The sequence below is a fragment of the Triticum urartu genome, chromosome 2A, assembly GCF_056163025.1.
Source record: "Triticum urartu cultivar PI428250 chromosome 2A, HENAU_Tu73, whole genome shotgun sequence".
In the NCBI taxonomy this organism is placed as follows: Eukaryota; Viridiplantae; Streptophyta; class Magnoliopsida; order Poales; family Poaceae; genus Triticum; species Triticum urartu.
In genome coordinates this window covers 79,648,639-79,720,727 of record NC_141874.1, presented here as the reverse complement: position 1 = coordinate 79,720,727, position 72,089 = coordinate 79,648,639, and the positions used below count along the sequence as shown (strand labels likewise).

Below are 72,089 nucleotides of genomic sequence, written 5' to 3'. Positions count from 1 at the left end.
GTGAGAGGAAGGAAAGTAGAACTTGATGAGGTAATTATACTTTTTCCCGAATTGGAAAGTAGTTCATCACAAAAATCAGTTCCAGTGATGTCTACACCAATTAGGGAGGAAGTTAATGATGATGATCATGAAACTTCAGATCGAGTTACTACCGAACCTCGTAAGTCAACTAGAGTATGGTCCGCACTAGAGTGGTACGGTAATCCTGTTCTGGAAGTCATGTTACTAGACCATGACGAACCTACGAACTATAAGGAAGCGATGATGAGCCCAGATTCCGCGAAATGCTTGAGTTCATGAAATCTGAGATGGGATCCATGTATGAGAACAAAGTGTGGACTTTGATTGACTTGCCCGATGATCGGCAAGGCATAGAAAATAAATGGATCTTCAAGAAGAAGACTGACGCTGACGATATTTTAATATCTACAAAGCTCGACTTATTGTGAAAGGTTTTTGACAAGTTCAAGGAGTATACTACGATGAGACCTTCTCACCGTAGCGATGCTTAAGTCTGTCCGAATCATGTTAGCAATTGCCGCATTTTATGATTATGAAATTTGGCAAATGGATGTCAAAACCGCATTCCTTAATGGATTTCTTAAAGAAGAGTTGTATATGATGCAACCAGAAGGTTTTGTCGATCCTAAAGGTGCTAACAAAGTGTGCAAGCTCCAGAGATCCATTTATGGATAGTGCAAGCCTCTCGGAGTTGGAATATACGCTTTGATAGTGTGATCAAAGCATATGGTTTTATACAGACTTTTGGAGAAGTCTGTATTTACAAGAAAGTGAGTGGGAGCTTTGTAGCATTTCTAATATTGTATGTGGATGACATATTGTTGATTGGAAATGATATAGAATATGTGGATAGCATAAAAGGATACTTGAATAAGAATTTTTCAGTGAAAGACCTCAGTGAAGCTGCCTATATATTGGGCATCAAGATCTATAGAGATAGATCAAGACGCTTAATTGGACTTTCACAAAGCACATACCTAGATAAAGTTTTAAAGAAGTTCAAAATGGATCAGTCAAAGAAAGGGTTCTTGCCTGTGTTACAAGGTGTGAAGTTGAGTCAGACTCAATGCCCAACCACTGCAGAAGATAGAGAGAAAATGAAAGTTATTCCCTACGCGTCAGCCATAGGTTCTATTATGTATGCAATGCTGTGTACCAGACCTGATGTGTGCCTTGCTATAAGTTTAGCAGGGAGGTACCAAAGTAATCCAGGAGTGGATCACTGGACAATGGTCAAGAACATCCTGAAATACCTGAGAAGGACTAAGGATATGTTTCTCATTTATGGAGGTGACAAAGAGCTTGTCATAAATGGTTAAGTCGATGCAAGCTTTGACACTGATCCGGATGACTCTAAGTCACAAACCGGATACATATTTATATTGAATGTATGGAGCTGTCAGTAGGTGCAGTTCCAAGCAAAGCGTTGTGGCGGGATCTACGTGTGAAGCAGAGTATATAGCTGCTTCGGAAGCAGCTGATGAAGGAGTGTGGATGAAGGAGTTCATATCCGATATAGATGTAATACCTAGTGCATCGGGTCCAATGAAAATCTTTTGTGACAATACTGGAGCAATTGCCTTGGCGAAGGAATCCAGATTTCACAAGAGAACCAAACACATCAAGAGACGCTTCAATTCCATCCGCGATCATGTCAAGGAGGGAGACATAGAGATTCGCAAAATACATACGGATCTGAATGTTGCAGACCCGTTGACTAAGCCTCTTCCACGAGCAAAACATGATCATCACCAAGACTCCATGGGTGTTAGAATCATTACTATGTAATCTAGATTATTGACTCTGGTGCAAGTGGGAGACTGAAGGAAATATGCCCTAGAGGCATGATACGTCTCCGTCGTATCTACTTTTCCAAACACTTTTGCCCTTGTTTTGGACTCTAACTTGCATGATTTGAATGGAACTAACCCGGACTGACGCTGTTTTCAGCAGAATTGCCATGGTGTTATTTATGTGCAGAAACAAAAGTTCTCGGAATGACCTAAAACTCCATGGAACTTATTTTTGGAAAATATTAAAAATATTGGCAAAAGAATCAAGGTCAGGGCCCCCACACCCTTGCCATGAGGGTGGGGGGCGCGCCTGCCCCCCAGGGCGCACCCCCTGCCTCATGGGCCCCTTGTTGCTCCACCGACCTCAACTCCAACTCCATATATTCGTGTTTGGGGAGAAAAAAATCAGAGAGAAAGATTCATCGCGTTTTACGATACGGAGCCGCCGCCAAGCCCTAAACTCTCTCGGGAGGGCTGATCTGGAGTTAGTTCAAGGCTCCGGAGAGGGGAATCCATCGCCGTCGTCATCATCAACCATCCTCCATCACCAATTTCATGATGCTCACCGCCGTGCGTGAGTAATTCCATCGTAGGCTTGCTGAACGGTGATGGGTTGGATGAGATTTATCATGTAATAGAGTTAGTTTTGTTAGGGTTAGATCCCTAGTATCCACTATGTTCTGAGATTGATGTTGCTATGACTTTGCTATGCTTAATGCTTGTCACTAGGGCCCGAGTGCCATGATTTCAGATCTGAACCTATTATGTTTTCATGAATATATGTGAGTTCTTGATCCTATCTTGCAAGTCTATAGTCACCTACTATGTGTTATGATCCGGCAACCCCAAGTGACAATAATCGGCACCACTCCAGGTGATGACCGTAGTTTGAGGAGTTCATGTATTCACTATGTGTTAATGCTTTGGTCCGGTACTCTATTAAAAGGAGGCCTTAATATCCCTTAGTTTCCATTAGGACCCCGCTGCCACGGGAGGGTAGGACAAAAGATGTCATGCAAGTTCTTTTCCATAAGCACGTATGACTATATTCGGAATACATGCCTACATTACATTGATGAATTGGAGCTAGTTCTGTGTCACCCTATGTTATGACTGTTACATGATGAACCGCATCCGGCATAATTCTCCATCACTGATCCAATGCCTACAAGCTTTTCACATATTGTTCTTCGCTTATTTACTTTTCCGTTGCTGCTGTTACAATCACTACAAAACCCAAAAATATTACTTTTGCTACTGTTACCGTTACTTCCATATTACCTTGCTATTAAATACTTTGCTGCAGATACTAAGTTATCCAGGTGTGGTTGAATTGACAACTCAACTGCTAATACTTGAGAATATTCTTTGGCTCCTCTTGTGTCGAATCAATAAATTTGGGTTGAATACTCTACCCTCGAAAACTGTTGTGATCCCCTATACTTGTGGGTTATCAAGGCAATAATAAAGTTGTTATTTATATTTCTTTATATCATGATAAATGTTTATTATTCATGCTAGAATTGTATTAACCGGAAGCTTAGTACATGTGTGAATACATAGACAAAACAGAGTGTCCCTAGTATGCCTCTACTTGACTAGCTCATTGATCAAAGATGGTTATGTTTCCTGACCATAGACATGTGTTGTCATTTGATGAACGTGATCACATCATTAGAGAATGATGTGATGGACTGATACGTCTCCGTCGTATCTGTAATTTTTGATTGTTCCATGCCAATATTATACAACTTTCATATACTTTTGGCAACTTTTATACTATTTTTGGGACTAACATATTGATCCAGTGCCCAGTGCCAGTTCTTGTTTGTTGCATGTTTTATGTTTTGCAGAAACCCCGTATCAAACGGAATCCAAAAGGGATAAAAACGGACAGAGAATATTTTTGGATTATTTGGAGAATATGGGAAGAAGAATAAACGCGAGACAGTGCCCGAGGGGGGCACAAGGCAGGAGGGCGCGCCCCACCCCCCTGGGCGCGCCCCTGACCCTCGTGGGCCACCCGTAAGGCGGTTGCTGCTCAACTTTGGCTGCAAGAAAGCTAATTTTTGGAGAAAAATCTGGGCGAAGGTTGCAATCCAATCGGAGTTACGGATCTCCATATATATACGAAACGGTGAAAGGGCAAAAGACGAGAATACAGAAACAGAGAGAGACAGAGAGACAGATCCAATCTCGGAGGTGCTCTCGCCCCTCCCATGCCATGGAGGCCAAGGACCAGAGGGGAAACCCTTCTCCCATCTAGGGAGGAGGTCAAGGAAGAAGAAGAAGAAGGGGCCCCCTCTCCCCCTCTCTTCCGGTGGCGCCGGAAAGCTGTCGTGGCCACCATCATCATCACCGCGATCTTCACCAACACCTCCGTCATCTTCACCAACATCTCCATCACCTTCCCCCTTCTATCTACAGCGGTCCACTCTCCCGCAACCCACTGTACCCTCTACTTGAACATGGTGCTTTATGCTTCATATTATTATCCAATGATGTGTTGCCATCCTATGATGTCTGAGTAGATTTTCGTTGTCCTATCGGTGGTTGATGAATTTCTATGATTGATTTAATTTGCTTGTGGTTATGTTGCTATCCTTTGGTGCCCATCATATGTAGCGACCAGACCTCAAACAGTCTGATCTCTGTGCTCAGGTGTCATCCCTGGATCAGTAATGCTGACACCACACAGTACTTGAAGGATTTATAACAGAGTAGCAATCACACACTTATTACATCGAATGTCTCAAAATAGAACTTATTACAATATGGCTTAAGGCCATCTAATAATGATAACAGCGGAAGGCTTGGAAGATAAGCGAGTCCATCAACTCCAACGGCATCACTGAGTATAGAACCACGACCTAAAGGCACCTTACTCGTCGTCTGAAAAGTCTACAACATAAAACGTTGCAGCCCGAAACGGGTTAGCACATGGAATATGCTGGCAAGGTAACACATAGAGAGTAATGAAAGGGTAAGCCTATACTACATGCATATAGGGCTGGTGGAAAGCTCTATGGTTACAGTTTTGCATAAAGCCAGTTTTTCCCTACTGCAAAGGAATAAATTTTATTTAACTATCATGGTGGTTGTTAAACATTGAGAATGGTTGACAGCATCCTCAATCTCAATTAAAGTAATCATCATTAAAACCCAACGATATTAATTTAAAAGTAACATGATGAGATTCACATGATATCCAAGTACTAGATACTCAAAATGTCCATAACCGGGGACACGGCTAATCATGATTAGTTTGTACACTCTGCAGAGGTTTGCACACTTTTCCCCACAAGACTCGATCGCCTCCGTTGGATTTCTCGCACTACATGGTGTTTGAGAAACGGATGACCGAGACATAGTCTTTCAGAAGCGCTAGCACCTTACGATGGATAGACCGTTACACCTACTTTCCCCTACATCTGCTAGTCTACCCTGTAAGAGTTCGCACGACTTAATCAACTATGCTAGAGCCCATAATAGCTTGTGGCTCCACACGGAAGTTTCTAGTATGAATAATCTCATGATCCCTTTGAGCCTGGGTGGCAGTCCATAAAAAAACAGGCAAATCCTGGAAACCCAGGTACCTCAATCTACCCAGATGTGTGTTTAAGTTGCCACCTTAGATAAACCATTAAGTAACAAACTCACATCTGTCATGGATATCACCTACCCAATCCACGTCTACTGGCATAGCATGGCATAATAAGCAAACGTAGAAGTAACTCCCAAAGGTTTGATAATAAAACAGGTAATAGGTTCTACCTCAACTACTTCCCATCCCACAATTTAATTAGATCCTAATCAATGCAATGTTTGAGGATTGATCTAATGCAATAAAAACTGGGTAGTAGAAAGGTATGATCAAAGTGTTACTTGCCTTGCTGATGATCCACGAAACCTAGAGATTCGAAGTAACAGGCGGCGCACTCCGGGTATTCTATCGCAGAAAAACAAACAAGCATACAATAAGTACTCATCTAATGCACAGGTAAAACTCAAATAAGAGATCCAACCAGAAAGTTCAACTTAAGAACTCCGGTTTGCAAAAAGAATCAAATCAAGCGAAGCAACGAAAGTCAAACGGCGAAAGAAAACAACTTCGTTTTACTAATCTGGACCTAAGTCAAATTTTACAGAAGCAAAAACTTGTTTAAGTTGGCTAAACAGATAGAGGGTTTCGAGACGAAACTCCAGGCGCTTGAATCGCCTGATTCCGATAAACGAGCGAAAAGTTATACTAAAACGAAAATTGGATCAGAAATAATCGCGGGAAAATCCGAGAAAAAGAAAAACGACGAACAGATTAACGAACGAACATTCGTTATCTGGATCTAAACGACGAACACGTTCGTTAAAACGAACGAACGAGTGAACACTCGCTAAATAACCTAAACCAAAAAAAACCGATCTAATAAAAAACGGAAATAATAAAAAAACCGACAAAAACCGACGGGAAAACCGAACGGTTTTTCTAAAAAAGGGCGCGCGGATCGAGGCAACCTCGGGTGGCGGGTCGGCGGCGGCTCCGGCGGGCGGCGGCGGCAGCGGCGGCGGCGGTGGCGGGCAGCGGCGGCAGCGGGCGGCGGTGGCGGGCAGCGGCGGCAGCGGCGCGGGCGGCGACGGCGGTGCGCGGATCGAGGCGTGGCTAGGGTTAGGGTTTGGCGGCGCGGCGGGCTTGGGCTGGGGGTGGCTCTGGTGGGCTGGGGCGGCTCGGGCGGCGGCTATTTAAAGGCTACCCCCGGGCGGAGTCCCACTCGGGTATATCCCGGAGTCGGTTCGTGTTTTTTTTAAAATAATTAAGCGCAGAAAAACAAATAAAAGAAATACTAAACGGACTTAAAAAATCCCGAAATAAATTTTCCCCAACTTCTAAAATCAAGACGGACAAAGTGAACATTTATTTGGGGCCTAAAAGCAATTTTGAAAAAACGCATATTTTTCCTAAATTCAAATAAAATAGCGAAAAACTCCGAAATAAAACCTTATTTGATTTCATTATTAAATCCTCAATATTTCTTTATTTTGGGAAAGTCATTTTATTCCCTCTCTCATATTTTTGTAATAGAAATAATTAATGATAAAATAATTAAATCAAATGATCCTATTCTCAAAATTTGAGAAAACTCAAATATGAAAATAACGAAATCCCCAACTCTCTCCGTGGGTCCTTGAGTTGCGTAGAATTTCCAAGATCAAAACCAAAAGCAAATGAAATATGATATGCAATGATGATCTAATGTATAACATTCCAAGTTGAAAATTTGGGATGTTACAAACCTACCCCCCTTAAGATGAATCTCGCCCTCGAGATTCGGGTTGGCTAGAAAATAGGTGAGGGTGGTCCTTCAGCAAATCTTTGTCTCATTCCCAGGTAGATTCATCCTCCGTGTGGTGGCTCCACTGAACCTTGCAAAACTTGATAACCTTGCTGCGGGTGACTCGGCTGCCAAACTCGAGAATCTTAACTAGTTTCTCCTCATAGGTCAAATCGTTATCCAACTGAATTGCTTCTAACAGCACTGTATCTCTCAATGGTATATCAGCCATCTCCGCGTGGCACTTCTTCAGTTGAGAAACGTGGAACACATCATGAACTCCTGACAATCCTTCGGGCAATTCCAACTTGTAGGCCACTTCTCCCATACATTCCAAAACTCGGTATGGTCCTACAAAACGTGGCGCTAACTTCCCTTTAACACCAAAACGCTTAATTCCCCGAAGTGGAGATACTCGAAGATAAACTCGGTCTCCGACTTCGTAAACTGTCTCCTTGCGTTTAGAATCTGCGTAGCTCTTCTGCCTGGACTGGGCTACCTTGAGCCTATCCCGAATCAACTTCACCTTCTGTTCAGCCTCCTTAATCAAATCAGGTCCAAACAACTGGCAGTCTCCAACTTCGTCCCACGACAATGGTGTCCTGCACCTCCTTCCGTACAAGGCTTCGAAAGGGGCCATCTTCAAACTGGTTTGGTAGCTATTATTGTAAGAGAACTCCGCATATGGCAAATTGTCGTCCCAACTAGATCCATAATCTAGCGCACAAGCTCTTAGCATATCCTCCAAAATCTGGTTGACTCTCTCGGTCTGTCCATCTGTCTGTGGATGAAAAGCTGTGCTAAACTCTAGCCTGGTACCCAAAGTTTCATGCAACTGATTCTAGAACTTTGAGGTAAACTGGGTTCCTCTATCAGATACAATACTCCTCGGAACTCCATGCAAACATACGATCCTGGTCATGTATATCTTTGCCAACTTAGCACTGGTGTAAGTGGTCTTTACTGGGATGAAGTGAGCAACCTTCGTCAATCGATCAACTACAACCCAAATCGAGTCATAGCCTGAGCGAGTCCTGGGTAATCCCGTGATAAAATCCATGCCTAACTTATCCCACTTCCATTCGGGTATCGGCAATGGCTGTAACAATCTTGCGGGTTTCTGATGCTCTGCCTTTACTCTCGGACATACATCACAAACTGCTACATACTCCGCAATATCCTTCTTCATTCCGGTCCACCAGAAAGTATCCTTCAAATCCAAATACATCTTGGTATTTCCTGGGTGAATTGAATACGGTGAATCATGTGCCTCTTGCAGAATTAACTTCCTGATCTCCGGGTCATTGGGCACATAAACCCAGTCTTCAAACCATAGGGTATCGTGCTCATCCTCACGAAATCCTTTAGCCTTTCCCTTGCTCATTTTCTCCTTTATAGAGGCAATCTCCTTGTCAGATTTCTGAGCTTCCCTGATTTTATCCATCAAAGTGGACTGGATTTCTAATGCTGCTACATAGCCTCTCGGAACTATCTCCAAACATAGCTCACGAAGGTCCTTGGCTAACTCCTTTGGCAAATCTCCCGTCATTAGTGTATTGACATGGCTCTTACGGCTCAATGCGTCAACTACAACATTTGCCTTTCCGGGATGATAATGCAATCTCATATCATAATCCTTGATGAGATCCAACCATCTCCTTTGTCTGAGGTTTAACTCCTTCTGTGTGAAAATGTACTTCAAACTCTTGTGATCCGTGTACACCTCACAATGGTTCCCAATGAGGAAATGTCTCGATGTTTTTAATGCATGCACTACGGCTGCTAACTCCAAGTCATGCGTGGCATAATTCAATTCGTGGGGTTTCAATTGTCGTGAAGCATACGAAACAACTCTTCCTTCTTGCATAAGCACTGCTCCAAGTCCTCGACGTGAAGCGTCGCAATACACCTCATAATCCTTGGTCTGGTCTGGCAAAATCAACACTGGTGAGGTAACCAAACGTTTCTTCAACTCCTGGAAACTAGCCTCACACTCCTCAGTCCATATGAACTTGGTATCTTTCTTCAACAACTCCGTCATGGGTTTTGCAATCTTTGAGAAGTTCTCAATAAATCCCAGTAGTATCCTGCGAGTCCAAGGAAACTCCGGATCTCTCCAACTGTTGTTGGTGCTTCCCAATTGGTCACAGTGATAACCTTTGTGGGGTCAACCGCTATTCCTTCTCTGGATATAACGTGTCCGAGGAACCCTACTTCCTTCAACCAAAACTCACATTTGCTGAACTTGGCATATAACTGATGTTCTCTGAGCTTCTCCAGTACCAATCGCAAATGTTTTTTATGCTCCTCTTCATTCTTCGAATAAACCAGAATATCATCAATGAACACTACGACGAACTTATCCAAAAACTCCATAAACACCTTGTTCATCATGTTCATAAAATAGGTAGGTGCGTTAGTTAGACCAAATGACATAACGGTATACTCATACAGCCCATATCTTGTGGTGAATGCTGTCTTAGGTATGTCCTGCTTTCGAATCTTCAACTGATGGTACCCTGATCGCAAATCGATTTTGGAAAACACTTTAGCTCCTTGCAATCGATCAAACAGATCATTGATCATCGATAGTGGGTACTTGTTTTTGATTGTTACTTCATTCAATCCACGATAATCAACAACCATTCTTAATGATCCATCCTTCTTTTCCACTACAAGTACTGGCGATCCCCAAGGCGAAGAACTTGGGCGAATAAAACCTTTATCCAGTAACTCCTTAATCTGCTTCTTAATCTCCTCCAAGTCTTTTGCGGGCATCCTGTATGGTCTCTTTGATATCGGCCCTGTGCCTGGCAAAAGCTCAATCAAAAACTCAATATCTCTGTCGGGTGGCATGCCTGGCAACTCTTCTGGAAATACCTCAGGGAAATCTTTTACCACTAGTACTTCCTCCTGCACAACTCCTGATAAGGAATTTACTTGATTCCTCTTAGGTGCATACCGGGATACATACTTGATCCTTCTTCCTTCTGGCGTCGTAAGCAAAATTGTCTTACTGGCGCAATCGATGTTTCCCCATACAACGACAGCCAATCCATACCGAGAATCATGTCCAAACCTTGTGATTCCAGAATAATTAAATCCGAAGGGAAAACATGCCTTCCTATACTTAATGGCACTTGAAAACATCTTTGACTGGCCATATACTCCGCTCCTGGTGAGCTTACTAGCATAGGTGTTCTAAGAATCTTAGTGGGCAGGCTATACTTATCCACAAATCCCCTTGATATGTATGAATGCGATGCACCAGTATCAAAAAGAACGAGTGCAGTAAATGACTTAACCAAAAACTTACCTATTACTCCATCAGGTTGAGCATCAACCTCCTCCACGTTAACGTGGTTCACCTGTCCCCTGTTGAAAGGGTTCGGCTTCTTCCCAGAGCTTCCATTGCCATTCTGGCCTTCAGGACACTCACTGGCATAATGTCCTGTCTTCTGACACTTAAAACAGGTGATTTGGCTCAGGTCTCTCTTGGCTGGGGTTGATGGGGTGGTACGGTTCTGGCCGTTGCTTCCTCCATTCCCATTACCATTCTTGGGGCCATTATGGTTGTGCGAGATACCTCCTCCATGGGTATGCTGAAAATGAACTCTCGGTTTAGGGGTAAGACGGGGCTTCTGCTGAGCTCCAGAATTGTACTTTCCCTTTCCATACTTCCTCTTGCGGTTTTCAATCTGCTGCTGCTTCCCTTCAATCATAAGAGCACGATCTACCAAGTCCTGGTAGTTGTTGAAACTTGCTACCATCAACTGCATTCTCAACTCGTCATTCAGTCCTTCCAGGAACTTCTCCTTCTTAGCTGCATCCATAGCAACGTCATCTGGGGCATAACGTGCTAGCTTACTAAAGTCATCCACATACTGGCCAACTGTCCGTCCTCCTTGGCGCAAGTTACGAAACTCACGCTTCTTCATGGCCATAGCTCCTGCTGAAACATGGGCACTATGGAAAGCTTGCTAAAATTGATCCCATGTGACAGTGTCTACAGGGTAAGTGGCTGTAAAATTCTCCCACCATGCTGCTGCGGGTCCTTCAAGCTGATGAGCAGCAAATTTCACCTTTTCCCCATCTGTACATCCTGTAGTGGTCAACTCCCTCCCTGTCTTGCGGAGCCAATCATCTGCCACTATCGGTTCGGTGCTACTGGAGAACACCGGCGGATTCAGCCTAAGAAAACGGGTTAAGTGATCAACAGGTGGTGGCGGCGGTGGGTTGTTCTTGTTGTTGTTGTTCTAGTTCTGGACTAGCAACTGCATCAAAGCATTCTGCTGCTGGATCAACTGAGTGAGCTCCGGTGGGAAAGCAAATCCATTGTCACGTCTCGGAGGTATCTGAGGGTTTAGAAAGGATGAGAATTTAGAATAGAATGAGGTCTAAAGAGAAAAACACTACCCAAATGCACATGAGACAAAATGCACACAAAATCACTTCATTCAATCAATCAAGGCATACAATCGGTCTAAAACTATCGCAAAAAGGTGCATGGACTATGCTATATACATGGTGGAACACTACTACTGTTATGGTAGTCTACTAGAAAAACTGCTCCGATGAAGATTCCATGATATCTGCCCCAGCTTCGTCTTCGAAATTATCATCACTTGGATCGGAATCGGTGTCATCGATGATGATGTAGTTATCTGGACAAGTGCAATCGGCATCTTCTCCTCCGGGTGCTGAATTCCCCATGAGTTCTTCAATCTTCTCCTTAAGGTCGCCGTTTTGTCTCACTAAAGCGACGATCTCCTCCATGTAGTCCTTGCGAGTGGCCTTCAGTTCTCCTTCTAGTTCGATAATCTTGGCTTTTGCTTTCTTCAACTCCATCATGTCCGCGCACATCTGATTCTCATGGCGTCGAATGTGCTGGTTTAACTCCTAGAAGAAAGCTACAATGGATCTATCCTTCTTGGTGCTAACTATCTCCCATTGTTCATCTCAGCACCCACAAATCCGGTAGATAGTATCCTTAAGGTCATCTTGGTAGGCTTCTCCAATGCGTCCCATGGTTATGTGAGTTGCCATGCTCTTTCCCAGACTCCAGGTTGGTGCATTAAAAACACACTCTATGGGCTCCGTGACTGGCGCGAACGTCCTTCCTGGAACTTGAGCTTGAATCTTCCAACGCTCCTCTTCGGGTAAAGTGGCGTTGTAGGTCCCGGTGAAGCTTGGTATTCCGATGTTTAGGTACTTAGTGACTTCCTTCAGGTGTCGTCGAAAAGGTGTATCTTCATCCGGCTGAGTGAACTTGATCCTCGCTTCCGTCATCCTAAAAGAGTAGAAAAGATGAGGAGTCAGAAATGAGAAGAGAGTAGTGTTCTAGGGCTTTTGCTTAGTGGTCGTCTCCTACAGTTAGCGTGTGCTCTGATACCATCTTTGTAGCGACCAGACCTCAAACAGTCTGATCTCTGTGCTCAGGTGTTATCCCTGGATCAGTAATGCTGACACCACACAGTACTTGAAGGATTTATAACATAGTAGCAATCACACACCTATTACATTGAATGTCTCAAAAGAGAACTTATTACAATAAATATGGCTTAAGGCCATCTAATAACGATAACAGCGGAAGGCTTGGAAGATAAGCGAGTGTTGTAAATATGCCCTAGAGGCAATAATAAATTGGTTATTATTATATTTCCTTGTTCATGATAATCGTTTATTATACATGCTAGAATTGTATTGATAGGAAACTCAGATACATGTGTGGATACATAGACAACACCATGTCCCTAGTAAGCCTCTAGTTGACTAGCTCGTTGATCAATAGATGGTTACGGTTTCCTGACCATGGACATTGGATATCGTTGATAATGGGATCACATCATTAGGAGAATGATGTGATGGACAAGACCTAATCCTAAGCCTAGCACAAAGATCGTGTAGTTCGTATGCTAAAGCTTTTCTAATGTCAAGTATCATTTCCTTAGACCATGAGATTGTGCAACTCCCGGATACAGTAGGAGTGCTTTGGGTGTGCCAAACGTCACAACGTAACTGGGTGGCTATAAAGGTACACTACAGGTATCTCCGAAAGTGTCTGTTGGGTTGGCACGAATCGAGACTGGGATTTATCACTCCGTGTAAACAGAGAGGTATCTCTGGGCCCACTCGGCAGTACATCATCATAATGTGCACAATATGACCAAGGAGTTGATCACGGGATGATGTGTTACGGAACGAGTGAAGAGACTTGCTGGTAACAAGATTGAACAAGGTATCGGATACCGACGATCGAATCTCGGGCAAGTACAATACCGCTGGACAAAGGGAATTGTATACGGGATTGATTGAATCCTTGACATCGTGGTTCATCCTATGAGATCATCGTGGAACATGTGGGAGCCAACATGGGTATCCAGATCCCGCTGTTGGTTATTGACCAGAGAGTTGTCTCGGTCATGTCTGCATGGTTCCCGAACCCGTAGGGTCTACACACTTAAGGTTCGATGACGCTAGGGTTATAGGGAATAGATATATGTGGTTACCGAATGTTGTTCGGAGTCCCGGATGAGATCCCGGACGTCATGAGGAGTTCCGGAATGGTCTGGAGGTAAAGATTTATATATGGAAAGTCCTGTTTTGGTCGCCGGAAAAGATTCAAGTTTTATCGGTAATGTACCAGGACCACCGGGAGGGTCCCGGTGGTCCACCAAGTGGGGCCACCAGCCCCGGAGGGCTGCATGGGCCAAGTGTGGGAGGGGACCAGCCCCTGGTGGGCTGGTGCGCCCCCCCCCCCCACCAGGGCCCAAGGTGAAGAGAGAAAAAAAAGGGGAAACCCTAGGCTCAGATGGGCCTAAGGCCCACCTAGTGGTGCGCCCCCCTCTCTCCCCCCTTGGCCGCCCCCTAGATGGGATCTAGGGCTGGCCGCCACCCCTAGGGGTGGAAACCTAGGTGGGGGCGCAGCCCCTCCCCTCCCCCTATATATACTTGAGGTTTTGGGCTGCCATGGACATGAGAACCTCTCCTTCTTGGCGCAGCCCTACCCCTCTCCCTCCTCATCTCTTGTGGTGCTTGGCGAAGCCCTGCTGGAGTACCACGCTCCTCCACCACCACCACGCCGTCGTGCTGCTGCTGGATGGAGTCTTCCCCAACCTCTCCTTCTCCCCTTGCTGGATCAAGGCGTAGGAGACGTCACCGGGCTGTACGTGTGTTGAACACGGAGGTGCCGTCCGTTGGGCACTAGGATCATCGGTGATTTGGATCACGGCGAGTACGACTCCATCAACCCCGTTCACTTGAACGCTTCCGCTTAGCGATCTACAAGGGTATGTAGATGCACTCTCCTTCCCCTCGTTGCTAGATTACTCCATAGATTGATCTTGGTGATGCGTAGAAAATTTTGAATTTCTGCTACGTTCCCCAACAGCATGGCATAATAAGCAAACGTAGAAGTAACTCCCAAAGGTTTGATAATAAAACAGGTAATAGGTTCTACCTCAACTACTTCCCATCCCACAATTTAATTAGATCCTAATCAATGCAATGTTTGAGGATTGATCTAATGCAATAAAAACTGGGTAGTAGAAAGGTATGATCAAAGTGTTACTTGCCTTGCTGATGATCCACGAAACCTAGAGATTCGAAGTAACAGGCGGCGCACTCCGGGTATTCTATCGCAGACAAACAAACAAGCATACAATAAGTACTCATCTAATGCACAGGTAAAACTCAAATAAGAGATCCAACCAGAAAGTTCAACTTAAGAACTCCGGTTTGCAAAAAGAATCAAATCAAACGAAGTAACGAAAGTCAAACGGCGAAAGAAAACAACTTCGTTTTACTAATCTGGACCTAAGTCAAATTTTACAGAAGCAAAAACTTGTTTAAGTTGGTTAAACGGATAGAGGGTTTTGAGAAGAAACTACGGGCGCTTGAATCGCCTGATTCCAATAAATGAGCGAAAAGTTATACTAAAACGAAAATCGAATCAGAAATCGCGATCTGAAATAATCGCGGGAAAATCCGAGAAAAAGAAAAACGACGAACAGATTAACGAACAAACGTTCGTTATGTGGATCTAAACGACTAACACGTTCGTTAAAACGAACGAACGAGTGAACGCTCGCTAAATAACCTAAACCGAAAAAAACCGATCTAATAAAAAACGGAAATAATAAAAAACCAACGAAAACTGACGGGAAAACCGAATGGTTTTTCTAAAAAAACGGCACCCGGATCAAGGAAACCTTGGGTGGCGGGTCGGCGGCGGCTCCGGCGGCAGCGGGCGGCGGGGCGGCGCGGGCGGCGGCGGTGGCGCGCGGATCGAGGCGCGGCTAGGGTTAGGGTTTGGCGGCGCGGCGGGCTTGGGCTGGCGGCAGCTCTGGTGGGCTGGGGCGGCTCGGGCAGCGGCTATTTAAAGGCTGCCCCCGGGCGGAGTCCCGCTCGGGTACGACCCGGAGTCGGTTCACGTTTTTTTAAATAATTACGCGCAGAAAAACAAATAAAAGAAATACTAAACGGACTCCAAAAATCCCGAAGTATATTTTCCCCGACTTCTAAAATCAAGTCGGACAAAGTGAACATTTATTTGGGGCCTAAAAGCAATTTTGGAAAATGTATATTTTTCATAAATTCAAATAAAATAGCGAAAAACTCTGAAATAAAACCTTATTGATTTCATTATTAAATCCTCAATATTTATTTATTTTGGGAAAGTCATTTTATTCCCTCTCTCATATTTTTGTAATAGAAATAATTGATGCTAAAATAATTAAATCAAATGATCCTATTCTCAAATTTTGAGAAAACTCAAATATGAAAATAACGAAATCCCCAACTCTCTCCGTGGGTCCTTGAGTTGCATAGAATTTCCAAGATCAAAACCAAAAGCAAATGAAATATGATATGCAATGATGATCTAATGTATAACATTTCAAATTGAAAATTTGGGATGTTACATCATATGAGCGCGCGCGTGGATCACACCATAGGGTTAGTTGTATGTTGATAGGACTATTTATTGGAGGGCAAGAGTTAGAGAAGCTTCAACCTAGCATAGAAATTGATGCATACGGGATTGAAGGGGGACCAATATAACTTAATGCTATGGTTGGGTTTTACCTTAATGAACGTTAGTAGTTGCGGATGCTTGCTAATAGTTCCAATCATAATTGCATAGAATTCCAAGTCAGGGATGACATGCTAGCAGTGGCCTCTCCCACATAAAACTTCCTACTGGTCTAGTAAAGTAGTCAATTGCTTAGGGAGAATTTCGCAACTCCTACCACCACTTTTCCACACTCGCTTCATTTACTTTATTGTGTCTTTATCTAAAAAGCCCCTATTTTTTATTTATGTCCTCTTTATCTTCTTGCAAACCTATCCAAAAACACCTACAAAGTACTTCTAGTTTCATGCTTGTTCTAGGTAAAGCAAACGCTAAGCGTGCATAGAGTTGTATCGGTGGTTGATAGAACTTGAGGGAATATTTGTTCTACCTTTAGCTCCTCGTTGGGTTCGACACTCTTACTTATCGGAAGAGGCTACAATTGATCCCCTATACTTGTGGGTTATCAAGACCTTTTTTTGGCGCCATTGCTGGGGAGCAATAGCGTGGGGTGAATATTCTCGTGTGTGCATGTTTGCTTTATCACTAAGTAATTTTTATTTTTTATTCTTAGTTGTTCTTTATCTTTAGTTATGGATATGGAACACGAAATACCAAAAAAAATTAGGTGTACTTGCTACTCATGGAGATGGGGAACCTCCTAAAACCCTCGATGCTCGTTATGTGAAAGATATTATGTATTACTTTGATAATCCTGAGAAAACCCCATTCAATTATGTAATGGGAGACACATTGGACCAACGTGAATACTTTAGGGATTATCGCTTGACTCAAAAAAGGAAACTATTATGGGATCAAATTCATATGTTGAAGTGGTATGCTAGGCAACTATGCTTGAGATATGATTATACTTGTTAATCTAAGATGAAGTCTCCACACCTTCCCTTTTCATGCAAATTTAATGACAATGAAACCTTGGCTTCTTATGCTAGAGGTATACATGATTACTATGATGTGGAACAAATAGAATAATTTGTTGCTTTTATGGTGCTTATGAAATTGAATCTATGTTCAAAGAGTTTGAAAATCTTTATGATGCTGTTTATAGACCTGAAAATTTAGCTATCCTTAAATATTGCTATGCCAATTATGAATTCAATTTCGATATTGATGCATTTCTTGGGAAATTCTCCGCTGTCCAAGAAGAGATTAATATTTTGCAGGAATCTATGGAAGAAGAAATTGATGAAACTGTGAGCTCATTGGATGAAAAAGATGATGAGGAGAGCGAAGAACAAAAGGAGGAAGAGCGGATTAGCTACCCGTGCCCACCTTCTAATGAGAGTAACTCTTCAACTCATACATTGTTTAATTTCCCTTCGTGCTTACCGAAGGATGATTGCTATGATGACTGTTATGATCCCGTTGATTCTCTTGAAATATCCCTTTTTGACAATGCTTGCTATGCTTGTGGCCAAGATGCCAATATGAATTATGCTTATGGAGATGAACTTGCTATAGTTCCTTATGTTAAACATGAAATTGTTGCTATTGCACCCACACATGATAGTCCTATTATCTTTTTGAATTCTCCAGACTACACTATATCGGAGAAGTTTGTGCTTATTAAGGATTATATTGATGGGTTGCGTTTTACTATTACACATGATGATTTTGATAGATATAATATGCATCTGCTTGCTGCTCCTACTTGCAATTATTATGAGAGAGGAACTACATCTCCACCTCTCTATGTTTCCAATATGATAGAATTGCAAGAAACTGCTTATACTATGCATTGGCCTTTACTATGTGTGCATGAGTTTTTCTTTTATGACATGCCGATGCATAGGAAGAGAGTTAGACTTCGTCATTTCTTGATATATGATTCTTTGTTCTCACTACTAAATGTCAAATCATTGCTAATTAAAATTGGCTTTGATATACCTTGGGATCCAGGTGGATTCACTACTTGAGCACTATATGCCTAGCTTAATGGCTTTAAAGAAAGCGCTGCCAGGGAGACAACCCAGAAGTTTTAGAGAGTCATTTATTTCTATTGAGTGCTTTCTTATAGTTTAAAAACAAAAAAATAGAGGGGAACCCAAAACTTTCCAAAAAGAAAAGTGAAAGTGAGATAGACGAGCACTGTGAAAGTGGGGGACGTCCTTGAACTTTGTTCATGCCCATGGAAAATTTGTGAATCTTAATTAAAGAAACTTTTCAACAAAAACAATTATCCCCTTGTACAATTCCATTGTACTATAAAAATAATGTGCCAAGGTTTGCCTTTAGGATGTTTACAATGCTTGTTGGTTTGTGCGGTGCAGGACAGAGACTTTGGCTCTAGTGCGCGATTTATAATTTTTTACTAGAACGTCAAATGGTTCTGATTCTTTTTGCATTGTATTTCTACAATTTTTTTATTTTTCCTAATTTTGGCAGAATTTTTCAAGTACCAGAAGTTTGGTTAATCTTCAGATTATTACAGACTGTTCTGTTTTAGACAGATTCGGTTTTTGATGCATAGTTTGCTTGTTTTGATGAAACTATCAATTTATATTAGTGGATTAAGCCATGAAAAAGTTATATTACAGTAGCTATAATGCAAAAACAAAATATGAATTGGTTTGCAACAGTACTTAGAGTAGTGATTTGCTTTATTATACTAACGGATCTTACCGAGTTTTCTGTTGAAGTTTTTTGTGGATGAAGTGTTCGATGATCGAGGAGGTCTCGATGTGAGAAGAAGGAAGAGAGGCAAGAGCTCAAGCTTGGGGATGCCCAAGGCACCCCAAGTAAATATTCAATCGGTATGTTTTTGGATTCGTTTCGTTCATGCGATATGTGCAAATCTTGGAGCATATTTTGCATTTAGTTTTCACTTTTCTTTTATGCACCATGTTGGTATGATATAGTCCTTGGTTGATTTATAGAATGCTCATTGCACTTCACTTATATTCTTTGAGTATGGCTTTATAGAATGCTTCATGTGCTTCACTTATATCATTTGAAGTTTGGATTGCCTGTTTCTCTTCAAATAGAAAACCACCATTTGTAGATGCTCTTTTGCTTCACTTATATTTGTTAGAGCGTGGGCATATATTTTGTAGAAAGAATTAAACTCTCTTGCTTCACTTATATCTATTTAGAGAGATGACAGGAACTGGTCATTCACATGGTTAGTCATAAAATCCTACATAAAACTTGTATATCACTGAATATGATGTGTTTGATTCCTTGCAATAGTTTTGCGATATAAAGATGGTGATATTAGAGTCATGCTAGTGGGTAGTTGTGGATTAGTATAAATACTTGTGTTGAGGTTTGTGATTCCCGTAGCATGCACGTATGGTGAACCGTTATGTAACGAAGTCGGAGCATGAGGTATTTATTGATTGTCTTCCTTATGAGTGGCGGTCGGGGACGAGCGATGGTCTTTTCCTACCAATCTATCCCCCTAGGAGCATGCGCGTAGTACTTTGTTTCGATGACTAATAGATTTTTGCAATAAGTATGTGAGTTCTTTATGACTACTGTTGAGTCCATGGATTATACGCACTCTCACCCTTCCATCATTACTAGGTTCTTCAGTACCGTGCATTGCCCTTTCTCACCTCGAGAATTGGTGCAAACTCGCCAGTGCATCCAAACCCCGTGATATGATACGCTCTATCACACATAAACCTCATTATATCTTCCTCAAAACAGCCACCATACCTACCTATCATGACATTTCCATAGCCATTTTGAGATATATTGCCATGCAACTTCCATCATCATCATATACATGATTTGAGCATTTATCGTCATATTTCTTTGCATGATCGTAAGATAGTTAGCATGATGTTTTCATGGCTTGTCCGTTTTTTTGATGTCATTGCTACGCTAGATCATTGCACATCCCGGTACACCGCCAGAGGCATTCATATAGAGTCATATCTTTGTTCTTATCGAGTTGTAATATCGAGTTGTAAGTAAATAAAAGTGTAATGATCATCATTATTAGAGCATTGCCCCAGTGAGGAAAGGATGATGGAGAGTATGATTCCCCCACAAGTCGGGATGAGACTTCGGACTTTACAAAAAAATAAAAGAGGCCAAAGAAGGCCAAATAAAAAAATAGGCCAAAGAAGCCCACCAAAAAAAGAAAAAAAAGAAAAAAGAGAAAAGAGAGAAGGGGAAATGTTACTATCCTTTTACCACACTTGTGCTTCATAGTAGCACCATGTTCTTCATATAGAGAGTCTCTTGAGTTATCACTTTCATATACTAGTGTGAATTTTCATTATAGAACTTGGCTTGTATATTCCGATGATGGGCTTGTTGGAAATATGCCCTAGAGGCAATAATAAAAGCATTATTATTATATTTCTTTGTTCATGATAATTGTCTTTATTCATGCTATAACTGTATTATCCGGAAATCGTAATACACGTGTGAATACATAGACCATAATATGTCCCTAGTAAGCCTCTAGTTGACTAGCTCGTTGATCAACAGATAGTCATGATTTCCTGGCTATGGACATTGGATGTCATTGATAACGGGATCACATCATTAGGAGAATGATGTGATGGACAAGACACAATCCTAAGCATAGCACAAAGATCGTGTAGTTCGTTTGCTAGAGCTTTTCCAATGTCAAGTATCTTTTCCTTTGACCATGAGATCGTGTAACTCCCGGATACCGTAGGAGTGCTTTGGGTGTATCAAACGTCACAACGTAACTGGGTGACTATAAAGGTGCACTACAGGTATCTCCGAAAGTGTCTGTTGGGTTGACACGGATCGAGACTAGGATTTGTCACTCCATATAACGGAGAGGTATCACTGGGCCCACTCGGTAATGCATCATCATTATGAGCTCAAGGTGACCAAGTGGTTGATCACGGGATCATGCATTATGGTACGAGTAAAGTGACTTGCCGGTAACGAGATTGAACAAGGTATTGGGATACCGACGATCGAGTCTCGGGCAAGTAACATACCGATTGACAAAGGGAATTGTATACGGGGTTGATTAATCCTCGACATCGTGGTTCATCCGATGAGATCATCGTGGAGCATGTGGGAGCCATCATGGGCATCCAGATCCCGCTGTTGGTTATTGACCGGAGAGTCGTCTCGGTCATGTCTGCTTGTCTCCCGAACCCGTAGGGTCTACACACTTAAGGTTCGGTGACGCTAGGGTTATGAAGATATGTATATGCAGTAATCCGAATGTTGTTCGGAGTCCCGGATGAGATCCCGGACGTCACGAGGAGTTCCGGAATGGTCCGGAGGTAAAGAATTATATATAGGAAGTGCTGTTTCGGCCATCGGGACAAGTTTCGGGGTTATCGGTATTGTACCGGGACCACCGGAGGGGTCCCGGGGGCCCACCGGGTGGGGCCACCTGTCCCGGGGGGCCACATGGGCTGTAGGGGGTGCGCCTTGGCCTATATGGGCCAAGGGCACCAGCCCTACTAGGCCCATGCGCCTAGGGTTTCCACCACGGAGGAGTCCAAGTGGTGGAAGGCACCCCGAGGTGCCTTGGGGGGGAGGGAAACCCTCCCCTGGCCGCCGCACCTAGGAGATTGGATCTCCTAGGCTGCGCACCACCCCCCTTGGCTCTCCTATATATAGTGGGGGAGAGGAGGGATTTCATACCTCAGCCTTTGGTGCTTCCTCTCTCCCCGTTACGTCTCTCTCTCGCAGTATAGGCGAAGCCCTGCTACTGTGACGCCCTGCATCCACCACCACGCCGTCGTGCTGCTGGATCTTCATCAACCTCTCTTCCCCCCTTGCTGGATCAAGAAAGGAGGAGACGTCATCCTTTCTGTACGTGTGTTGAACGCGGAGGCACCGTCCGTTCGGTGCTAAGATCTTCGGTGATTTGAATCACGTCGTGTTCGACTACATCATCCCCGTTCTTTGAACGCTTCCGCTCGCGATCTACAAGGTACGTAGATGCATCTAATCACTCGTTGCTAGATGAACTCCTAGATGGATCTTGGTGAAACCGTAGGAAATTTTTTGTTTTCTGCAACGTTCCCCAACAGTGGCATCATGAGCTAGGTCTATGCATAGTTCTCTTGCACGAGTAGAACACAAAGTAGTTGTGGGCGTTGATTTTGTTCAATATGCTTGCCGTTACTAGTCTTATCTTGATTCGGCGGCATCGTGGGATGAAGCGGCCCGGACCGACCTTGCACGTACTCTTACGTGAGACAGGTTCCACCGACTGACATGCACTAGTTGCATAAGGTGGCTAGCGGGTGTCTATCTCTCCTACTTTAGTCGGATCGGATTCGATGAAAAGGGTCCTTATGAAGGGTAAATAGCAATTGGCATATCACGTTGTGGTCTTTGCGTAGGTAAGAAACGTTCTTGCTAGAAACCCATAGCAGCCACGTAAAACATGCAAACAACAATTAGAGAACGTCTAACTTGTTTTTGCAGGGTATGCTATGTGATGTGATATGGCCAAAGTTGTGATGAATGATGAATGATCTATATGTGATGTATGAGATGTTCATGCTATTGTAATAGGAATCACAACTTACATGTCGATGAGTATGACGGTGACAGGGTGATCATGGAGCCCCAATATGGAGATCAAAGGAGCTATGTGATATTGGCCATATCATGTCACTATTATTATTTGATTGCATGTGATGTTTATCATGTTTTGCATCTTGTTTGCTTAGAACGACGGTAGTAAATAAGATGATCCCTCATAATAATTTCAAGAAAGTGTTCCCCCTAACTGTGCACCGTTGCTACAGTTCGTCGTTTCGAAGCACCACGTGATGATCGGGTGTGATAGATTCTTACGTTCACATACAACGGGTGTAAGACAGATTTACACACGCAATACATTTAGGTTGACTTGACGAGCCTAGCATGTGCATAGACATGGCCTCGGAACACAGAAGACCGAAAGGTCGAGCATGAGTCGTATAGAAGATACGATCAACATGAAGATGTTCACCGACGTTGACTAGTCCGTGTCACGTGATGATCAGACACGGCCTAGCCAACTCGGATCATGTTATACTTAGATGACTAGAAGAGGGATGTCTATCTAAGTGGGAGTTCATTAATAATTTGATTAGATGAACTTAATTATCATGAACTTAGTTTAAAATCTTTACAATATGTCTTGTAGATCAAATGGCCAACGTTGTATTCAATTTCAACGCGTTCCTAGAGAAAACCAAGCTGAAAGACGATGGCAGTAACTATACGGACTGGGTCCGGAACCTGAGGATCATCCTCATAGCTGCCAAGAAAGATTATGTCCTACAAGCACCGCTAGGTGATCCACCCGTCCCACAGAACCAAGACGCTGTGAACGCTTGGCAGACACGTACTGATGACTACTCCCTCGTTCAGTGCGGCATGCTTTACAGCCTAGAGCCGGGGCTCCAAAAGCGTTTTGAGAGACATGGAGCATATGAGATGTTCGAAGAGCTGAAAATGGTTTTCCAAGCTCATGCCCGGGTCGAGAGATATGAAGTCTCCGACAAATTCTTCAGCTGTAAGATGGAGGAAAATAGTTCTGTCAGTGAGCACATACTCACTATGTCTAGGTTACATAACCGCTTGACTCAGCTGGGAGTTAATCTCCCGGATGATGCGGTCATTGACAGAATCCTACAGTCGCTTCCACCAAGCTACAAGAGCTTTGTGATGAACTTCAATATGCAGGGGATGGAAAAGACCATTCCTGAAGTATTTGCAATGCTGAAATCAGCAGAGGTAGAAGTCAAGAAGGAACATCAAGTGTTGATGGTCAATAAAACCACTAAGTTCAAGAAGGGCAAGGGTAAAAAGAACTTTGAGAAGGACGGCAAGGAAGTTGCCGCGCCCGGCAAGCAAGCTGCTGGGAAGAAGAAGTCAAAGTATGGACCCAAGCCTGAGACGGAGTGCTTTTATTGCAAAGGGAAGGGTCACTGGAAGCGGAACTGCCCCAAATACTTAGCGGACAAGAAGGCCGGCAAAACAAAAGGTATATGTGATATACATGTAATTGATGTGTACCTTACCAGTACTCGTAGTAACTCCTGGGTATTTGATACCGGTGCCGTTGCTCATATTTGTAACTCACAGCAGGAGCTGCAGAATAAACAGAGACTGGTAAAGGACGAGGTGACGATGCGCGTCGGGAATGGTTCCAAGGTCGATGTGATCGCCGTCGGCACGCTACCTCTACATTTACCTACGAGATTAGTTATAAACCTCAATAATTGTTATTTCGTGCCAAGTTTGAGCATGAACATTGTATCGGGATCTCGTTTAATACGAGATGGCTACTCATTTAAATCTGAGAATAATGGTTGTTCTATTTATATGAGAGATATGTTTTATGGTCATGCTCCGATGGTCAATGGTTTATTCTTAATGAATCTCGAACGTAATATTACACATATTCATAGTGTGAATACCAAAAGATGTAAAGTTGATAACGATAGTCCCACATACTTGTGGCACTGCCGCCTTGGTCACATAGGTATCAAACGCATGAAGAAGCTCCATGCAGATGGACTTTTAGAGTCTCTTGATTATGAATCATTTGACACGTGCGAACCATGCCTCATGGGTAAAATGACCAAGACTCCGTTCGAAGGAACAATGGAGCGAGCAACCAACTTATTGGAAATCATACATACTGATGTGTGCGGTCCAATGAGTGTTGAGGCTAGCAGTAGCTATCGTTATGTTCTCACCCTCACTGATGACTTAAGTAGATATGGGTATGTCTACTTAATGAAACACAAGTCTGAAACCTTTGAAAAGTTCAAAGAATTTCAGAGTGAAGTTGAGAATCAACGTGACAGGAAAATCAAGTTTCTACGATCAGATCGTGGAGGAGAATACTTGAGTCATGAATTTGGCACACACTTAAGAAAATGTGGAATAGTTTCACAACTCACGCCGCCTGGAACACCTCAGCGTAATGGTGTGTCCGAACGTCGTAATCGCACTCTATTAGATATGGTGCGATCTATGATGTCTCTTGCCGATTTACCGCTATCTTTTTGGGGCTATGCTTTAGAGACTGCCGCATTCACTTTAAATAGGGCTCCGTCGAAATCCGTTGAGACGACGCCGTTTGAATTATAGTTTGGGAAGAAACCTAAGCTGTCGTTTCTAAAAGTTTGGGGATGCGATGCTTATGTCAGGAAACTTCAACCTGAAAAGCTCGAACCCAAATCGGAAAAATGCGTCTTCATAGGATACCCTAAAGAAACCATTGGGTATATCTTCTACCTCAGATCCGAAGGCAAGATCTTTGTTGCCAGGAATGGATCCTTTCTAGAGAAAGAGTTTCTCTCGAAAGAAGTAAGTGGGAGGAAAGTAGAACTTGATGAAGTATTGCCTCTTGAACCGGTAAATGGCGCAACTCAAGAAAATGTTCCTGAGGTGCCTGCACCGACTAGAGAGGAAGTTATTGATGATGATCAAGATACTTCTGATCAAGCTCCTACTGAAATTTGAAGGTCCACAAGGACACGTTCCGCACCAGAGTGGTACGGCAACCCTGTCTTGGAAATCATGTTGTTAGACAACAGTGAACCTTCGAACTATGAAGAAGCGATGGCGGGCCCGGATTCCGACAAATAGCTAGAAGCCATGAAATCCGAGATAGGATCCATGTATGATAACAAAGTATGGACTTTGACTGACTTGCCCGTTGAACGGCGAGCCATAGAAAATAAATGGATCTTTAAGAAGAAGACAGACGCGGATGGTAATGTGACCATCTATAAAGCTCGGCTTGTCGCTAAGGGTTATCGACAAGTTCAAGGAATTGACTACGATGAGACTTTCTCACCGGTAGCGAAGCTAAAGTCCGTCCGAATCATGTTAGCAATTGCCGCATTCTACGATTATGAGATATGGCAAATGGACGTCAAAACGGCATTCCTTAATGGTTTCCTTAAGGAAGAGTTGTATATGATGCAGCCGGAAGGTTTTATCGATCCTAAGAATGCTGACAAGGTGTGCAAGCTCCAACGCTCGATTTATGGGCTGGTGCAAGCATCTCGGAGTTGGAACATTCGCTTTGATGAGATGATCAAAGCGTTTGGGTTTACGCAGACTTATGGAGAAGCCTGCGTTTACAAGAAAGTGAGTGGGAGCTTTGTAGCATTTCTCATATTATATGTAGATGACATACTTTTGATGGGAAATGATATAGAACTCTTGGACAGCATCAAGGCCTACTTGAATAAGAGTTTTTCAATGAAGGACCTTGGAGAAGCTGCTTATATATTAGGCATCAAAATCTATAGGGATAGATCAAGACGCCTCATAGGTCTTTCACAAAGCACATACCTTGATAAGATTTTGAAGAAGTTCAAAATGGATCAGTCCAAGAAAGGGTTCTTGCCTGTTTTGCAAGGTGTGAGATTGAGTTCAGCTCAATTTCCGACCACGGCAGAAGATATAGAAGATATGAGCGTCATCCCCTATGCATCAGCCATAGGTTCTATTATGTATACCATGCTGTGTACCAGACCTGATGTAAACCTTGCCGTAAGTTTGGTAGGAAGGTACCAAAGTAATCCCGGCAAGGAACATTGGACAGCGGTCAAGAATATCCTGAAGTACCTGAAAAGGACTAAGGAAATATTTCTCGTTTATGGAGGTGACGAAGAGCTCGTCGTAAAGGGTTACATCGACGCTAGCTTCGACACAGATCTTGATGACTCAAAGTCACAAACCGGATACGTGTATATTTTGAATGGTGGGGCAGTAAGCTGGTGCAGTTGCAAGCAGAGCGTCGTGGCGGGATCTACATGTGAAGCGGAGTACATGGCAGCCTCGGAGGCAGCACATGAAGCAATATGGGTGAAGGAGTTCATCACCGACCTAGGAGTCGTACCCAATGCGTCGGGGCCAATCAAACTCTTTTGTGACAACACTGGATGTATTGCACTTGCCAAGGAGCCCAGGTTTCACAAGAAGACAAGGCACATCAAGCGTCGCTTCAACTCCATTCGTGAAAATGTTCAAGATGGAGACATAGAGATTTGTAAAGTACATACGGACCTGAATGTAGCGGATCCGTTGACTAAACCTCTCCCTAGAGCAAAACATGATCAACACCAGAATTCCATGGGTGTTCGATTCATCACAATGTAACTAGACTATTGACTCTAGTGCAAGTGGGAGACTGTTGGAAATATGCCCTAGAGGCAATAATAAAAGCATTATTATTATATTTCTTTGTTCATGATAATTGTCTTTATTCATGCTATAATTGTGTTATCCGGAAATCGTAATACACGTGTGAATACATAGACCATAATATGTCCCTAGTAAGCCTCTAGTTGACTAGCTCGTTGATCAACAGATAGTCATGATTTCCTGGCTATGGACATTGGATGTCATTGATAACGGGATCACATCATTAGGAGAATGATGTGATGGACAAGACACAATCCTAAGCATAGCACAAAGATCGTGTAGTTCGTTTGCTAGAGCTTTTCCAATGTCAAGTATCTTTTCCTTTGACCATGAGATCGTGTAACTCCCGGATACCGTAGGAGTGCTTTGGGTGTATCAAACGTCACAACGTAACTGGGTGACTATAAAGGTGCACTACAGGTATCTCCGAAAGTGTCTGTTGGGTTGACACGGATCGAGACTAGGATTTGTCACTCCATATAACGGAGAGGTATCACTGGGCCCACTCGGTAATGCATCATCATTATGAGCTCAAGGTGACCAAGTGGTTGATCACGGGATCATGCATTATGGTACGAGTAAAGTGACTTGCCGGTAACGAGATTGAACAAGGTATTGGGATACCGACGATCGAGTCTCGGGCAAGTAACATACCGATTGACAAAGGGAATTGTATACGGGGTTGATTAATCCTCGACATCGTGGTTCATCCGATGAGATCATCGTGGAGCATGTGGGAGCCATCATGGGCATCCAGATCCCGCTGTTGGTTATTGACCGGAGAGTCGTCTCGGTCATGTCTGCTTGTCTCCCGAACCCGTAGGGTCTACACACTTAAGGTTCGGTGACGCTAGGGTTATGAAGATATGTATATGCAGTAATCCGAATGTTGTTCGGAGTCCCGGATGAGATCCCGGACGTCACGAGGAGTTCCGGAATGGTCCGGAGGTAAAGAATTATATATAGGAAGTGCTGTTTCGGCCATCGGGACAAGTTTCGGGGTTATCGGTATTGTACCGGGACCACCGGAGGGGTCCCGGGGGCCCACCGGGTGGGGCCACCTGTCCCGGGGGGCCACATGGGCTGTAGGGGGTGCGCCTTGGCCTATATGGGCCAAGGGCACCAGCCCTACTAGGCCCATGCGCCTAGGGTTTCCACCACGGAGGAGTCCAAGTGGTGGAAGGCACCCCGAGGTGCCTTGGGGGGGAGGGAAACCCTCCCCTGGCCGCCGCACCTAGGAGATTGGATCTCCTAGGCTGCGCACCACCCCCCTTGGCTCTCCTATATATAGTGGGGGAGAGGAGGGATTTCATACCTCAGCCTTTGGTGCTTCCTCTCTCCCCTGCTACTGTGACGCCCTGCATCCACCACCACGCCGTCGTGCTGCTGGATCTTCATCAACCTCTCTTCCCCCCTTGCTGGATCAAGAAAGGAGGAGACGTCATCCGTTCTGTACGTGTGTTGAACGCGGAGGCACCGTCCGTTCGGTGCTAAGATCTTCGGTGATTTGAATCACGTCGTGTTCGACTACATCATCCCCGTTCTTTGAACGCTTCCGCTCGCGATCTACAAGGTACGTAGATGCATCTAATCACTCGTTGCTAGATGAACTCCTAGATGGATCTTGGTGAAACCGTAGGAAAATTTTTGTTTTCTGCAACGTTCCCCAACAGGGCTTCCTCAAATGCCCGAGGTCTTCATGAGCAAGGAAGTTGGATGCACACCCAGTTAGTTTCCAGTTTGAGCTTTCATACACTTATAGCTCTTAGTGCATCCGTTGCATGGCAATCCCTACTCCTCACATTGACATCAATTGATGGGCATCTCCATAGCCCGTTGATTAGCCGTGTCGATGTGAGACGTTCTCCTTTCTGTCTTCTACACACAACCTCCACCATCACATTCTATTCCACCTATAATGCTATGTCCATGGCTCATGCTCATGTATTGCGTGAAAGTTGAAAAAGTTTGAGAATGTCAAAAGTATGAAACAATTGCTTGGCTTGTCATAGGGGTTGTGCATGATTTGAATATTTTGTGTGGTGAAGATGGAGCATAGCCAGACTATATGATTTTGTAGGGATAACTTTCTTTGACCATGTTATTTTCAAAAGACATGATTGCTTTATTAGTATGCTTGAAGTATTATTGTCTTAATGTCAAATGATAGACTATTGCTTTGAATCACTTGTGTCTTAATATTCATGCCATGATTAGATTATGTGATCAAGATTATGCTAGGTAGCATTCCACCTCAAAAATTATATTTTCTTATCATTTACCTACTCGAGGACGAGTAGGAATTAAGCTTGGGGATGCTAATACGTCTCCGTCGTATCTATAATTTTTGATTATTCCATGCCAATATTATACAACTTTCATATACTTTTAGCAACTTTTTATACTATTTTTGGGACTAACATATTGATCCAGTCCCCAGTGCCAGTTCCTGTTTGTTGCATGTTTTATGTTTCGCAAAAACCCCGTATCAAACAGAATCCAAACAGGATAAAACCAGACGGAGAATATTTTTGGAATATTTGGAGAATATGGGAAGAAGAATCAACGCGAGACGGTGCCCGAGGGGGGCACGAGGCAGGGGGCACGCCCCTGACCCTCATGGGCCACCCGTAAGGCAGTTGCTGCTCTACTTTGGCCGCAAGAAAGCTAATTTTCGGAGAAAAATCTGGGCGAAGGTTTCAATCCAATCGGAGTTACGGATCTCCATATATATACGAAACGGTGAAAGGGCAGAAGACGAGAACGCAGAAACAGAGAGAGACAGAGAGACAGATCCAATCTCGGAGGGGCTCTCGCCCCTCCCATGCCATGGAGGCCAAGGACCAGAGGGGAAACCCTTCTCCCATCTAGGGAGGAGGTCAAGGAAGAAGAAGAAGAAGAAGAAGAAGAAGAAGAAGGGCCCCCTCTCCCCCTCTCTTCTGGTGGCGCCGGAACGCTGGGCCACCATCATCATCATCGCGATCTTCACCAACACCTCCGACATCTTCACGAACATCTCCATCACCTTCCCCCTTCTATCTACAGCGGTCCACTCTCCCTCAACCCGCTGTACCCTCTACTTGAACATGGTGCTTTATGCTTCATATTATTATCCAATGATGTGTTGCCATCCTATGATGTCTGAGTAGATTTTCGTTGTCCTATCGGTGGTTGATGAATTGCTATGATTGATTTAATTTGCTTGTGGTTATGTCATATGAGCGCGCACGTGGATCACACCATAGGGTTAGTTGTATGTTGATAGGACTATGTATTGGAGGGCAAGAGTGACATAAGCTTCAACCTAGCATAGAAATTGATGCATACGTGATTGAAGGGGGACCGATATAACTTAATGCTATGGTTGGGTTTGACCTTAATGAACGTTAGTAGTTGCGGATGCTTGCTAATAGTTCCAATCATAAGTGCATAGAATTCCAAGTCAGGGATGACATGCTAGCAGTGGCCTCTCCCACATAAAACTTCCTATCGGTCTAGTAAAATAGTCAATTGCTTAGGGACAATTTCGCAACTCCTACCACCACTTTTCCACACTCGCTTCAATTAATTTATTGTGTCTTTATCTAAACAGCCCCTACTTTTTATTTACGTCCTCTTTATCTTCTTGCAAACCTATCCAAAAACACCTACAAAGTACTTCTAGTTTCATACTTGTTCTAGGTAAAGCAAACGCTAAGCGTGCGTAGAGTTGTATCGGTGGTCGATAGAACTTGAGGGAATATTTGTTCTACCTTTAGCTCCTCGTTGGGTTCGACACTCTTACTTATCGAAAGTGGCTACAATTGATCCCCTATACTTGTGGGTTATCATGGACAAGACCCATCCGTTAGCTTAGCATAATGATCGTTAAGTTTTATTGCTATTGCTTTCTTCATGACTTATATATATTCCTCTACCTATGCGATTATGCAACTCCCGAATACCGGAGGAACACCTTGTGTGCTATCAAACGTCACAACGTCCTGCGTGATTATAAATATGCTCTATAGGTGTCTCCGAAGGTGTTTGTTGGGTTGGCATAGATCAAGATTAGGATTTGTCACTCCGCGTATCGAAGAGATATCTCTGGGCCCTCTCGGTAATGCACATCACTATAAGCCTTGCAAGCAATGTGACTAATGAGTTAGTTACGGGATGATGCATTACGGAACGAGTAAAGAGACTTGCCGGTAACGAGATTGAACTAGGTATGAGGATACCGACGATCGAATCTTGGGCAAGTAACATACCGTTGACAAAGGGAATGATGTATGTTGTCATGCGGTTTGACCGATAAAGATCTTTGTAGAATATGTTGGAACCAATATGAGCATCCAGGCTCCGCTATTGGTTATTGACCGGAGATGTGTCTCGGTCATGTCTACATAGTTCTCGAACCCGTAGGGTCCGCACGCTTAACGTTCGGTGACGATTCGTATTATGAGTTATGTGTTTTGGTGACCGAAGTTTGTTCAGAGTCCCGAATGAGATCACAGACATGACGAGGAGTCTCGAAATGGTCGAGAGGTAAATATTCATATATTGTAAGGTAGTATTCGGACATCGGAATGGTTTCGAGTGGTTCAGGTATTTTACCGGAGTACCGAGTGGTTACCGAAACCCCCCAGGGAAGTATTGGGCCTACATGGGCCTTAGTGGAGAGAGAGGAGGGCCACAAGGGGTGGACGCACGCCCCCCCATGGCAGTCTGAATTGGACTAGGGGTAGGGGGCGGCGCCCCCTTTTCCCTCTCCCTCCTTCCTTTTCCCCTCGGGTAAGAAAGGAAAAAGGGGGGCGAATCCTACTAGGAGTGGAGTGCCCCCCTCATGGCGCGCCCCCTTTGTGTTCGACCTCCTCCTCCCCTCCTTTATATACGGGGGCAGGGGGCCACCCCATAGCACATCAGATATTCTCTTAGCCGTGTGCGGTGCCCCCCTCCACAGTTTACTCCTCCGGTCATAGCGTCGTAGTGCCTAGGCGAAGCCCTGCGCGGATCACATCACCATCACCGTCACCATGCCATCATGCTGACGGAACTCTCCCTCGACCCTTTGCTGGATCAAGAGTTCGAGGGACGTCATCGAGTTGAATGTGTGCTGAACATGGAGGTGTCGTACGTTCGGTACTTGATCGGTTGGATCGTGAAGGCGTTCGACGACATCAACCACGTTAACCTAACGCTTCCACTTTCGGTCTATGAGGGTACGTGGACACACTCGACCCCTCTCGTTGCTATGCATCTCCTAGATAGATCTTGCGTGAGGGTGAGGAAATTTTTTGAAATTGCATGCTACATTTCCCAACACCAACATCATTGGAGGCCATAGAGGAGGAAGCGGAGGGGTCACCATCGTCATGGAGGCCAAGGACCAGAGTGAGAACCTTTCCCCATCTAAAAGGGAGGCCATGGAGGAGGAAGCACAAAGGGGAGAACTGCTCCCCCTCTCTCTTGGTGGCGCCGGAGTGCCATCGGGAGAACCATCGCCGCGGTGATCGTCTTCATCAACATCACCATCATCATCACCATCCTCATCTCTTTTACACGGTCCACTCTCCCGCACCCCGCTGTAATCCCCTACTTGAACATGGTGCTTTATGCCACATATTATAATCCAATAATGTGTTGCCATCCTATGATGTTTTGAGTAGATTTCTTTTGTCTTTGAGTTGATTGATGATATAGATTGGTTTGAGTTGTATGTTTTATTTTGGTGCCGTCCTATGGTGCCTTTCGTGCCGCGCACACGTGAAGGATTCCCGCTGTAGGGTGTTGCAATACGTTCATGATTCTCTTATAGTGGGTTGCTAGAGTGACAGAAGTTTAAACCCGAGTAAGGGAGTTGTTGCGTATGGGATAAAGGGGACTTGATGCTTTAATGCTATGGTTGGGTTTTACCTTAATGATCTTTAGTAGTTGCGGATGCTTGCTAGAGTTCCAATCATAAGTGCATATGATCCAAGGAGAGAAAGTATGTTAGCTTATGTCTCTCCCTCATATAAAATTACAATGACGACTACCGTTCTTGTTAACAATTGCCTAGGACAACTCCGCACACCGGTCCATCATTATTCCACACTCGCTATTTATAATATAGTAATATATTCTAACTTTATGGTAACAACACCTATTTTTACATTTTAGTTATCCGATATCATGCAAAGTTATCATCTTCATACCCACAATGTAGTTTTGTTTCTCCTTTCTAGTTGGAAGCAAACGTTCGGTGTACGTAGAGTCATATCAGTGGCAGATAGAACTTGGGAGAATATTGATCTTACCTTTAGCTTCTTGTGGGTTCGACACTCCATACTTATCACTTTCACCTTTGGAAAGTGCTACGATGATTCCTTGCACTTGAGGATTATCAGTGCAGTAGGTTGAGGGGCAACTCTTTGTGTTTCCGATTGAGGTGAAGATACCCCGAACAAACCCCTCAAAGGATGGTTTTCCATAGTGACAAGTGACAATAAATTTCAGCACGTAGTATAAATTTTTCCTTACCGATTTCCACTTACCAAGAGCGCTTCACTCCCCGGCAACGGTGCCAGAAAAGAGTCTTGATGACCCACAAGTATAAGGGATCAATCGTAGTCTTTTAGATAAGTAAAGAGTGTCGAACCCAACAAGGAGTAGAAGGAAATGACAAGTGGTTTTCAACAAGGTAATTTCTGCAAGCACTGAAATTGTCAGTAACAGGTAGTTTGATAGCAATAATTTGTAACAGACAAGTAATGGTAACAGTAAATAAAGTGCAGCAAGGTAGCCCAATCCTTTTGTGGCAAAGGACATGACAAAACGGTCTCTTATAATAAGTAAAGCGTTCTTGAGGGCACACGGGAATTTCATCTAGTCACTTTCATCATGTTGGTTTGATTAGTGTTCGCTACTTTGATAATTTGATATGCGGGTGGACCGGTGCTTGGATGATGTACTTACTTGAACAAACCTCTCACTTATGATTACCCGCTCGCAAGCATCCGCAACTACAAGAAAAATATTAAGATAAAATCTAACTATAATATTAAACATATGGATCCAAATCAGTCTCTTGCGAAGTAGCGCATAAACTAGGGTTTAAACTTCTATCACTCTAGCAACCCATCATCTAATAACTACTCCACAATGCATTCCCTTAGGCCCAAGATGGTGAAGTGTCATGTAGTCGACGCTCACATGACACCAGTAAGGGAATCACAATATACATATTATTAAAATATCGAACACATATCAAATTCACATGATTACTTGCAACATGACTTCTCCCGTGATCTCAAGAACAAAAGTAACTACTCACAAATGATATTCATGCTCAAGATTAGAGGGGTATTAAATAGCATAATATGGATCTGAACATATAATCTTCCATCAGATAAACCATATAGTAATCAACTATAATTCGTAATCAACACTACTAGTCACCCACAGGTACCAATCTAAGGTTCTGGTACAAAGACTGAACACAAAAGTTGAAATAGGGTTTGAGAGAAGATGGTGTTGTTGAAGATCTTGATGGAGATTGGCCTTCCAAAGATGAGAGGGTTGTTGGGGATGATGATGGCTTCGATTTCCCCCTCCGGGAGGGAAGTTCTCCCGGCGGAATCACTCCGCCGAAGGGCAAAAGTACTCCTGCCCAAGTTCCGCCTCGAGACGGCGGCACTCCGTTTTTGAAAGTCTTCTCCTTATTTTTTCTAGATCAAAAGACCTTATGTATCAGAAGATGGACACAGGAGGTGGGTTGGGCTACCCACAACCCACCAGGGCGCGTCTGGGGGGCCTGGCGCGCCTTGATGTCTTGTGGGCACCAGGTGGCCCCCCTCCAGTGGTTCTGTTCTCCAATAATTATAAAATATTTCAAAATAATTCTCCGTGAAATTTTAGCTCATTTGGAGATGTGAAGAATAGATATTTCTGATGTAGTTTTTTCAGGTTCAGAATTTCAGCTGCCGGTATTTTTCCTTTTTGTGTAAATCTTGCATGTTATAAGAGAAAATACATTAGAATTGCTTCATAAAGCATTATTATGCATAAAAACATTATAAATAACAGTAAGAAAGCATGCTGCAAAATGCGGGCCTGCGGGGAGAGCGACGACCAGGTGCTCACCCCTGCCGCTATTGGATATTTTCCCAGCCATGCGAAATGACGGAAATGCCCCCGGCAGGGCATTGGAATTGCATGCGGTGGCACGCGTTTTTGACTACTATTCATTGCTACAACGCCTTTTTTGATCCGGCGGCTTAGATCGTCCGGAGGCTCGATCCGACGAACGAAATTGCATCAGGAAAATGAGATGGACGGCGGGATGTCCCAAATCGCTGAGAACGCACGAAAGCTGCTGCGGTCCTTGTTTTTTACTATTTGTTGCTATAACGCCTGTTTTTATCTGATGACCCATATCGTCCGAACGCTCGATCCGATGGACGGAATAGCATAAGGAAAACAAGATGGACAGCCGGATGTGCTAAATCGCTGAGAACGCACGGAAGCTGCTGCGGTTCTTGTTTCTCGATTCCTCCCACACACGGCGAGAGTGAGGCGGAGGCCGACCGCGCGTAGCTAGCAGCGATGTTCGTCGGCGCGAAGAACCAGGCCGGCGTGTTCCGGATCCGCCGACCGGCTCGAGCTGCCGTCGTGGGCGGAAGGCCGAGGTTCACGGCGGCCGTCGAGGCCGTCTCCATCTGCGCGCTCCTCGCCCTCGCCGAGCTGACCGTCCTTGCCGCCATCCGAGGCCGCCGTCGCCAAGCTGAGCGTCCTCGAAGCCATCGGAGTCTGCCGCCGCCGAGCTGAGCGTCCTCGCCGTCATCAGAGGCCGTCGCGGCGGGCTGCTCGACCCCCTCGGTGCGGCTGTCTCACGTCTGATGCGGCTGCTCGCCCTCGCCGCGTTCCGTGGCCGCCGCCGCAGGCTGCGGAACTCCCGCGGTGGTAGGTGAAGCTGCCTGGGGTTCTTCTCCAGGCAGTGAAGACCACCACGGCCCACCCGAGCTTCTGCTCGGCTGGCGACCCTGCTGCTGCTGCTGCCAGTGCGGACCGACGCCATGGAGGTCTGTCGCCCCTCTCCTCCTCTCTTTCTCTGCACCGCAACCCCTGACCCCCTTCGCTTCGATTTTGTCAGGCCGTGTGCAGATGCCCTCGCTGACCCGTGCTGCCGAGGATCTGGAACTCGCTGCAGGTCTTTCTCTTCATCCTCATGAAAATAATCCATCTTTGTTGCAAGGCAGGGAATGTGTATGTACGTGTAATTAGCTTTTGGGTATTGGGCTAGTTGTTGGCTTGTTGCTCTACATTAGCGTTGTTAATTTTCTGCCTATGTAGTATGCAACGTCGCTACTTCAGGCGTCTATGTAGTGTAGCAATGGTTGTGCTCTGAGATGTTCTTCAGAGAAGCGCACTATTTTACATTATGTGATGGTTTAAATCAATACGAAGTTTATATGTTGTGCATCCCTAAGGAAAACAATCGAATGACTTTGGATGTCTGATCCCATTCTTGTAGTGACGTATCCAGAATGGGCAGATGCATTTTGATATGCAATATTTCATTGTCCATCCCTAGTTGTCATTTTCACCCTAGTACTTGTTCATGCTAAAAATAACACATGGCAAATTATATTAGTACATTATTTGCGCGCGCTGGAAGATGACCGAGGAGATGCCGTCAAAGCCATTCTCCTTGGTGCTTGAGGCACAAAGCAGAGGAAGACGGAGGAGGAGAATGGCGCGGTGCCCATGGCCTTTGTCAGATCCGACGATGAATCACCCAGTGAGCATTTCTCCCTCCCCATTTTTCTACTACATGATGCTATTGATGGACGCCTAGTGGCCATTGGCGAGATTTTTTTGGTCATGTTTGACGTCATTTTAGTTCGGTTAAACTGTATTTTTTTATGTGTGTAGTTAGTTTCCTAGCATCTTAGAGATGGCAGTTTTCATTTTCTGTAACTCTGTGTCATCATTTTTCAGCAAATGAGATGATCAGCATGTATGTGCCAAACTGTTTTTTCTGGATTGAGGTTCAGTACGATTCAAACTGCAACTTAACTTGTGTTCACATGGCAAATTTGCCATGATTTCTAATCCGGCCGCTGTAAGTATACCGCTTTCCATGGCAACGTTCTGTTCATACGGCTTGTTTTTTAGTTGATGCTACTCCATGAGGTTGTGCTATGCTGATATGCTTATGTTTCGCTTTGTAAATTTACTGAATTGAGGTTCTGTTCACAGGCTGTGATCATCTATTTACAACATTTTTCCATTATGCTCTGCCATGCTTAAGTTTTTGATCTGCAAATTTGCATCAGCTTAGGTTGTTTCATCAACTTAAGCATTTTGCAAATTTGCCATGATTTGCATCAAATTTTGCTCTGCAACTTTCTGTTCACAGACCACTTCCATGGCAACTCTCTGTCTCTGTTCACATAGTTTGTTTTTGATACACAGTGTACAACAATAGAGCAAAGTTGCCATGTTCACATGGTGTAATAAAACAAAACAAATTTGAGTTCATGGTAGAAATATGTGTTCCTTTTTTTTCCTGTTCACATGGCTTCAGCAAAAATGTAAAATGGTGTGTGTTTGTTTCCCATTTGACTTTGTAGGTTTGATGATTACCACATTAAGCATTGCAACTTTTAAGAGGTTTGATTTTGCTTCTGTACTTCTAATGTAAATCCCCCCATCCTTTGGTAATTTTGCCATGTCAATTGACATGCGGTATATTTGTGCCATGGAAAAAAAATACATCATGGCAAATTTGCATTCTTTTTCATTTCATTTACATGGCAAGTTTTGGAAACATTTGTGTCTTAAAAACCATGTCAAGTTTCAGTTATTTGTTTGTAATGGTTATATGCGTAATGTAGGCAAATTTGTTGTGGGGAGGATGGCCTAGCCATGAATTTATTTATTTATTCATTTTGCATGGAAAATTTACCTTAACATACATGGCATTTTTAGTTTCATTGCCATGGCAGTTTTCTTTCATTTGCCATGTTTTTCTTAATTATAGTTAGCCATAGCAAATTTTTAACTTTATTGCCATGGCAAAATTACGTTTCTTACCATGGCAAATCTACCTTAACATACATGGCAAAGTTTAGTCTCATTGCCATGGCAATTTTCTTTCTTTGACCATCACATTTTATAAGTTTTAGTTTCCCATGGCAATTTTTTTTATATTTTTCCATGGCAATTTTAACTTTATTTTCCATGGCAAATTTACTTTAACATACATGGCAAATTTTAGTTTCATTGCCATGGCAATTTTCTTTCATCTGTCATGACATTTTTTAAGTTTTAGTTTGCCATGGCAAATTTTTAATTTTCTTGACATGGAATTTTTTTATTCTTTATTTTCCATGGCAATTTTAACTTTATTTCCCATGGCAAATTTACTTTAACATACATGGCAAATTCTAGTGTCATTCCCATGGCAATTTTCTTTCATTTGTCATGACATTTTTTAAGTTTTAGTTTGCCATGGCAATTTTTTTATTCTTTATTTTTCCATGGAAATTTAACTTTATTTCCCATGGCAAATTTTAGTGTCATTCCCATGGCAATTTTCTTTCATATGTCATGACATTTTTTAAGTTTTAGTTTTCCATGGAAATTTTTTAATTTTCTTGCCATGGCAATTTTGTTTATTCTTTATTTTTTCATGGCAATTTTAACTTTATTTCCCATGGCAAATTTACTTTAACATACATGGCAAATTTTAAGTGTCATTCCCATGGCAATTTTCTTTCATCTGTCATGACATTTTAAAAAAATTGTTTGCCATGGCAAATTGACTTTTATTGCCATGGCTAATTTATTTCAATGTACATGGCAAATTTTACTTTGTTTGCCATGGCAAATTTTTTTATGTTTTTAGACATCATTTTTTTTACATTTTCCCATGCCCATTTTTATATTGTAAATACTATGGCAATTTATTTTTTTAACCATGGAAATTTTACTAATTAGACCATGATTATTTTTCTTAAATACACCATGGCAATTTATTATAATTTCTCTATGCCAATTTTATTGTGGACTGCCTGCCCAAATCATAAACAGGAAACACAACATACAGCTAAAAAAACACAGCATACATTATTAATTATTACATGTCGTTAATCATCAGTAAGATCATCGAGCTCCTTGTTACGGCTCTAAAATGGTGAAGTGGCGTGAGGAGAGGCTGACAATATGTCTCAGTTTGGAAGTTCCCTGTAATTTCAATTGATCAACATGTCACTAACATGCTATTTTGTTTTTGTAGACGTACGTCCAGTGCTGTACCAGAAGCCACAGGATGGTGATAAACTCGCCGCCATTACTGAGCTCCCTGGCATGGGAATCTCGGGGGCAGTGATCCGCAGCATAAAGCATCATCTCCACCCACACGGAGAAGATGAGTTCCAACGTGTCAGGCCTACCCAAGTGGAGGAGCTGTTTGGCGAGATTGCTTGCACACCTGTACAACTCGCCACGTGACCCTTCAAGAACCTCTGGATACGAATCAAGTTGCTGCGCCTGAGATAGAGGGGTAAAATTAGTGCATGTGGTAAAGTAATTTCAAAGAATATGAGATAATTAAATTGAGGGCCTGAAGAGCAACATGCACATGCCCCCTCATAAGACCAGTCGGCAAACAGTATCTCGGCAAGCTTCTCCCTCTGAGCCTGAGTGATCCTGGAGCCATTCGGGCCTTCATGGTGGAACAATTCCTTAAGTACACAGCACTTATTCCAGCTTCCGGGAGATGCCCTCACAGATTTGTCCTCGTCACCTAAGATATGCACCCGCCATATTGTTTCCAGGATCCTGGAGGGCGTAAGATGTACCGTGCGGCGTTCACGGCCAGGTAGCATGTTGGGTTTTGCCACCAGCAGGAACAACATGTAATTGGATAGCACCCTTGTAGCCTCAATAAGCTCTACTTCATGGCCAGCCTTGGATTCCCAGATGAACAAATCAGTTGCGATGTGCCATATAACGATGCTCTCGTCCAACTCAATGTTGAGCACAGTCCATTTGGCAACACCCTTGAACGCTCGCTTCTGCTCCAGGATAAAGCTGCCTCTTGTGGTCATTGTGCTCAAAGAGCCCACTAGCTTTGCAAACCCATCCTGTCGTATCATTTTGAAGAGCAATCCCTTGAGTTGCTGCATCGACAACGAATCGCTGCCACAGAAAGTGCCCGAGAAATGCAGCTTGTTCCACCAGTCCTCCTGCCCTATCTTGGCTGCCAACTTGCTCCCGAGGCCGGACCGGTCCCGGGTGCACAGATGGAGCATGTTATACTGCCCAATGGTGCCCCGCCACAGTCTCCTGTTTGCCGGCTTCAAAGGCTTGCGAAGTGAAGAGATGACATAATAGTGAAGCCACTCTAGCCAAGCAGCCCGAGTGCTCCCGCTGTAATCCTGCGCCTTGCGGAGAACGAAACAGCATGTCCAGCTAGACAATACTGCCCTACATGCTGATATGACCTCCAGGACCAAAGCCCCAGCCAGCAAAATGTAAGAGATGGCTACATCTACCCTGTTGTACGCATGATCCCCTCTGCTGAGCCTGAGCCGAAACAAGCACAAGGCAGCTGATGTGCCAACCAGCGAGATGGAATGGATGCAGAAGCCATACCATGTGTGGATCACTGCTGCCTTGGTGTACAGTGTGTCGTACATCAGAGACAGCTCCATCTCCACCAACTTGAATATATCCTCGTCATAGAAAGGGAAGAGACGAGGTGAATCCTCGTCTGGGGGCTTGTGGCGCATTACCACCTTGGTATCGTCGAAGCCGGACTTGCAGATGGCGAACTGGGAGTGCGCTCGGAGCAGTACTTCGTCGTCACCCATATCCTGTCTCAGTAATTCATAAGGGTCAACCGCCTTACCAGAGCTGCTCTTGTTGTCGTTGGCACGCTTGAGTGCCCATGTCCTCTCACCGTACTTGACAATGCCGGCAACAAACATGGAGATTGAGGCCAGCTGAAGCAAGGTCCCGCTGTCGGCCATGTATCTGTAGAGGACATAAGCAGCTCCAAGGACCTGCACAACAAGGGTCTGCAGGTGGCGCAGCCAGAGACGGTTGTCCTCGAGCGCGTAGGCGGTGACGTTGTACGGCCCGCCGAGATGCAGCAGGAGGAAGGGCGCCCAGAACGCGGCCAGCTGGTGCTCACGTGACCCGCCGCTGGTGATGGATAGATGGCCCAGGGTGTATATCGCCGTGGAGTCCGCCGACAGGTACGCTATCCAGAGGGCTACCCTCAGCGAGGTGGAGAGGCCACGCCGACGCATCCCTCCGAAGACGAGGAGGAGCACTTGGAGCGCGAAGCTCGAAAGGACAAGGATTTGAATCCCCCATTCCCTCCACAGATGCGACACCCCTCCGCCTGCCATTGCCCCCGCTACTCAAAACAAGAAACAAAAGAGCACATCAGCAACTTGTGCCAACCAGCCTGCTGAAATCTAAGCTAAAAGATATGCATGGCATGAAGAGCATGGAACTTCGCTGGCAAAAAGAATGAAACGAGACCTAGCTAGTTCTCAAAGATTGAGCAGGACTGGGAAAGCGTGGATCGATGTGTGGATTTACCTGGATGGATTCCTGCCCGCCTATGGTTGTCCCGTCGCTGCTTGGATCTGAGACGGTGAGAGGGAAAGGTCGGGTTCGTGCGGATCTGAGGGAGTTCGAGGAAGACAGGGAGATGGAGTTATTCCACTGTGGAAGTGACTCTAGCGCTAGAGAATGGCTTGTCTCCCCCCATCTCCGCTCCAAGTCCCTCTCTTGATCGGAGAAGCATTTAATCATGGCCAGTACTATATTGTGGTAGTTTGGAGCATGTGCTGTGGGACCCACCCAATAAAATTGGACACTGGTGATAAGAGAAACTCAAACAGGCCGACCCAAATGGACGGTGATTTTGTCCGTTTTTTATCGGTTTGGGTCGGTCGCCCGCTCGGCGTCCGCCCTATTTATGATTTGGATCGGCATGCACCGACACATTTTGTACCTTGGCAAACTGTCGAACAGTTTGCGGGCGTCGACGAAGAAGCTGGCCGACGAAGAGAGAGCGCCTCCCTTGGACCAGGTAGCTGGCCTGGCGGCATCCGACGAGCGTGCCGGCGTCAGGACAGCAGGCGGTGTCGAACGAAGGAGCTGGCCGGGGCGGAGAGATGGCTTCCTGCTCGCGGTGACGTCAAAGGGGGAAGTTTCGGTGCCCCGGCGGTGGTGGCGGCAACGTGGGAGGTGTCGGCACCGGCTGCTGGCAAAGGCACCGGAAAGGGGCAGCGGCGGCGACAGGGCAGGGGCGGGCGAGGGTTTTCCGTCGATATGGATGGAAGAGGATGGCCAATGTGACACCGACTGACGGGTCAGGGGGAGTAGGCGCGTGTTGCACGCATCTGTTTCATGTACGCGTCGTGTACACGTCGACGCAAATGAGTCAGCAGGCGGACGAAAAGCGGACGCGCGTTCATTTAGGTTGCGGCAACAAACAAACGCGCGAGCACTAAATGAAGTGTCCATCAGTCCATGAGTCCCAACCGCTAGATGAATCATGCTCCCCACGTTTTTATTAAACTTCTGGGTTGCTTGTCAATGCCGCCCGACCCTTCTTCTCAGTGCTCCTTCTCCATTTTTTATACTCCGTGGGTTGGTTGGTTGCACTGCATGTATCTGCATGTATCTGCTAGCACATGCTGTGTACGTAGCTGGCCTATCTAATACATTTCCTACAGTTATGTGCATGGAGCATTAACGCAAGTCGTGATATAGTTTTTACTCCACACTACATATATAATTAGGCGTACGCTAATCGCAAGATATCGTTCAAAACAAATGAAGACATACCAACAGGCAGGGACAACATTAATACCACGCGACGCGTGCGCACCCACCGAACGACAATAATTCAGTAATGGATAGCCAGCATGCGCTATGGCAAATTAAAACGCCCCTGCGCTCATCAATTACACCCAGCGGCGCTGCGAATCATAATGACTCCGACATTTCCAATTTATGACGAAAAATATCCATGCACAGTGGAGACGACCCAGAACTACTGGTTGGTGTGGCAATGATGCATGGCAGTGAACGGAGGCTGCAGCATATGCATCCAAGATTGAGATTATCTCTAGGTAAAAGACTTACGTGAAAAATCAATTGTGAAACGCGTGTACAGGGCATAACCCATCTCCTCTTCGGCCTCTGTTTCTCCGCAGGAGACTGCTTGGAGATGTACAAGCCTCTAGCGCGTGTGATCATTCATGTGTGCCCAGGGTCGTCAGAGCAGTTATGCCATCTCCACAACAATGCTGCGGCGCGGTAGCAGTCAAGGCTGTATTTTTTTTCATGTTAATACGTTTCTCATTTATCTTCACTACTATTAAACAATCAAATAAGAACTTTGTTACGTGCACCCTGTAAAACGTACACGGATTCATTATGATCGCATGATTAAGTTCACTAAACTTAATCTAACGGCTAGCCTTAACCTAATCCATGCTTTGTGTGCACTTAACAATTTACATCGACTGACCGTGCTTCACCATATGAAACTCCACGTCCGATCAATTAGGAAACTATAATCATGATCGCGTCTTCTTAGGAAACTAATCATGATCGCGTCTTCTTAGAGAACTAATCACGATCATGTTTTATTAGGAAACTAATCATGATCACGTTTTATTAGGAAACTGATCATGATCACATTTTATTAGAAAACTAATCAGGTATTTGCACACATTGACACATCCACAGGCCCGTCTCCGGGAATTTGGGGCCCCGATGCGAAAAATATATATGCTAAATTTGGGGCCTCAGTGCAGAAAAACGATATGCCACGGTTTGGCTATCAATTTGTGTAATGTGCACTCCTCGTCACATATATCACCCAAGAATTGATCACTGTGCTGACCAACCGATCGCATGGCGTGAATCGGATCGTGCGGAGTACTCCATGTTACACACTTGCACTATATGATCATCAAATGTAAATAGGGTCTTCAAGATGAATAGATCAAAAGTTTTATCACAAAAAATATATAAATAGGGTCTTATTATTTAAAACAAGTCCCTTTGATAATTATTTCTCATTATTATGTGTGTATTTATTTTTAGGGAATTCTAAAGTATTAAGCCTTTTTTTATTCCCAGCTCTTTGATTCCCTTCGAAAGATTGTTTCCACTCAAACTCTAAGCTAAAAAAATTGGCCCCGCGAATGGAGCGTTCACCAACGTGATTTCCTTTCCTCCCTAATCATCATGCATGCAATTACGGCGCTAGAAGATCCGGAAATAAATGGTACATGCAGTAGAGAGTTATATGTGGGGGAAAATAAAGGAAAGGAATCAGACGCATGCAGGGGAGATAATCAAGGTAAGAAATCCCATGCATGCAGGGGTGCGTAGAGAAGGAAAGAAATCGTTGGTTGATAAGATCATTCGTGACATGCTATATAATTAGCGCCAGATTAATGATTTTGGGGCCCCATTTGCTTAGGGGGCCCTGTGCGGTCGCCCACCTCGGCCACCCTCATCGACGGCCCTGCACATCCATCACCTCGACCTCCTGGATCACGATCCTATCTCTCCCAAGAAAAACCACCACAACTGGCCTCCACTCGGCATGGCGACAAGGAGTCGAGGACCAACAACTCCTTCTCAGGGGACGCCGCCGGAGTGCCGGTAATTCGTGAACCGCCGAGGGTGTCGCACCGATCGCCCCTTCTCAGGGGATGATGCCGGAGTGCCGGTAATTTATGTTGCTTGTAAGACAACTGACCAGCCAGCATTTATGGTCTCTTGTGAACTTACACGGCGTGCCTGTGCTGACTTGTATACTTCAAAATAAGGTTTCTATGCATTACTAACCAAGAGTGTGCTATCTTTATATCTTCGGTGTTTCTTAGCAGATGTCGTTTACATGTGTCATCAACACATTATTTGTTTTTTTCTTAATTTGTAACACTTGTACTGCTGGAGTTGGTTTATTTTAAGTTGTTACATTTGGAACTTCTTTCACTTCATAAAGGGTCTGGATGGTCTAAATTGCAAGATGTGATTTTTTTTTCTTCTCACATGAACCATCTATAAATAAATATATATTTTTACTATTCTTCTATGTATAAATACTTTAAGGTCCTTTCGCTGTTCATTCGGTTAATGGTTAGGAACTAATGACCACCAAATTATTTTTATTGTTTGATAGTATTACACATAGGTGGGTGTAAAGAAAAAACTATCAAAATTGGTCATGACTTGCATTTTTTTTCTACAACTGGTGCTTCTCCATATGTCCCCATTGTGTTCCGGGATGTTATTTGTACTATTGTTTTCCTGTGTCTACCTTGTACTTATTCAGCGCATTGTTCTTTTTGCATTTTGGTATGAAAGCTTGTTGGCTTGGAGGAGGATGAACACAGATGAAAGAGGGAAAACATTGTAGAATTGTGTATGTTGCTTGCCAAGTTTAGCTTTGAATTTTTAGTGCTTTGACACTTCGTGCAGAATGAACTAAACATTTACATGTCAAGAGCATCTTGATGCATATAAAGAGTAAACGGAGGCATGCAATTACGAGCTGTATGGGTTGATTTATATTCTCCAGTTTATGTATGTTTGTGACTTTGTGGGTACCAGATATGAACATTCATCGTTTCATGCGTTGTCAAGCTTTCCTATACGCCACAAGACGCAAAGCAACCTTTTATCTACCACATGTTGGCATCTATTTGAAATACAACCAATAATTATACGTGCGTTGCACGTGCACACTTACTAGTATATCATAAGAATCATAGTACAAACTACATACATGCTGACCTGGTAAAACTGAAAAGATAGTAAAACGCTAGCTTTTGCACAAAGAAATATCAGCCAAGAAGTAAAATTACAAACGAGACCGAAGAATCCTTTGAGCTTGACACCAACGCCCGTCACTTGTCTCTGGCACCACCACGGCAGCGACCATAAAAAAAATGACGGATCACCTTCATACCCGAGCTCGAAGCGGCTCCATCGTTGATATGCAGCTTTGCGGACCTCCAAGGTGGTTCGCCAAAGACGAAACAATTACCGTTGAACGAATCAGACCGGGCAACACCCCGGACACGCTATCAAACTCTAGATCTGGCACCCCCATATGACTAAGACGTCGGAGAAGGAAACCATACGTGCCATCCATGAACCATGAATCCAGCACACCATCTACCATCTTCCAGATGTCGTCAATGCAGTTATCATCTTTTTTTTGAAAGAAAGGGGTTGCCCCCCCCCCTGCCCTAATATTATATATCGAAGCAGAACAAACATCCAGTTTTGGACCGAAACTAAAGGTTACTACCAATGGGGGAACTACGCCACCCAACTCAACTGAGAGCAGAAGTTCTCTCACAGCTCACGGAAGCTAGTACCATAAGAAACTCTTTTTAACCACTACTTTATTACAGGACCCATGAAAAACAACAGAAAGAGTGAAATCGAAGCCAGCCATCAACTTCAGTTCCTCTCTCTCCCTCCTCCTGTTTTTATCACGCGTCCCTCCCATCGCCCCACCCATCTGCATCCGCTCCTGGACTATCTCCCAAGCTCCGCGTCGGCACTGGAGCAAACGCCATCGCAACGGCGGAGCTCGAGGACACAGGTCCACCACGAGGATGTCGCCACCGCCACACCATCATTACTTGAACAGACTGATTTTCAAATCCATCCTCAACCATAGGACTGATCGCCTCGTCGGAGTAGAATCTGAAAAAACTTTATGTAGCACCACCATCGCCGCCGCCGAAGCAAAAACAATGAACAACCTAAAATCCTAAACTACGAGAGTCTAAAAATCGCTCCACACTTGTGGATCCGGCGACCCCCCTCACCACCGACGACCAAAATCGCCAGAGGAGGGGAGCCGCCGGAGGCCGGCGGCGGAGGCGAGTCTGCTGGCCGTAGAAGCTAGATCGCCTTTTCTTTCTTCTGGAGAAAGAAAAGCGAACGCTTCCTTTTTTTTGTATTAGTCAAGGTTGTATCCATACGAGCATAAATCTCATCTGGTCCACTCCAAGCGTATATCACGACATATTCGCGGATGTTGGTGATAACGTGTCAGGTAGTGCGAATGCGCTATAATAAGTATCAATCGCGTACTGATGTCTAAAAAAAAGTATCAATCACGACGCGCACGGACGCACCGGATAGCGGTAACGCGTGGCCACATGTCTCAAAAATCCCTGTCCGAGAGGAAGGCCCTTTATAATCGTGCATGCATTGGCCGTTGCTTCATTTACGAGAAAGGTAACTAATTAATTTATGCATGCAGCCTGGCGCCTCGAGATTGCATGCGACGTGTCTTCTCTGGCTCATTAATTCGCCCAATCAAAGCAAGTATAATAGGGTGACATAAGTCGAAAATGCTGTTTGGAGACCGAGCACCATGGTGCTCTTTATCCTGCATGTCAATCTTTGTGGTGATCAGACGCAGCCCTGTATTACTGTCCCGTATTTCATCCTCCGGCTGTTTACAAGCCACCATATTCTCCCTTCAGCAAAAGTGCTATCCCATGTCAGACATCCTACCACCTGTGGTAAAGGCTGTCCCCTCTACCACTGAGCACACACCCAATCAAAGTCACGGACATGTATGTCATTTAATTAGGTAGGAGATCTATCCAGCCAAGACAACTGCCACCCCACTCGCCGCGAACTTTGCAAACAGTATAACGATTAATTACACGTACGTCCATCATTTTTTGAGTTCAATTTTATCTGTGAAAACTGGAGTTTCTCTCCACCGTTTACCCTTGATGGCTTTTCCCATTTTACTTGATGGATAAGACCCCCATGCTGATGTTTTGCCTGCATAATTAACGATCATGTAAAAACTGTTTGGAAAATGACATGGATCAAATGTGCGTCAGACTACCGGAAATTTATGTGGGTGATATAAGCACTGTTCTGAATTCGACACGCAATCCGTTTATCCGAAAATGTCCCTCAAAACTCCTACAAACCTCTCTCCTGCCTGCCACTCTCCCACCGGCAACCACTCCAGCACACAATGGATACAACAATAAAAAGACAAACCTCAAACCACATACATATCACATTTTCAAAAAAAAACTCCTTTATTTATATTTAAACTGTTTAAAAGAAAAACACTTGCTTAATATCACGAGAACCACATTAAAACATTGGCACCATCTAATTTTGTATTCTAAAGACCGCTATGCAGGCTTTGTAGATGGTACGACATGACAAGGATGCCGCTCTGTGCTTTGAAACATACCTACATAAAGAAAAACATCAAACCACCGACAAATCCTATTTTCAATTTTTTTTTATCTTTCATATTTTTCTTAAAAAAACCTAAAATAAATCCATTGCACCATATTAAAAATCCGGCTCACCTTAATTGAGTATTTTAAGGCATGATTCGCACGACTCCTATTGTGGACGCCATGCCATTACAAAGCATACTGACTGTCACTTGTAAATTTTGAAACACCGAGCAAAATCTCAACAGCAAATGCCGTTTTGTACCAAAAAATCATACTGTAGTAACCATATAATGGTGATGTGCACGCAGTGCCATAGATACAGCATTATTTGATCTCAGTTGCACCCTCACCAATATTTTCTTCGATCAGCTAACCATGCACCAAAAATTATCGTATGAATTGACTTATTTTAATTTCCTCGACACCCACACCCCTGGCGTGCTAGGAGAGATTGCAAACCCTTTGGCCATTTCCTCCTGATCGTTCCGTAGAGGATTTAATCCATTTTCTCGCAATAGCATGACAGTAGACCATCCAGTATGTGACTACATTTTCAGATATTTAAAAAATAATAACTCGCCAAGCGTCTCAGCCTTTTTATATCTTACTGTTTGTGGCTTTAGTTCATTTTTTGTTCTGTGATTTTCCCTAAAATTAACAATGACATATTTTGTTCTCGAAATAAAAAAACCATTTTACTTGGTCTGTAGCATAACACTAGCCGTCTTAGTTGCATGCATAGTCTCACTGTTGGGAATCTTTTCCTTCCTGTCACACTCGGCATTAAACTCAACCATCTGCTTTAACACACACCGCAGCCGTCAGCAGAGCTCGCCCACTTGTTCGTGCAATCAGACAGAACGGGTACCCATGTACACAACCAGCACACCAACGCATGGCACTGATGTATTTCCACTAGTCTGAAAAGCATGCACGCAAATCCCAACGTGACAATGATTGGACGAGATAACAGGAGCCATGTAGCTCGGCCTCCAAAAGGCCCCTCTCGACATAAGTAAACTATAAGGAATAGAATAATATATATACTTAGAGGAAAGAGAAGAAGAGAAAGAAGAAAAGCAGACTCTTGGTTAGTAGCCAGCTGCAACACGAGATCCAATAAACTTTGTGAGCAGGACCATACTGGGAAAATCGGAGGCTCAGTGCAAATCAAAAATTATGCCATATGTGTGAAAGAAAAACAATAATGTTTTTGCCAACCAGTATAGTTGTTCACAAAAAGTTACACTAGCTGAAAGCAGAACTTTAAAGGACCCATAGATAGCATGTATCTAATCCGAAATTGCATTGGAGCACACGGCGACTACACTCATCAAAATCTCCTCCATTTATTTGTCTTGGGATTCACACTGCTATATTAAATAGTATGTATTAGGAGATTATGATTCATGTATCTTTTATATTGTAGGCCTGTATTCGGTGTCCTTTTTGGCCTGACTTTGTCAGTGAACAGCAGACCACACCACACGCAAGGACCTCGGCCACTAGCTCCCAACAACCTAATTAATGCACTCAACATGAAGTCATCTTCTCAGGGACTCTCCTTCTCCACCATAACTGACACTGCTCATGTTCTTCTTCCTCCCTCTACATGTTTCTTCTTTGCGCTCATCTTCTTCTCCTTTGGCAACATGGACATGGGAAAAAACCAAGAGGAACAAGGAAGGCTATGTGGCTGACAGAGAACAATGTTGCGGCCGACGGGGAACAACGTTGACGTTGAGGACGAATGAGGCAGTCGTTCGAGCTTGCCGCGTCCCGTACAAACACGGCCAACGACATGGTGTCCGCCCTAGCTGCTGAAACCAAGTCATGCTTTCCTGTGGCCAGCGAGAAACGTCTAGGAAGAAAGCCAGGTGGACGACTACGCCATTGACGACGAGCAAATTGATGCAACCATCGTCCAAGCTTGTTGTGTCCTGTGCGGCAGCGGCCAGCGACACCGCGTATGCCCTGGATGCCGTCACCATGGCCTGCCTTCCTGCATCCAGCGGTACTGCACCGAAGCATGACAAAATCCCGTGTACGTCATCCGCGTCCAGGTCGTCTCCGTCACCATTAAGCTCGGCATGAACATGCTCCTCCTCAGCCACCATGTTCTGTACGTCGTGCTCCTGATCGAGGACGTGGGCTTCATGCTCATGGCCGGTGCCCTTGACCCGAGCTTGTGCCTGGTCGACATCCTTCGACACAGCCCCGCTTGTTGGCCACGGACGTAGTAAGTACTTCACTCCTTCTCAGCATCTGACAAAACAGTGAAACACAGCTGGGGGTGTGGGGCTGAAATAAATGTGATTTATTGTCATACACAGTATACTTCTTGTATTGGATGAAACCAAACTCAAACTTCATTAACTCCATCCATCCTCAGACAATAATGGACGTGTAGATTATAGGGAGTGGAGCCTCCGTGTGCTCCTCGTCGGCTTCCGTATCTAATCTGCTTGTTTTAGTTGTACTGTGCTATTTTGGAAGAGCCGTGAGATGGAGAGAGAGCTGAGAGAGGAACTGATGGGTCCTGATTAGAGAGATGCCTGAGGTGGCTTGGTGTAAAATATTTCTAACAGCTCTTTACTCTAGTACCTAATGCTTCAATTAACACCTTGATTAACAAAAAAGGGCCCTCTAGTGCTAGGAGCCCTGTTCGGTCGCTTCTGTTGCACATGCTCATATACGGCCCTGTTTGTGAGGATGTAAGATGGGCCATGCCAGTTAAGAGGTTGGTTGTAGATGACATGACAACTTTTTATAGCCGACCATTGATTGTATTATTAACCATGCTCTTAACACATGTAGCACCAACTAAGCCCAGCGAAAAAGCAGGGATCTGTTTACGAGTGGACTTTGAATTAAGGGCGCGTGATCGAGGCTGGCCGGCCTTTTAATCGGTACTACTATCTCCATTTGGGTTTTTAGGTCCCCTCGACCGGAACGCATGGACTAAGGCAGCTTCGAATAGTTAAGGACGAGTTTGGTTGCCTGCATCGAGGCCAACCAGGGCCGCGCGGTGCATCATCTTTTCAAACCTCGGTTGTTTGGTTCCTCACATACACTGTTCAGCCCGAGCACGGTTCTTAAAGCACCCCTGGGCCTGGCCTGTTGGGAACGGCCGAATCGGCAGTTTCCCGAGAGCCAGACCCGAGAGATGCTTCGAGGCGCACGTGGGTGGCTCTCTGGAGACGTGTGTCTCCAGTTAATCCCTCTCTCTCTCCCTAATCCTCAACCCCCTGAGGGAGCTGCTGGTCGGCGTGTGTGCGCACTGCCTCCAGGAGCGCCTACTGTTGCTCCTCGCCGCCAAGTCCAGCAACAGCGGCGGCCGCACGCTCCCGCCGGCCTACGGCGCCAGCTACTTGTCAGCGCCGCCCTACTGCCGGGCGCGACGGCAGCGGCGGTTGCAAGGACAAGGACGCCAACGCCGAGGGAGACGACTCCGCCGTCGTCGCCAGCTCGTGCTCTGCCCGCTGGTGCGCTATGGCGGCGACGGCGACGCGGGCTGCGTCCTCTCGAACGCATACGGCGCCTGGTCGAGCGACCGCCCGGACTGCCCCGTGGCAGCCGTCGCGTACCCGGTGTCCGAGAGGGACGTGGTCGCGGCCTTCGCGCGCGCTAGCGCGGGCGGCATGCGGGTCAAGGCCGTCAGCGGCTTCGCGCACACCATCCCGAAGCTGGCTTGCCCCGGCGGCGGGAACGACAGCGCGGCGTCTCTGCTCATCAGCACAGCGAGGTACGCCGGTGTGGAGGTGGACGCGGAGGCGCGGACGTTGGCGTGCACGCGGATGCGAGGTACGCCGGCGCGGACGTGGTGGTGGAGCAGGCGGGGCGGCGTGACGTTTCCGCTGTCGCCGGCGACGACGACAAGAGTGCGGGCGGAGCCAGCGAAGACGAGGCGGCCGACGCAGAGGCTCTCCGAGAGGTGACGAGCGCGGCAAGATCCTCAACAACGGCCAGCTCAAGCTCATCCACGACCGCGGCGAGCCGGGCGCGGCCACGGCCACGACGGCGAGTCGGGCGCGTCCACGATCGCCGGGAGCTGCTGGTGGGCACGATGGGCAGTGGAAACTCCGGCGCGCTCAAAGTGTTTGACGAAATGTCAAGCCCAACCCGATGGCTGTTAAGTTTTGTTGTTAACGCTGGTAATCATATGCATATATGCAACCAAACGCCGGATAAAATATGCATCTCGATGACAAGACCCTCAATGCAGACAACCAATCAACTAGTTATCTACGTTTTTGACCATGTTTTTGCTTACTCAGACCCTGCTTAGCATGGCTCGTTTTTCTCCTCTGAGCCCGGGCCCGACAGCGAAAGCAACAAAACACGCGTGTTGATCCCTGTGTTTCGGTCGAGGGGACTTAAAAGCCCAGACGGAGATAGTACAGTGCACGGGTTCTGTCCCAGATGCATGTAGTTACTGTCCAAATGAGATGGACCCGGCGTCAACAACCACCTCCTAACTACCCGTTACAATTAAATGCACGAGCTCACCATTTTCCTCACCAGTTAAATGCTAGTCAAGCCTGTTAAAAGGGAGAGAGGGATTTGGTGGAATAGTTGTTGTATTGCTTGAGCCTCGTGGGCATATATATAGGAATACAAAGTCTTGGAGTACAAGGCAAGGTGGAATAAATCCTACGCTATCCTATGTTTTCATAAAAACAATGATACTCAACATCCCCCGCAGTCATAACGGTAGCGTCACTGGAGAAGAATCCGAAGGCAAGCCGACGGACACCCCCCCACAGTCGTAACGGTCGATGCATCGCGGAGTCGTGGCTGGAGTGGCAACCGACGAGGTTGCTCAAGCAAGATGGTAACCCTTTATGCCGTTTGTCGAGGTAGCCGAGAGCGTAGGTGGTGTAGCCGTAGTCGAGGTAGCCATGCGAAGAACGCCGTGGTCGGTGTCGAGTGGGGGTTCACCGGTGTCGAGGTAGTCGACGTGAAGCCGCGGAAGAAGAGCAGCGGCGGCGGCGGCCTAAGGAGGCGGCGGCGGCTAGAGAAGGAGCACGGCGGCGTTACTCGAAGTAGGCGATGACGAACCCGACAGCGTGAGAAGACCGACGCGGACGGTGACGTTTCCGCGCCAAGGGAGGCGGCGCGGCGCATATCACACAGAAGTCAACGCGCGTGGACGGCGGTGGACCGCGGGCCGCAGCGTTACAGCCCGAAGGGGCGACGCAACGGCGGCAGGCTGGTCGGGGCGACGGCGGCAAAGACCTCAGCGCGGTTGCAGGAATCGAGTGCCACGCTCGCTATGGTCCGACGGGGCGACGCAGCGGCAGCGCGAGGGTCAGTACAGCCTCGGGGACAGCCTGGAGCGAACGGTCATGGTGCGGCGGTTGACCGCGGGCCGCGGCACTACGGCCCGAAGGGGCGACGTAGCGGCAGCGCGCGATATGGGGCAACCACGGGAACAGCCTCAGGGCGGCGGCGGGAACCACGTGACGGCCCGAAGGGGCGACGCAACGGCGACATGGATCGATGCAGCCATGGAGAGAACCATAAGACGGCAGCGCTGCGGCCCGATGGGGCGATGCAGCGGTAGCCGATTGCTCGATCGGTAAATGATGCATTGTACTCGATGACGATTTTCACGAAACCTGATGATGGAGGAACCCGGCATCGTGCGCTCCGCCGCCGGACATAGCAGGAGCGTGCAACCCAACAGAACAGAGACACAAGAGTTAGCAGGAGATCGATTGTGTGTAGCATGCATGTGAAGGGCAGACGCACGGGACACAACCAAGATCCATGCATGGACATGTTGTCCACTGGGGCAACGCGAGCGGCCGGCCACACCAGCGGCAACCACGGCCGCGTGGGACGCGTGCGGTGGCCTTGTGCGACGCCGCGCGAGAGTTGTTGCAGGTTGTGATCCAACGTCCGAGTAGTTGCGCAGATGTACGACGGCATACGGGCGACTCAATCCGATTGTAAATCGGAGAACCAAAAAAGATCACCGACTAATCGATCGACGAGAGAGAAAAAAACCCAATCAATGGATCGGGAAAAAGACTTTTTAGGGCAACCGATCAACGTAATCGGCGGACGAACCCTAGGTACGGGCGGCGCAGCCCCCGGCGGCGGTCATGGAGGCCGACAGCCCGGGGGCGGCGCGCGGGTGCGGAAGCGGCGGCCGCTAGGGTTTAGAACCCGAAAACCGATACTATATTAAAAGGGAGAGAGGGATTTGATGGAATAGTCGTTGTATTGCTTGAGCCTCGTGGGTATATATATAGGAGTACAAAGTCGTTTTGAAGTACAAGGCAAGGTGAAATAAATCCTACGCTATCCTATGTTTTCATAATAACAATGATACTTAACAAAGCCAATGGTCGTCTTTCTCCGGCAGCCTGTTCATAAAAGCCGGGGGACTAAGCAGTTAAAGAAAAGTGTCCAAAATTTAATATCTATGCCCCAAGCCCCCAACCCATAGGTCTTTAATTTACGAAAAGAAAAAAAACAACTTAGATCAGCGCATTTACCTTCCGTTGATGATGCCAGACATGATCCGTCGTCTGATCTGGTGCAGGAATCATCTCTCCTCACGAAATCTTCTTGCTGAATCGCGGCCTTGAGCTTCCAGTCAGGATATTTTAGAACTGGCAGCGGTTGTGAACTGGGTACAAGCTCGCACCAACAGGCTTCCCTCTTCGCTAGATAGATTTGGTTTGTTTGGGAAGAAGAACAGTGCGCACTTTGTCCGTTTAATTGCTACTATTCGGATCTGCAAATGGACTGGTGGGGAAACATAAAGCGCCGCCGCAGACGAGTTAATTCCACAATCACTGTTTGTGTACTTTGGTGTACCATGCGCAACTTTACTAAATGCCGCCGGATATGTACACACTGTTATGCTATACGCGCTGGTCTGGTATTCAAACAATACAATTCATTTCTGCAATAGTGGCACGCATCTCGAGGAGATAGATGATTGGTAGTGATTTCAGAGTGCGTCGCCACCAAGTCCTCCTAGTTCACTTCCCAAATTTTCCTAAACTTATAAGATTAAAATGGCAAGTTCACATATGAATCCAACATCCTTTCCAAATAAATAAACACACATCGCCACATATGGAACTAGCAACCTTTCAAGAGACATCTTCCCTACTATTAAAGGGGGATCGAACGTCGTGATGGTCCGACCTCGTTCGATCCCCCCTCTCTTCGAACAAAAACCATCGCCCGAGGTCCACACGCATGCAGCAGCCCAAAAATCACCAACTCAGCCCACGTACGAGATCCGCCTCGTTTGGTTCCCCCTCTCCTCGTACGTGAAAAAAGGACCTCCTCGCACGAAAGAAAAGAAAAGGAAAAGAAAATAAAAGAGCCCACGTACGCACGTCGTCCCACCTCCAGGCTCCCACTCCCCTTCCCCCAATTCCATCGCTCTCGTGACTCTATCTCCGTCGCCGACCTCCTCTGCGTGCGACAACTTTGAGCGGCAGCACACTGCAGCCATATCATCTCTCTAGATTGGAGCGGTGGATCGCGCCCTAGCCATATCGTTTCTTCTTCATCGACTCCAGGAGGAGCTCCACGCGGGGAGGGCGATGAGAAGGAGCGGCGCGTCTACGGCAGCGATGAATGACGACCCAGGTAACGCGATCTCCCTATCTTCGCTCCACCTCATCTTCTCCCCGTAGCCTTTACTGTCGCACACCCACGTTCTCCTCTCCCATGGTAGGGGCCGGCGAGTGGCAACGGACGGCGGGAGACTGGCTGGTGGCACAACCCCGTCTTCTTCCCATAGCCTCTACTGCCACACCCCCATGTTCTCCTCTCCCATGGCAGGGGCCGGCGAGTGGCGACGGATAGCGGGAGACCGGCTGGTGGCACAACGGACGACGGGACACCGGCTTGTGGTGCAACGGATGGCGGGAGGCGGTCGGACCGTGGGAGGATCAGCTAGCCAGGAGGAGGTCGCCAGTGGAAAACTGGCAAACCGCCAGCAGCATACAGGGGGCCACCGTCTCTCACGCCTCTTGCTTTCACCATCTCATTGGTACTCTCTTACTCAGTAAATAATGACACCCATCATGGATCCCTCTTTTCCATCCATTATTTTCGGAGTTTCATGTCGACATCTAAAGGTCACATTTGCACTGGAGCAGCGTTTTTTTAGAAAACCAAAATTTACTTGTCCTGTTGCATTTGTGATCTAAAACCGTTGGCAAATCAAAAGTGACAAGCGCTATAGGAGTAAATTAGTTTTCGAGAAGGTGAAATACTCGCATCCGTAAACCACAACAACATTTTTCACATGTGTATCTTTGTGAAAATGCTCTGCTTGGCGAATACTTTTATATTTTGTGGAGTAATCTTCATTGGGAAAACAAATATGCACGATATAGACCTTGGGACTTGGGTCACTTGAAGCAATCAAAACACACATGAGTTTTATTGGTCGTATTAAAATTTAAGTCATGTTTTCATCTATGTTGACCTGGTGGAACTTGAGTACTACCAGGTTAATTTTCTGTCTCTCATTTTTTAAACATGAAGGTCCAACAACAGTAATTCTTTTTCCTTGCCTAAAGTTTTATAAAGGAAAGGAGGAAGTCAGCTGAGATTCTGTAGAGCTTGACAATGCATCAGAAGTCTGTGATGCGTATAAACATTATGCTCTAGCGGTATATATCATTAAATCCATCACATTATGATGAGGAAATGGAAAATGAATTTGGAGTTTGCAGTCATCCTATGTTAATCCAGTCTTCTTATTTTCTGATGTTTGCCACTTTATCTTCACATGATATTTTTTTCAGGACAGTATGAAATCCACATCCAATTGATAGATATACTGGTGGTTCTTCATATTGTTACCTTGCCTTAATATTTAATAAAACGAAAAGAGGAACGACTATACTGTTTGACACTGCTATTGGTAAGATCCATGTACATGTAGTAGCTTCAGTGTTGCCGCCTCTTTTTCTGCTACATGTGTAAATGCAGTTAGAGTTTAGAATACAATAGATATTTTTTTGCGGAAAAAAATTCAAAGATCTTTGTTATTTGGGCTTCAAAATGTTTGAGAAAAAATACGTTGGTTTAAATATGTACAGTAATCTTCTAATTCAAGGACAATTGCAGAAGTTTGCTTGGTGAAGGTCTTGGATCACTCGGCATCACAGACTCAAAGAGCCCGAGGACCTTTAAAAGCAACCAGATTCATCTTTGAGGCACATAAGATCTGTAAGGGTAATTTCTTAGTTTTCATATGATCGCGATGCAGAGGCTAGGAGCACTATCTCTTTCATTATCTACCAAACAGGTAGATATTCTTCCATATCTTTTTATGCCGTTGTGTAGCTTTGGGTGTTTCCGGTTGATTTCTACTATGTTATATGATCGTAAACGATATTAAGCTACTAGAACTAGGGTTTGATAGCGCCTTTTGGTCACTGTTGTAGGTAGATCACAAGTTTCTGTATTGCTTCATTTAATTAAAGTTGAGCAGGTCTCTGCCCTGTTCAAATAATACATACATACATAGATACATACATACATACATACATACATACATACATACATACATACATACATACATACATACATACATATTATTTCCTCATATTGCAAATGTAGCCCCAAACTTTCTCTTTTTTGGTTTTTGAAGGACAAAACACATCTCAGATCAGTGAGTTGCTTTGCACAATTTATTTTATTGAACTATGTAGTTTGCAACTGGGGTTCTTTGATTCCTCATCATTGTTCTAGAAATGGAAAATGATACATTAAAACTTTTAATTTCGTAACGCAATACATCATATGTCCTACAAACTAGATTTTTATTTGCCTTTTTGCAGGTTATGCTAGCTAGCATAAGTTGGAACACAAAAAAATGCGGATCAGTTTCAATCGTGCAGACATAGCATATGCTTGATCAGCTCACTTTTCTCCAGAGATAGGTATGCTCTTAACAAAATCAATTTGATCTTAATTTCTATTAATATAAAGTTTCTTACTGTTCCCGACAATACAGTGCGAATAATTTTGCAAGAAGAGATGTGGTGTGAAGCAAATAAGTGCCTTAGAAGAAAAGTAATATCCCGTGCAAAATAGTAGGGACTGAGTTCTTCCAGCTCATAATTCTGGGTTTTGCGTAGTTAACTAACATAGTAATTTCCATTGCTTTCTGCATAGTTAACTAACAGCAGGGACGCCACTGCCATCTAGGAATATATGACCAAAACAAATCGGTGGTATAATCCCTTAGCTTGTTGTACTTCTGCCTGTGAAAGGTTGTCCTGTATGTCAAAGTATGTGTAGCTAGCATGATTGGTGTGATCCGAGTCTTGATAGCAGACCTGCAAATTTGCCATCACTAGTAAAAAACGGGCTTTTTGTCCCGGTTCGTAAGGGCCTTTTGTCCCGATTCTTGAACCGGGACTAAAGGGTCGTTACTAATGCCCTAACCCTTTAGTCCCGGTTCTAACCAGAACCGGGACAGATGGGCCTCCACGTGGCCTGCGCGCTGAGCCCAGGAAGGAGGGCCTTTGGTCCCGGTTGGTGGCACCAACCGGGACCAATAGGCATCCACGCGTCAGCATTTCTGTGGCTGGGGTTTTTGTTTTTTTTGAAAGGGGGGTTGGGGCTTTTGGGGGGTTAATTTAGGTATTTCATATATTGTGTTAGATAGCTAATTAATAGAGAGAAGTGTCCTCTCTTATGTCCGTGCTTGGTCGACGCTACGTACTATACATACGTATAGAGAGGACTAGACACACTAGCTAGCTAGTAAGCAAACGAAGGAAACAGAAGATCGTCATGAACATATATGCATACAGAGAGAAGTGATATCGACCACCTCTCCTTCTCCGAGAGATTGCTCGAACAACAAGTTCTCGTATATCTATCCGACACTACCGGCTACATATATACAATAATTATCTCTTACAAATATAATCTCCTAAATTACGGACGCATGGTCCACATAGTATTCTCCGTTTTCAGCGATCACGTGGTCAAGAAAGAATGCCGCCAATTCCTCTTGAATTGCTCGCATGCGATCTGGTGCTAGGAGTTCATTCCGCATCCGAAACATCTAATTTGAAGAAGGGGGTCAATACATATATATATATATATATATGAATGAATGAAACTCAACACAAATGATGGTAATAAAATAAAATTGTGAATATTGTTATTTACGCACTTCATATTGTTCGTCAGAGTACCCGCCCCGCTCACAGGTCGTGTGGCGGATGGACTCGCAGACGTAGTATCCACAGAAATCATTCCCTTGTTCCTGCCACAACCACTTTACAAGAAATAGAGGTCAATCAAACTGATAAGCAAGAATGCCAAATGGTATTGATGAAACTAGCGCTTGAATCACTAGGAGATGCGCGGAACATGCTACTATAGTACTTACTTTCGGGTGCCTAAATTGCAGCTCCTTCGGCAGTCCCGGAGCTTTTCTGGTGAATTTTCTCCAAACCCTGCCGGACAAAGAAAACAACTACTTGATATCAGGAAATGAACAAAGTTGCTGATATGGTGGATAATGATCGATTTAACTTACTTCTTGAGGATTTCAGTCATGTCGGCATACTCCTGGGGATCTTTTCGTTTAGAGTCCAAGACAGTTACTACTCCCTGCTCAAGCCTAATCTCTAGGAGAATATAGTGGTACCTGCGCACGCATGTAGAACTCATCAATTACATTACTATAACCTGGACTAATATATAAGGGAAACCGAATATGCACAAGACAATAACACTCACTTGAAGTTGTAAGGAAAGAGTATTATATCTTTGTTTTCATTTATTTTGAATGATCGTAGCAAGTTGGCCTCGGTATCTTCGGGACGATGTTCAACCTCAGTTGCATCTATGAGATATGTGTTAACGAACCCAATATCACCGATTTGTCTTTTTTTCAATTCGGCAATCTTCAATCTGCATAATATAGTGAGGATAATTATAAATACATGCAATGAAAGAGCTGAGCTATATAGAGAGACTTAATGACAGAAGTAGTAGTACTTACAGACAGTAGCAGGTGATCGTTGCTTTATCGAGGGCCAATTGATTGAAAAACTGATAGAACTCCTCAAATGGAATAGGCAACAGTTCAATTCCAACGAGGTCATGCTCCAGTTTAACTCCCGCATACAAAGTACTCCTCCCCCCAGACTCTCCGCAGATTTTCAAGTACCAATCATGCAATCTTCGCATCATCGTTGTTAGAGATTTTTCATCTTTGACGAGAGGCTTCCCGTACTCGTATCTGTGTATCTGCACCTCCATGGGATCATAATGTACATCGTCGGGCAGGTAATCGTCAAGATTGCTATAACCGGGCACCATCCTCGGATCGACGATGTCGCTAGGCACCTTGAGAGGGGGGCACGATTGCTTCGCTTGTTCGCTGAGCTGGGCAATTTGTTTCCCAGCTGCTCGTCATTCTTTCATCCTTTGATCACTGACTGTACTTCCCGACCGCTCCGCTTCGGCCCATGTCTTTGCAATAATGTGCTCATAGTTGCCTTTCGGTGGAGACTTGGGTGGTTTTGCCAGGGCAGCCAGAGTGCGCTTCACTTTCACCTGATCTACCTTCTCCTCCGGAGGTGGATGTCTCTTTGCTTCCAACCCTTGAAACCAGTCATCCACTTCGGTTTGCGCGATCTTCGCGTTCTCCTCCGGGGTCCTCTCGTATGGTAAATTCTCTGGAGTCTTCAGAGAAGGACCGAATCTGTATGTCCTCCCGCCTCTGGCTGTACTGCTAGACGCCGGCGGAACAGACGGAGCGGCTGTCTTCTTTACTTGCTTACGAGGCGGAGGAGAAGGACTACGACGCGCCGGAGCAGCTGCCGGAGCGGCGGCGGGCCCTGTTCAAGAATTCATCCGATTAACCAGTTAACTTGCCGATTAATCCATACTCATAGGGTCCCCGAGTAGCCGATTACCCGATAAATCGTCTGATTAATTGATTAAATGGCCGATTAACTTGCCGATTAGCCTATTAATCCCCTACTCACCAACCGATCGAGCAGCTACCAGTTAACGATTTCCTCAACAATGGCGGCGGGTCTCTTCCGCCCTTGCTGACGAGGCGGACAAGGAGGAGGCTGGCTACTCGGGCGCGCCGGTGCAGGCAGAGAAGGAGGCGGAGTGCCCTGACTCGTCGGAGGAGGAGGAGGAGGCGGAGGCGTCCAGTTCGGAAGGTTGATGAGCTCCTTCCGCCATAGGCATGGAGTCTTCAGAGAAGAACCCAGCCGAGTCTCCCCTTCTCCGGTAGGGTGGTCAAGCGGGAGGTCCTCAAATCCCTCCGTTATTTCATCCACCATCACCTTAGCATATCCTTCTGGAATCGGCCGGCAGTGAAAAGTTGTGCCGGGTTCATTAGGAAAAACAGAGCCAATAGCCGCCTTGACCTTCATATTAATCCATTGCGTCATAAGGTGGCAATTTTGAGCCTCCGTGATAGCATCCATGGGATAGCTGGCAGCAGCCGTCAAGACAAGCTCCGGCTGAAGCAGCTCAGTGGAAGCCACGCTGCTTCTCCGCTGAGATGGCGGGGTAGCTTCAGGGGAAGCTTCGGCAAGTCGTTTGCTGCGATTTGCTTCTCGTTCCTCTATCGCTTGTACCCTTGCGTGCAGCGCCTGCAGTTCGGTCTGCTGCACTTTTTTCCTCCTCTCGTGGCTTTTGTAACCGCCTGCTTCCGGAAACCCAGCCTTCCACGGAATGGAGCCTGGCGTGCCTCGTGTCCATCCAGGGTGCTCAGGATTTCTGAGGGCCTTTGTGAGCTCGTCGTTCTCTCTGTCTGGAAGGAATGTCCCTTTCTGCGCTGCATTGATATATTACCGAAGTTTCTTCAAAGGTATGTCAAGTTGCTCGTCCGTCCAAATGCACTTCCCTGTTACAGGGTCCAAGGTTCCGCCAGCCCCGAAGAACCAAGTCCGGCAACGGTCTGGCCAGTTCATTGTCTCTGGTTCGATCCCTTTTTCAACCAGATCATTCTCAGCCTTGGCCCACTTAGGCCGGGCTACGAGGTAGCCACCTGACCTCGTGCGATGGTGAAGCTTCTTCTTCGCAGCATTTTTCTTGTTTGTCGCCGACATCTTCTTACTCTTTCCGATGTCTTGTTGGCCACAAATGCGGGCCAGTGATCTCTGATCTTCTCATATCTGCCCTTGAATTCTGGTGTCTCTTTTTTATCGACAAACCTATTCAGCTCTTTCTTCCACCTCCTGAATAGGTCTGCCATCCTCTTAAGAGCAAAAGACTTGATTAATTGCTCTTTAACTGGCTTCTTCGGATCATCCTCTGGCGGTAGGGTGAAATTTGACTTCAGCTCAGTCCAAAGATCATTTTTCTGCATATCATTGACATAAGACACCTCAGGGTCTTCTGTAGCCAGCTTTAACCATTGCTGGATGCTGATCGGGATCTTGTCCCTAACCAGAACCCCGCACTGAGCAACAAATGACTTCTTTGTTCGGATGGGTTCAATCGGTTGGCCGTCGGGCGCGATTGCTATGATCTCAAACCTTTCATCCAAGCTCAACTTTTTCTTCGGGCCTCGTCTCTTTACCTCAGTTGTGCTCGATCCGGAGGGCTAGAAAAAAGAACAAAGACTTAATTAATATGTGTACATACCAAAACAATGAATGCATCAATTAGCTAGTCAGCACAGGCTTAACTAATATATATACCTGGCCGGACTTGGTTCGGTCACCGGAGCCGTCATCACGGTCTCCTTCTTGCACCGGCATTGGGTCACCGGAGCCGTCCTCACGTTATCCTTCTTGCACCGGCATTAGGTCACCGGAGCCAGCTTCTTCACCCTCTCCTTCCAGACCATCGGTGTCGTTGAGAAACAACGAGACGGCATCACTTCCTTCTACGATTATGTCCCCCAACAATGCTTCTTTTGCTTCGTCTCGGGCGGTGTCCATAGTTTCTACAAATATTTACAACATGGCAATTATTATTCAAACATGACAGATGGATATATTAGTGGCAAACGTAGAACTAGCTAGCTAATCATAGTAAGGAATCATATATATTAATTAGTGGCCTCGACGCTGCTTCTCTAGGGTTTGGGGTGGCCTCGACAACGCTTCAAGGGTTTGGGGTGGCCTCGAGAGAGTTTGTCGGGTAGGGGCGCGGCGGGAGGGGGTAGGAGACCGACATCGTTTTTTTCTAGCGTTCGGGTGTCCTCGAGAGTTTTGGTCGAGCGAGAGGGTCGGGGGGTGCTCCCGCGGTATAAGTTATCACAGTCGAGAGGGGGTATATATATCGATCGCCCCTCATGTCGAAGTTATCCGAGGGGTATATCGCCCCCCCCCTCGTGTTGAAGTTATCGGGAGAGGGAATAGAGTAGAAGAAGAAAGGAATAGAGGAGAAGATCGAAGAAAAAAAAGAAGAAAAAAAGGAGGAGAAGAAGAAAGGAATAGAGGAGAAGAAGAAAAAATAGGAAGAAGAAAGGAATAGAGGAGAAGAAGAAAAGATAGAAATAAATTCTATCTTTTCTTCTTCTCCTCTATTCCTTTCTTCTCCTCCTCTTCTTTTTCTTCTTTTTTCCTCTTCTTTCTCCTCTTCTTCTCCTTTCTTCATCTTCTTATTTTCCTTTTTCCACTCATTCTTTTTCTTCTTCTTCCCTTAGCTAGATATATAAAAAATTTCTAAAAATGTAACTTTTGCATATATAAAACCTTTTCTTCCTTCTTCCTCGAACCTTCTATTCCTTCTTCCTAAATATATAAAACTAACCTAAAATGTACTAAATCAGAGAACATATATAGATAAAACTTTTCTAATTAAAAATCTAACTTTTGCATATATGTTTTTTTAAACATCATTACAATTGAAAAAAATACATACATACATACAAAAAACATGTAAAAAAATACATACATACATATATGAACATACATAAAAAAATACATATATCTAAAAAATACATACATACATATATATATATGAAAATGTAAAAACATGTAAAAAATAGCATGTATATAATTAAAAAAAATTGCACGGCGGCGGCGGTGGCGGCAGACGTGCGGTGCTCACAGAGGCGGCGACGCGTCGGGGCAGGGGACGGCAGCACGGCGACGGCGACGGGGCAGGGGCGGCGCGCGTCGGGGCAGGGGACGGCGGCGCGCGGTGCGGGCGCGGGCGACTGCGACGGCGTCGGGCGAGGGCGCGGGCGACAGCCGGCGAGGGCCCGGGCGATGGCGATGACGGGCGTGGGCGACGGCGACGGCGGGGGCGGCGGGCGGTGTCAGGGCAGCCTGGCGGCGTCGATGTGCTCGGCGTCGTCGGGGCCAACTGCGAGGGAAATGTGAAAATTTCCTAAGTCTTTGCTTATATAGCAAAGCCATTGGTCCCGGTTCGTGGCACAAACCGGGACCAATGCCCCCCTTTAGTCCTGGTTTGTGCGAGCAACCGGAACCAAAGGCCTCTTTTCAGCAGCCCAAAGAGCGGGAAGCGGCGGCCTTTGGTCCTGGTTGGTGGCACCAACCGGGACTAAAGGGGGGCATTGGTCCCGGTTTGTGCCACGAACCGGGACCAATGCCACCCTTTGGTCCCAGTTCGTCCCACCAACCGGGACCAATGGCCTTGTGCTGCCCCGCGCCGAAAAGTTTAGTCTCACCTCGCTAGTTGGGAGGACTCGGGAGTGGTTTATAAGCGCTGCTGCGCCCACCCTCTCGAGCTCCTCTCAACTGCAGGCTTTCGGGCCTAATCTGTCACTGTAATGCCTGTGGGCCTACTGGGCCTGCTGCGGGCCTGAATCCTGGTCCATGGTTGGGTTTCTAGTCGTATTCAGGCCGTGGTGGCCCAGTAGGTGGCATTTTTTTTCTTTTTTGCTATTTATTTTTTCATTTCTACTTAGAACTAAATACTTATAGTTTTGTAGTGATTTCTTTTTTATTTAGGTCACAAAAATTATAAACTTTCTGTTAGTGCCATTAGTTTTAAAATTTGAATAGTTTAAATTTGAATTTTTTAAAATTTGTGTGAATCACTAGTTTATGAATAACTTTACTATAAAAATTAATTTTTGAGTCATTCTTTTTCCTGCTATTTAATATTACTGTGTTTTATCATTATACTCAATTTGGTAATTTTAGTTAGTCATAACAAATATTATAGGCATTTTTTTCTTTTTTGCTATTTATTTTTTCATTTCTACTTAGAACTAAATACTTATAGTTTTTTAGTGATTTCTTTTTTCTTTTAGGTCACAAAAATTATAAACTTTTCTGTTAGTGAACATAGATGCACCTATAGAGAAAATTAAACTTAAATTCATAATCAATTTCTATGAATTTCAGAGAAATTCATTATGAATTTAGGTCCAATTTCCTGTAGAGGGGCATCTATTTCCACTTTGAGAGGAGCTCAACAACGCAGAGAGGGACGGGCTTATAAACAGGTGTGGGCACCCTTCGGTTGGCGAGGTGGGACTAAACTCCGGGTGCAACGAGGGCCAACCCTTTAGTCCCGGTTTGTGGCACAAGCCGGGACTAATGGTCATGGGCCAGGGGCGAGCCTTATTTTTTTTTCAGTTTTTTTGTTTTGTTTTCTGCATTATTTATTTCCTTTTGTTTTTTGCTTTATTTTTTAATTCTTTTTGCTTTTAGTTTTAGAAAAATTATAAACTTTCTGTTAGTGCCATTAGTTTTCAAATTTGAAAACACTTTTTTAGTTTTTTAGTTTTCTTTGTTGCTTTATTTATTTTATTTTGTTTCTACTTACAACAAAATACTTATTGTTGCTATTTTTATTTTTTTTCCAGTTTTTTTGTTTTGTTTTCTGTATTATTTATTTTCTTTTGTTTCTTGCTTTATTTTTAAATTCTTTTTGCTTTTAGGTCAGCAAAATTATAAACTTTCTGTTAGTGCCATTAGTTTTAGAAAAATTATAAACTTTCTGTTAGTGCCATTAGTTTTCAAATTTGAATAGTTAAAATTTGAATTCTTTGAAATTTGTGTGAATCACAAGTTTGTGATTAACTTTACTAAAAAAATGAACATAGATGCACCTATAGAGAAAATTCGACCTAAATTCATAGTTTTCAAATGAACTCTGAAAAAGTTGGCATAGCATACTCGTCTGTTACAAATTTGGCATGGTATCATCATAATAGTTGCGGGAGAAAGTCTTCACTTTTTCTTCGCTTGTGTCATTTGCTTATTGCACCGTAACCATGGAAAATCTTCATCGTTTATTAGGATGCTTGGGTCAGCCCTGACATTGAAGGGAGGAATTTCATGAAACTTTTCATAATCTTCAGACATGTCTGTCTTGCCCTCCACTCCCAGGATGTCCCTTTTTCCTGAAAGAACTATGTGGCGCTTTGGCTCATCGTATGATGTATTCGTTTCCTTATCTTTTCTTTTTCTCGGTCTGGTAGACATGTCCTTCACATAGATAACCTGTGCCACATCATTGGCTAGGACGAACGGTTCGTCAGTGTACCCAAGATTTTTCAGATCGACTGTTGTCATTCCGTACTGTGGGTCTACATGTACCCCGCCTCCTGACAGATTGACCCATTTGCACTTAAACAAAGGGACCTTAAAATCTTGTCCGTAGTCAAGTTCCCATATGTCCACTATGTAACCATAATATGTGTCCTTTCCCTTCTCGGTTGTTGCATCAAAGCGGACACCGCTGTTTTGGTTGGTGCTCTTTTGATCTTGGTCAATCATGTAAAATGTATTCCCATTTATCTCGTATCCTTTGTAAATCAATACAGTCATAGATGGTCCTCTGGACAACAAGTACAACTCATCACAAATAGTGTTGTCACCTCTGAGACGTGCTTCCAACCAACTGCTGAAAGTCCTAATGTGTTCACATGTAATCCAGTCGTCGCACTGCTCCGGGTGTTTGGAGCGCAGACTGTTCTTGTGTTCATCGACATACGGGGTTACCAAGGTAGAGTTCTGTAGAACTATGTAGTGTGCTTGAGACCAAGAATGCCCGTCCCTGCATATTATTGAGTCCGCTCCTAGCGTGCCTTTTCCAGTCAGTCTCCCCTCATACCGCGATTTAGGGAGACCTATCTTCTTAAGGCCAGAAATGAAGTCAACACAAAACCCGATGACATCCTCTGTTTGATGGCCCATGGAGATGCTTCCTTCTGGCCTAGCGCGGTTACGAACATATTTCTTTAGGACTCCCATGAACCTCTCAAAGGGGAACATATTGTGTAGAAATACGGGCCCCAGAATGACAATCTCGTCGACTAGATGAACTAGGACATGCGTCATGATATTGAAGAAGGATGGTGGGAACACCAACTCAAAACTGACAAGACATTGCGCCACATCACTCCTTAGCCTTGATATGATTTCTGGATCGATCACCTTCTGAGAGATTGCATTGAGGAATGCACATAGCTTCATAATGGCTAATCGGACGTTTTTCGGTAGAAGCCCCCTCAATGCAATCGGAAGCAGTTGTGTCATAATCACGTGGCAGTCATGAGACTTTAGGTTCTGGAACTTTTTCTCTGGCATATTTATTATTCCCTTTATATTCGACGAGAAGCCAGTCGAGACCTTCATACTGAGCAGGCATTCAAAGAAGATTTCTTTCTCTTCTTTCGTAAGAGCGTAGCTGGCAGGACCTTCATACTGCTTCGGAGGCATGCCGTCTTTTTCGTGCAAACGTTGCAGGTCCTCCCGTGCCTCAGGTGTATCTTTTGTCTTTCCATACACGCCCAAGAAGCCTAGCAGGTTCACGCAAAGGTTCTTCGTCACGTGCATCACGTCGATTGAAGAGCGGACCTCTAGGTCTTTCCAATAGGGTAGGTCCCAAAATATAGATTTCTTCTTCCACATGGGTGCGTGTCCCTCAGCGTCATTCGGAACAGCTAGTGCGTCGGGACCCTTTCCAAATATTACGTGTAAATCATTGACCATAGCAAGTACGTGATCACCGGTACGCATGGCGGGCTTCTTCCGGTGATCTGCCTCGCCTTTGAAATGCTTGCCTTTCTTTCGACATTGATGGTTGGTCGGAAGAAATCGACGATGGCCCAGGTACACATTCTTCCTGCATTTGTCCAGGTATATACTTTCAGTGTCATCTAAACAGTGTGTGCATGCGTGGTATCCTTTGTTTGTCTGTCCTGAAAGGTTACTGAGAGCGGGCCAATCATCATGGTCACGAACAGCAACGCCTTTAGGTTAAATTCCTCTTGTTTGTGCTCATCCCACGTAAGTACACCGTTTCCATTCCACAGCTGTAAAAGTTCTTCAACTAATGGCCTTAGGTACACATCAATGTCGTTGTCGGGTTGCTTAGGGCCTTGGATGAGAACTGGCATCATAATGAACTTCCGCTTCATGCACATCCAAGGAGGAAGGTTATACATATATAGAGTCACAGGCCAGGTGCTGTGATTGCTGCTCTGCTCCCCAAAAGGATTAATGCCATCCGCGCTTAAAGCAAACCATACGTTCCTTGGGTCCTTTGCAAACTCATCCCAGTACTTTCTCTCGATTTTTCTCCACTGCGACCCGTCAGCGGGTGCTCTCAACTTCCCGTCTTTCTTACGGTCCTCACTGTGCCATCGCATCGACTTGGCATGCTTTCCGTTTCTGAACAGACGTTTCAACCGTGGTATTATAGGAGCATACCACATCACCTTCACAGGAACCCTCTTCCTGTGGGGCTCGCCATGAACATCACCAGGGTCATCTCGTCTGATCTTATACCGCAATGCACCGCATACCGGGCATGCGTTCAGATCCTTGTATGCACCGCAGTATAGGATGCAGTCATTAGGGCATGCATGTATCTTCTCCACCTCCAATCCTAGAGGGCATACGACCTTCTTTGCTGCGTATGTACTGTCGGACAATTCGTTATCCTTTGGAAACTTCTTCTTCAATATTTTCAGTAGCTTCTCAAATCCTTTGTCAGGCACAGCATTCTCTGCCTTCCACTGCAGCAATTCCAGTACGGTACCGAGCTTTGTGTTTCCATCTTCGCAATTGGGGTACAACCCTTTTTTGTGATCCTCTAACATGCGATCGAACTTCAGCTTCTTCTTTTGACTTTCGCATTGCGTCCTTGCATTGACAATGACCCGGTGGAGATCATCATCATCGGGTACATCGTCTGGTTCCTCTTGATCTTCAGCAGCTTCACCCGTTGCAGCATCATTGGGCACATCGTCTGGTTCCTCTTGATCTTCACCAGCTCCCCCCGTTGCAGCATCATGGTATTCAGGGGGCACATAGTTGTCATCATACTCTTCTTCTTTGTCGTCTTCCATCATAACCCCTATTTCTCCGTGCCTCATCCAAACATTATAGTGTGGCATGAAACCCTTGTAAAGCAGGTGGGTGTGAAGGATTTTCCGGTTAGATTAAGACATCGTATTCCCACATTTAGTGCATGGACAACACATAAAACCATTCTGCTTGTTTGCCTCAGCCGCATCGAGAAACTTATGCACGCCCTTAATGTACTCGGAGGTGTGTCTGTCACCGTACATCCATTACCGGTTCATCTGCGCGCATTATATATAATTAAGTGTCCAAATTAATAGAAGTTCATCATCACATTAAAACCAAAGTACATGATGGGGAACGTAGCAGAAAACAAAAATTTTCCTACGGTTTCACCAAGATCCATCTATGAGTTCATCTAGCAACGAGTAATCGGATGCATCTACATACCTTTGTAGATCGCGAGCGGAAGCGTTCAAAGAACGGGGATGAGGTAGTCGTACACGACGTGATCCAAATCACCGAAGATCCTAGCGCCGAACGGACGGCACCTCCGTGTTCAACACACGTACGGTCAGCGTAACGTCTCCTTCTTCTTGATCCAGCAAGAGGGAAGGAGAGGTTGAGGAAGATGGCTCCAGCAGCAACACGACGGCGTGGTGATGGTGGAGCTGCAGTACTCCGTCAGGGCTTCGCCAAGCGCTATGGAAGAGGAGGAGGTGTTGGAGAGGGAGAAGGAGGCAACCAAAGGCGTGGGTGAAAAGCCCTCCTTCCCTCACTATATATAGGAGGGCCAAGGGGGGGGGCGCCGGCCCTAGGAGATCCAATCTCCTAGGGTGGGGCGGCGGCCAAGGGGAGGTTTCCCTCCCCCCCCCAAGGCACCTAGGAGGTGCCTTCCCCTCCTAGGACTCTTCCTCCTAGAAACCCTAGGCGCATGGGCCTCTTGGGGCTGGTGCCCTTGGCCCATGTAGGCCAAGGCGCACCCCCTTACAGCCCATGTGGCCCCCGGGGCCAGTGGACCCACCCGGTGGACCCCTGGGACCCTTCCGGTGGTCCCGGTACAATACCGATGACCCCGAAACTTGTCCCGATGGCCGAAACAGGACTTCCCATATATAAATCTTTACCTCCGGACCATTCTGGAACTCCTCGTGACGTCCGGGATCTTATCCGGGACTCCAAACAACATTCGGGTTACTGCATATACATATCCCTACAACCCTAGCGTCACCAAACCTTAAGTGTGTAGACCCTACGGGTTCGGGAGACATGCAGACATGACCGAGATGACTCTCCGGTCAATAGCCAACAGCGGGATCTGGATACCCATGTTGGCTCCCACATGCTCTACGATGATCTCATTGGATGAACCACGATGTCGAGGATTCAATCAACCCCGTATGCAATTCCCTTTGTCAATCGGTATGTTACTTGCCCGAGATTCGATCGTCGTTATCCCAATACCTCGTTCAATCTCGTTACCGGCAAGTCACTTTACTCGTACCGTAATGCATGATCCCGTGACCAGACACTTGGTCACTTTGAGCTCATTATGATGATGCATTATCGAGTGGGCCCAGTGACACCTCTCCGTCATACGGAGTGACAAATCCCAGTCTCGATCCATGTCAACCCAACAGACACTTTCAGAGATACCTGTAGTGCACCTTTATAGTCACCCAGTTACGTTGTGACGTTTGGTACACCCAAAGCACTCCTACGGTATCCGGGAGTTACACGATCTCATGGTCTAAGGAAAGGATACTTGACATTGGAAAAACTCTAGCAAACGAACTACACGATCTTTATGCTATGTTTAGAATTGGGTCTTGTCCATCACATCATTCTCCTAATGATGTGATCTCGTTATCAATGACATCTAATGTCCATAGTCAGGAAACCATGACTATCTGTTGATCAACGAGCTAGTCAACTAGAGGCTTACTAGGGACATGTTGGTGTCTGTTATTCACACATGTATTACGATTTCCGGATAACACAATTATAGCATGAATAAAGACAATTATCATGAACAAAGAAATATAATAATAATGCTTTTATTATTGCCTCTAGGGCATATTTCCAACAGTCTCCCACTTGCACTAGAGTCAATAGTCTAGTTACATTGTGATGAATCGAACACCCATGGAATTCTGGTGTTGATCATGTTTTGCTCTAGGGAGAGGTTTAGTCAACGGATCCGCTACATTCAGGTCCGTATGTACTTTACAAATCTCTATGTCTCCATCTTGAAC

General features: G+C 45.2%; 1 protein-coding gene and 1 long non-coding RNA gene across 3 annotated transcripts; one reads left to right on the top strand and one right to left on the bottom strand.

The window, feature by feature from the left end:
• Positions 1–35,826: 35,826 nt before the first annotated feature.
• Positions 35,827–39,749, top strand: LOC125541104 (uncharacterized). The gene is made up of 5 exons (XR_007297440.2): positions 35,827–36,394; positions 36,466–36,522; positions 36,967–37,113; positions 37,314–37,437; positions 39,616–39,749. It is a non-coding gene; the product is annotated as an uncharacterized LOC125541104 (long non-coding RNA).
• Positions 39,428–42,150, bottom strand: LOC125512319 (uncharacterized). 2 transcript variants are annotated; one of them, XM_048677408.2, is made up of 3 exons: positions 41,934–42,150; positions 39,965–41,745; positions 39,428–39,869 (listed from the first exon to the last, which is right to left on the bottom strand). In XM_048677408.2, the coding sequence occupies exons 2-3, from the start codon at positions 41,735–41,737 to the stop codon at positions 39,591–39,593; spliced, it is 2,052 nt and encodes a 683-aa protein (XP_048533365.2). In that variant the 5' UTR covers positions 41,738–41,745; positions 41,934–42,150; the 3' UTR covers positions 39,428–39,590. The 2 variants fall into 2 exon arrangements, with proteins under 2 accessions (XP_048533365.2, XP_087399336.1); XM_087543210.1 differs by having other exon boundaries at positions 39,717–39,869; positions 39,955–41,745.
• Positions 42,151–72,089: the final 29,939 nt, after the last annotated feature.

Bases quoted from the DNA above. Each gene is read 5' to 3' on its own strand.
- LOC125512319 (XM_048677408.2), bottom strand. From the start codon at position 41,737: ATGGCAGGCGGAGGGGTGTCGCATCTGTGGAGGGAATGGGGGATTCAA. The intron at 39,870-39,964 runs GCATGTGCATGT...CCTCTATCTCAG, and splicing joins CCGACTGGTCTTATGAGGGG to GCGCAGCAACTTGATTCGTA.